Source organism: Bos indicus x Bos taurus, chromosome 23 (genome assembly GCF_003369695.1).
Source record: "Bos indicus x Bos taurus breed Angus x Brahman F1 hybrid chromosome 23, Bos_hybrid_MaternalHap_v2.0, whole genome shotgun sequence".
NCBI classification, from domain to species: domain Eukaryota; kingdom Metazoa; phylum Chordata; class Mammalia; order Artiodactyla; family Bovidae; genus Bos; species Bos indicus x Bos taurus.
The window spans coordinates 8324333-8395054 of NC_040098.1; the positions used below are offsets into that span (position 1 = coordinate 8324333).

A 70722-nucleotide genomic window follows, 5' to 3' on the forward strand; every position below is an offset into this window, starting at 1 on the left:
AGTGTTCTTGCCTGGAGAATCCCAGGGATGGGGAAGCCTGGTGGGCTGCTGCCTATGGGGTTGCACAGAGTCGGACACGACTGAAGCGACTTAGCAGCAGCAGCAGCAGGTGGCAGGAGGAGCATCCTAGGAGCTAAGAGAATAAAAGACGAAGAGCATTCAGAGAAATAGAGATGTTCCACGAGGAAGGGCAAGATCAGCATTATCAGATGCTGCTCAGAAGTTGAGGGAGGACTGGAAAGCGTCCTTGGATTTGGTAATTATGAGATGGGTGATAAATATGTTGGGAGCAGTTTCAGCATTGTAGTGGGAGTGGACTCCAGATTGTGGTGGGCTGAGAAGTGGGAGACGAGGAAGAAACTGTCAGTGTATATGCTGCAAGTATGATAGAGAAGAAAAAGAAAGACAGAAGGGGTTTGAGGGGGAGGCAGTGAGAAAAATCTAATGTGGCAATTAAGTAGTAATCTTAGAAATCAATCTATGTGAACACGGTCCTTTCAAAATCCATACTCCCTTCTGAGAAACAAACAACAGCAGTCATAACAGCCCCAAACACTCCATGACTTTCTGCATATCCCCAAACACTAAAGGGTACATACATGTGTGTGAGTGTGTGTGTGTGTGGTGGTGGGTAGAATGCCTGAGTTGGGGTAGGCTTCCTTTGTGGATTAATCCATCAGTAATTTCTGTGGAGGGGAAGATTCAGCCCCTTAGGAAAGTAGTGTTAGTCGTTCAGTCGTGTCCGACTCTGCAACCGGACTCTGCAACATGGACTAAGCCCGTCAAGCTCCTCTGTCCATGGGATTTTCCAGGCAAAAATATTGGAGTGGGTAACCACTCTTTTCTCCAGGGGATCTCCCCAACCCAGGGATAGAACCCACGTCTCCTGCATTGCAGGCAGATTCTTTACCATCTGAGCCACCAGGAAAGCCCTAGTAAATTAGAGAGGAGGTGACTCAGACAGTAAAGAATCCATCTGCAATGAGGGAGACCTGGGTTTCATCCCTAGGTTTGGAATATTCCTGGAGAAGGGAACAGCTACCCACTCCAGTATTCTGGCCTGGAGAATTCCATGGACAGAGGAGTCTGGCAGGCTACAGTCCATGGGGTCACAAAGCGTTGGATACGACAGCAGCTTTCACCATCACTGTCATATTAACATCACCAAAACTATCGCTGGAGACAGATGGCATATGGCCACCTACAGTTCTACACCAGGAGTGAGCAACATTTTTCTATAGAGGACCAGATAGTAAATCATTGAAAGTTAAATTTCATATCATTTTGATGAGTCACAAAATATAATCCTTTTTTTTATGGTCGGGGGAGAGAGCAAGGGTAGTCAGGCAGAGTCTTCAAATCATTTATTTATTGGTCGAAGGCATGTGGGATCTTAGTTCCCTGATCAGGGATCAAACTTGAGTCCCCTGCATTGAAGTGTGGAGTCTTAACCACTGGATGGCCAGGGATGTCCCCAATTCTTTCACTTTTTTTTCCAATCATTTATAAACAAAAAACCATTCTGAGTTCCCGGGCCATATAAAAGCAGATGGGCAGAATATTACTCAGACCATAGTTTGCTGCACACGGTTCTATGTGTGGTCAGAAATGGGGTGGGGGACCCAAAATAAACCCCCCCTCCAAAGAGCCCCAGTCCTCCTTGGGGATGGCAATTCGTTAATGTGTCCCGGATTAACACTGTTCAGGAGGTCTGGGGGAGGAACACGAGGACTAGTGGGAGCTCTAGGAACACGTGGGGGCAGACCCTGCAATACATTGGGTGGAGGGACAAGGCAAAGAGGATCCGAGCTCCCCACCAAGAGTACAGTGTAGGTAAGTCCAGCATGCAGAGAAATTCAACCGTCCATCATTAAGATGGAGGCAAGGCTGTGGTTAATTATTCTTTCCCTGTACAAATGGGAACAAGTTAAAACATTTATAACTACCCTTCCCTCTATGTAATTCTTCTTCCTCCCAGGACCGTGCAACAACCTCCATTAATAGATATCTCAAAAATAGTATGTCATCCGTTTGGGGAAGTGGGAATTGCAAGCAAGGGAAGGTGGCCAGTTCTGTATCCCAGTAACTCACTGTCTTTGATGAGATATGAACGCCTCTGAAAATAGAGCCCTTACACCTGTGAACCCAATAGGTCCCGGCTTTCTAACACCCAGCCCTTCATCTGTCTGTACTCCTGCCCCATTTTCTATTTCTTGACAGAGCCAAGTTTCCTGAAAAAGTTGTGGGCAACCATCTCTCTTTCATATTTGCTGTTTAATCCTTAACCCTAAACAATGAAACAGTTCAACATCTTTGTGTTGCTAAATTAAATGGACTCTTTGCAGTCTCAGCAACATTTGACACCGTTGGCCATGCCCTGCTTCCTAAAACGGTTTATTTTTTGGCATCCCTGACAGCACTCTCTCCCAGTTTTTCCTCCAACTTCTCTGGCATCCTGTCACCTTTATGGACTCCTTTCAGCTAACCCTTAAGTTCCTGGAGTTTTGTCCTCACCCTCTTCTCTTATACTCTACACCTGCTCTCGATGGCATTTACCCTCACTTACCTTCCATTACCACCTACTTGCTGACATTTTCCAAATTCCCCTCTTTGGCTCAGACCTTGTTGATTCCACCATCCTTACACCAAACCTAAAGGAGATGCCTTTAGGGATCTCCACTTGGATGTTGTACACAGCGGTTCTCAAATTGTACTCACCACAAAATAGGGTCCCACGAGAAATTTTTGTAAATGTGAATTTGATAGTAGGAATTTTTATTTATAAATATATTTCAACACAGATATAATAAGACACCAAAGATGTTTATACAGTAATTTCTTTTATGCAATACTTTAATAAGGTTATTTTGATTTTAAGCAACAGAAATCAATCCTAGCTAACTTTTAAGCGAAAAGTCAAAGCATTAGTCACTCTGTGCTATGCTTAGTCGTTCAGTCACATCTGACTCTTTGTGACCCCATGGACTGTAGTCCACCAGGCTCCTCTGTCCGTGGAATTCTTCAGGCAAGAATACTGGAGTGGGTTGCCATGCCCTCCTCCAGGGGATCTTCCCAACCCAGGGTTCGAACCCAAGTCTCCTGCATTGCAGGTGGATTCTTTACCGTCTGAGCCGCCAGGGAAGCCCAAGAATACTGGAATGGGTAGCCTGTCCCTGGCTCCAGGGGAACTTCCTGACCCGGGAATTGAACTGGGGTCTCCTGAAATGCAGGTGGATTCTTTATCAGCTAAGCTACCTGGGAAGCCCATTAGTCACTAAGTTGTGTCCAACTCTTTGTGGCCCCACAGACTATAGCCCACCAGGCCCGTGTCCATGGAATCCTCCAAGCAAGAACACCAGAGTGGACTGCCATTTCCTGCTCCAGGGGATCTTCCTGACCTAGGGATTGAACCCAGGTCTCTTGCATTGCAGGCAGATTCTTTACCATCTCAGCCACCATGCTGCTAAGTCACTTCAGTCGTGTCCGACTCTGTTCGACCCCAGAGACGGCAGCCCAACAGGCTCCCCCGTCCCTGGGATTCTCCAGGCAAGAACACTGGAGTGGGTTGCCATTTCCTTCTCCAATGCATGGAAGTGAAAAGTGAAAGTGAAGTCGCTCAGTCGTGTCCGACTCTTAGCGACCCCATGGACTGCAGCCCACCCGGGTCCTCCATCCATGGGATTTTCCAGGCAAGAGTACTGGAGTGGGGTGCCATTGCCTTCTCCGTCAGCCACAATGGAAGCCCCTTAAAGGGGGGATTTACTGGATGGATATAGAGCTAGCTCCCAAAATCAAAAGGGATAAATCAGCTCGTCTCAGGAAGGGGAGTCACAGGGGCCTTAGCAGCAGGGGTTGAGTTGCCATTAATATACCTCATCTTCAAAGGCCTCCAGCATCTTATCTTTCAAGTTTCATGTTGCTACAAGAGACAATCTGACTGTCTCAGCTTGTATTAGGTATGGACCTCTGGATCAATTAGTGGTGGCCAGGCACAATATCATCTCTGTGTCTTAGAGCTATTCCTGAAGAAAAGAGAATTACCACAAACCAAACAACCACCTCAACATAGCTATCTTGAACATACAGCATCCCAGACAATGGCATGAGATCACCTAAGGCATAAACATAATGTGAAATCTGTGTATAAATATTCAGACAGCATTTCCCAGTCAACTCCCAAATGATATCGATCATCTACTTGATGACTTATCTATCACAGGTCTTGCCACAAATTCAAAATATACTTTATGACTTGACTCAATGTTGATTAATTAATTATAATATTTATATTCCACTAAATGATTTCCTTTGGATCTATGACCAAGTTTGAATTTTTTTAAAATTTTATTTATTTGGCTGCTCTGGGTCTTAGTTGCAGCATGTGGGCTCTAGTTCCCTGAGCAGGGTTCGAACCCTGGCTCCCTGCATTGGGAGCTCAGAGTCTTAGCCACTGGACCACCAGGAAAGTCCCTGAAATTTTTTTTTTATCACGGAAAATTTCAAACAAACACAAAAGAATAGTAAACCCCCACACACCATTGTTTTTTTTACTCTGGCTGCATCAGGTCTCAGTTGCAGCATGTGAGGTCTTTGTTGCATCATGCAGGACCTTTCTCATTGCAGTGCATATACTCGACTCAGTGGGGCTTCCCCTGTGGTTCGGAGGGTAAAGCATCTCCTGCAAGGCAGGAGACATGGGTTCAATCCCCAGGTTTGGAAGATCCCCTGGAGAAGGAAATGGCGACCCACTCTAGTACTCTTGCCTGGAAAATGCCATGGACAGAGGCTGGCAGGCTACTGTCCATGGGACTGCAAAGAGTCGCACGAGACCGAGCAACTTCACAGGCTCAGCAGTTGCAGCACGTAGGCTTAGCTGCTCTGCAGCGTGCAGGATCTTAGTTCCCCATCCAGGGGTCTAAGCCTGCTCCCCTGCATTGCAGGACAGATTCTTAAGCACTGGCTTAAGGAAGTCTCCCCCTATATGCTTGAAGTTTCAATAATTTAAACATGCCAAAAGTCTTCCATTCTTGTTACATCTATTCTCCTATTCCACAGACTTTTTTTTCTAGAGTATTTAAACAAATGCTATCATTATATTTCACAAGGAAACATTTCTAAGAGTATCTATAATAAATTTTCCTTTAACTGCCATACTATCACTATAAGTAACAAAATTAAAAATGATTGCTTAACTTAACCCAGTCTTGTGTTCATTTTTCCCCCGACTATCTCAAAAATGTCTAAGAGAAAGTTTGAAATCGAAAGCACTCTTGTGGTTTTCAAATTGTGCTTTTATTTTTTTTAATTACTTTCCTATTTTACATGATGTCTCATAAACCTCTGTTAAATGTTCAGTAATGAATTTTTAGGCAAATTAAGTTCAGGAATTACTACACTGAATGTACTTCCATCTCAAAATTTACAAAACTATCCTCACCACCTTCCCTTCCCAGCATGCTCCAGCTCCCATATTCAAGAGCTCAGGTGTAGGCGGACTGTCTACCCAATCAGATGAGTCACAAATGTGGGAGTCAAGTCTGACAACTTCACCTTCCTCAAACCATCTCGTCCAGTTGTTCACTATCGATCCTACCTCTCCCGTATCTCCTGAGTCTGTCCTCCATTCCTACTGCTTCAGGCCCTCAGTGGTTAGATTTTTTTTCCTGGATTACTGCAGTTTTCTTAGAATTGATCTCTCTGCCTCCAATCTCTCATTTACCAGTGCTGCCATGGGCATCTTTTTACTAGTACATTTGATCACATCATATTTATATGAAAACCTTCAATAGTTCTCTACAGTCTGCCTTCCTTGACATACTTAAATGATCTGGACCCTCTTAATCTATCTCTGTATTAGTCCTTTGAAATTTCAGCTCCCTCAGAAAGCCTTGGAACCGAGTGGAGATGAGGGACCTCCTCAGTATGCGTCCATAGCACTGGCCTGCCCTTCCCATCATCTGTATTTTATCATTCTGTTAATGTCTGCTTTAGTCACCTCACTCCCACTGCAGGGTCTCAAGGGATCTTATCCTGTTCTTTTTTTACACTCTCAGCATGTACCAAGAAAGCCCACCACCAAGTGACTGCTCATTGTATGAATAAATGGGCTGTAGGTTACTGAAGGTGCAAAACTGGGCCTTGAAGAATCTGCAAGCCTTAGATGAATGATAGGTTGTTTCTTCTAATACTGGTATTTCAACAGTAAATCTCACCAGGCATGTCTATGGGCCACTCTACAAACATCTTCACTCCCACTGCCTTCCCCATGCACACCATCCCTCTTTCCATTTTCTCCTTCCCCTCTGCCACAGCCCAGAGTAAACCTGGCCACCCAGCTCCCATCCTTCCCTTCATTTCCTGCTCAGGGTATCTCTTCACATCCATATTCATTCTTCCTTTTTGGCTGCATTATTGGAATACAGAAATGCTGTCAACTCGGAGAAGGCAATGGCACCCCACTCCAGTACTCTTGCCTGGAAAATCCCATGGATGGAGGAGCCTGGTGGGCTGCAGTCCATGGAGTCAGACACGACTGAGCGACTTCACTTTCACTTTTCACTTTCATGCATTGGAGAAGGAAATGGCAACCCACTCCAATGTTCTTGCCTGGAGAATCCCAGGGACAGGGGAGTCTGGTAGGCTGCTGCCTATGGGGTCGCACAGAGTCGGACACGACTGAAGTGACTTAGCAGCAGTAGCAATTGTCAACTACTCTGCAAAGTTGGAATTTACTATTACCATTATATAAATAAGAAATCCTTGGCTCAAAGAGGTTCATTCACTTATTTAGCAAATATTTATGGACTGTCCTCTATGTACTTGATAGTATGCCGGGTACCAGGCACCTACATGATCAAACTTGTAATCTAATGAAAACTTGTCTCTAATATCTAGAGACATTAAATAAGTAAACATACAAACCTACAAAAACAAATTGTAAAAGGCAGCATAAAGGAAAAGAACTGAGACCCCATAGAAAGACTAACTGAAATGGAACCTAGTGACATTGTGATGGGATATGAAGTGTGAGGAGGGGTTGGCGAAGCGGTGGGAGTGAGAGAAGGCTCTGAGGCAGGCGAGGGGCTGGAGGTCAAGGAGAGCCTGTGTGGCTGGCGTACAGTAATTAGTGATAAGAGACGACAGACAGATATGAGGCAAGAGGCAGGAAGAAGCAAGACCACATAGGGCCTCCTGAACCACAGTGAGGTTTCTAAGTGCAATTAGTTCTAATGCTGTGATGACTTTATTCCTTTTCATTCCATGTATGAATGTATGCTGTGGTTCCTACCTGATCTACCTCCAGTCCCTCCAAAGCCAATCCATGGTGCATGCTGTTAAGTACATCTTCCTATAAAAGTAACTCTAGCTTCTCCTTTCAAAAAAATTAAGCAGCTCCTCCCTTTCTACAAGATTCAGTCTGAATTACCTGGCCTGGGTTTTCAGATTCCCTGTACTTTGACCTCTATCCCTAGATGACAGAAACGGCTCTCCACTGTCAATGACAATCCCCAATTACCAACCTAATGAGTTTTTCCCCTTTCTTCATGCTCTCACACCCTGTGCAGGATCTTGTCTCCTCGTTCAATCAGAATAGGGGTTCTTGGGAATTCCCTGGCAGACCAGTGGTTAGGCTTGGTGCTTCCCCTACCTGGTTCAATCCCTGGTTAGGGAACTAAGATTCACAAGCTGTACAGCAAAATCCAAAAATAAAGAAAGAAAAGAACAGGGCTTCTTAACCTGCAGTCCACATGCCATAACATTCAGGGGTCTGTGAACCTGGATGGAATAAAAAGAGCCACCTTTATGCCATAACATTCGGGGGTCCATGGACCTGGATGGAATAAAGAGCCACCTTTAATTTTAAGAACATCTAACTAACTGAAACTTAACTTTATCAATGAAAAGAACAAGTCTTTGTAGTATCAACAGTATGTGTAATGTTATCATCAATAGAGATCACCATCAATTAACATTTCATATCACAGTCTCAAAATGGATATCTCTACAATTATGAGTTGTTAGACTTGAAATAAATCATTTAACTTACTGTACTAGCATTCTATTAGTAAGGGAATACATATTACTAAATCATCACGCAGTTCCTTAAATACTTTGATAACTGCATATTTATGCCCTTACAAACATTATCATCAGACAAGGTCCAAAGGCGCCACCAAATCGCCCAAGTCCATAGCGCAGACAAGCTTAAAAAACTCCTGATTAGTCATACATTCAATAAATGTGAGGTCCTCACTGGAGCCCTCTCTTGTTCTGGGTTGCTCATATTACGTTGTTCTGCTTTTGTTTGATGTTCTTCCACTGGTTCCACTTCCTATTCTTGCTGCCTGTGTGAGGATGTAACCCAGATCTCGATGCTTAACCTACAACTAAATTGTCCCATACTTCCTCCCTTACAAATCTCACCTACCTGCATGACAGATTCAAACTATACCTCAAAGGTGACTCCCAAATCTACCTCTACCAATCTTTTTTTCTCAAACCTCAACCTTAGACTTTGAAATACCTGCTTCGCCTAACAACCAGAATAACATACCATTCAGTGGCAGACTTCCTGGGTTCAAATCCCAACTCCAGACACTTATTAAACATGTAACCATGTTTATTTAACATCTCTTGCTTTAGTTGCTTCATTTGAAAAATGGGAGTGATAACAATAGAATCTACTTTATAGGGTTACAAGGATTAGAAGAGTTCATACACATAAAGCACTTTTAGTAGGGTCCGAGACATTTCAACTCAATAAATGTTAGCTACCACCAGCCTCATCTCCTTCTAACACCTGACATTTTTATTTGGTGTTTATTAACAGGTACAGTGATAGCCACCGCAGATATAAAGACAGAATTCCTATTCAATGATATAATTCCGATCAAGCTGTTGCTCAATAACTTTCAGTGGTTCCCTATTAGGTCCAAATTTAACAGCACTGGAATTCATCATGTTGCCTCAAGTAAATGTACCTTCCAGTCTCCTCTGGCTCTACTTCTTGTAACTTATTCTATCTGGCCAGACTGAACTGCAATGCTCTGTGAAAATGACCTGCTCTGTTCTGTCTTTTCTCACACAATCCCAGTGTCTCAAATGTTTATCTGATAACAATAATTTTGTCTCACTACAAGTACTTCTCCCATACTATGCATGGAGCCCCCCAACCACAAACATTACAATCTTACCTAAGTCACATACTTAAACATCAACTTGCTTCAATATTTGCATATTCTGTGAGCACCTCTTATTGGCCAGATCCTGAGCCAGAAGCTGGAAGTTTGCTGCTGTCCTTGTTTTAAAGACTATAGCATGGACCTGTTCTCAGGATCAAAATCAAGTAAGGGAGGGAAACGTGGCTCACAGTGAATGGCTCACATGCCATTCACTGTGAAAGGTGCAATTATAAGAGAAAGAGACACCAAAGGATGAGCAGTCATCTCAATTTGGAAGGCAAGGGTAGGCTGTTTGGATGATGGTATTTGGGCTTACATGGACTGAGAAAAAGCCTATTTCATGTAGTGAGAGCAGTGTGTGTGAAATATAGTGCAAAACAAAATGGCATGTTGGGGAACAGTTCAATATGGCTGGAGTATAGGGCCCATGAACAAGTGGCTAGACATGATGCTGGAGAGGTAGGCAGACCTTTCTGGCCAGCACAGGAATTTGAACTTTATCCCACAGGCAATGTGTGAAGGAAATGGCAACCCACTCCAGTATTCTTGCCTGGAAAATCCCATGGACGGAGAAGCCTGGCAGGCTATAGTCCACGGGGTCACAAACAGTCAGACACGACTGAGTGACTTCACTTTCAGGGCTTCCCTGGTGGCTCAGAGGTTAAAGCGTCTGCCCGCAATGCGGGAGACCTGGGTTCGATCCCTGGGCTGGGGAGCTCCCCTGGAGAAGGAAATGGCAACCCACTCCAGTATTCTTGCTTGGAGAATCCCTTGGAAAGAGGAGCCTAGTAGGCTACAGTCCACGGGGTCACAAAGAGCTGGATACGACTGAGCAACTTCACTTTTCACTAACAGCAGCATATGGCTCCAGTTGTATTTTGGAAAGCTCATTCCTGGCAGTGTTGTGGCAGAGGGAGAGAGGAAAATCTAGAGTAGCAATGTCCCAAAGAACTTTCTTCAGTGATGGAAATGCTCTGTAATTTGTCCTGTCCAATACAACAGCTGCAAGCCACACCGGGCTAATGAGAACTTAAAATGTGGCTAGGGCACCTGAGGAACTAAATTTAAAACAGTATTTAGTGTCAAACAGCCACATATGGCTAGTGGCTACCATAATGAACAGTGCAGCTTTAGAGACAAGCAAATCAGTTAGGAAGCTGTTGATACAGCTCAGGTGATCCGACTAGGGCAGAGGGTGAGTCAATAGCTGTATCAGAGGGACAATGATAAGTCAAGGGGATACAAAACTGTGAGAAAAATAAATCAAGAACGGCCCCCAGATTCTAGGTTTTTTGGCTGAATTACTGCTATCAGCCAGGATAATACACTAATAGAAGGAGCAGGTCTAGGCTGCATATAGTTTACACTGTTTTGAACGTGTTTAAGTGTCAGGGCTATCTAAGTGGTAAAATTAAGTACTGAGTTTTGCTCAGTTGAGTTGACTGAAATAAAGATACAGATTTGAGAGGCTGTGAGCCACTGAGTGAGATTACTTAGGAAAGATAAACACAATTAGAAGCAAACTGAGGCAAAATCTGGGCAAACATCAACACAGGTTAAAGAAGAGTCCACAAAGGACACCAAAGGAACAGCAGGACAAGCAGGAAAAGAAACAAGTGAGAAGTAGTCACAGAAATTAAGGGTGCGGAGAATTTCAGGAAGGAAGCCTGATCAAATGTTAAATACTTCAGTGAGGTCAAATAAGGTGAAAGCTGAAAAGTGCTTCCTGATTTTGCCAATTAGAAGGTCCTTGGTGACATTTGCCAAGACAGTGTCAGTAGTGGAAGAAATGGGCTAAAGAATGGGAAATGAGGCAGAGAGAGGAAAATAACACAATTTCAGGTCTTGACTGGGAAGGGGAGCTGACAAGTACATAAGAGAGTCCACAAGGGGATATGGTATTGATTAAGGTTATTTTCTTTCTTTCCTTATTTTTAGGAGGGGAAAAACCTAGAAGGGAGCAGTTTAAAACGCCAATTGGTAGAAAATGGAAAGCTTCAGAGTAACAGATCGGGTTGACAGGTCGAAAGGAAAATACGTGTCTTTAATCCGAAAAGAGGACTTCTAGTACTGGTAAAATGGTAAAGAGACATACACGGCCCGTTGACAGGTGGGAAACGCAAAGCCAAAGAGTTCTCAGGCAAGTTGGCCTTGCTGCTCCGGTCTGTGGGAGGGGAGTGCGGGTAATGAACTACAGACTGAACCACACTCTGAGGGTCATGGGTGGGGTTACTGCCCAGGAACAAAGCTTTAGGTGCCAACCATCCCTATGTTACCAAATTCGGAAGCCCCTGTGCCTCCTGCACAGTGAGGCTCATCAATCTAAACATCAGAGTTTGGAACAGAGCAAGGTTCATTACAAATTCATACCTGGGTGGCTCATACCCTAAGAATCCCAAAGTTGCTCAAAGCAAAAGGAAGTGATCAGAAGGCTATTAAGTTTTGTAGCATGCAGAGTCCAGACACCCCCCCTCCCCCTCGCCCCGCAGCATTCAATAAAGTAAGGAAGTCTAGGTAGACTCAGGCGAATTGAGAGGTTACGGGCCTAAGACAAAGAGGCCGAACACAATGCCCACGTCAACCGCCCACACCTCCGCTCCCCGCCGCAGGCACGACGAGGGTGGTGCCAACACTCCCGCTGTGGAACCACACTACACCGCGGAGGGACCCCACCCTGCAAACCCTCACAACTCCAGGTCCAGGCCCCATCCTCCTCCACTGACAACAGCTCAGCAGCGCGCGCTCCCGCTGGACTCCGGGCCCGGGCGTCCCAAGCCACCCCTCACACCTGCGGAAAAGGAACCGAGTTGGGCCACCTCAGGACGCCCCGCGAGGCCGCCTGCAGTGGGGGAGGGGCTGCTGAGGCGGGAGGGCGCGCGCCGCGCCCGCTTCCGCCCCACCTACTGCGCGCGCTCCGAGCCCAGCCGCGGGGGCCACGGCTCACGCCTGCGCACTGCCGCCCTCCCCGCGGCCTCCCACTCTCCTTTCCCCTCCCCCAAGCCGGTCGCACCCTTGCGCCTGCGCAGTGCACGTTCCCGGGCTGCGGCAGCCATGCTGAACCCGTACGGCGCTAGTAGTGGGGGGGATAGGGTCGAGGACAGCGGGATAGGCAGCCGAGGATGTGGAGAAGCAGCGGCGTTAGGGTGCTTTGGGTGTGTAGAGAAAGGCCTGGGCCATGCGGCTCCCTTGGCCCCTTGCGCGACCCCCGAGAACCTTCGGAAAAATCGGCCCCCGTGGCGGTGGGGAGGGGGGGTGGCTGGCACGTGACCCGGATCAGCCAATCTGGGTGACGCTGACGTGGCCGCGCGGTCCCGATGCTCTCCCCACCCCCCAGCTCGGCCGGGAAGGGAGGGGCTGGGGGCTACGCCCCCTCCCCCCACTCAACCTCAGTTTCCGGGGGGGGGGTGACACCCCGGATTACATCCTCCCCCCGCACCAAGCCAAGGGGAACAGTGGAGCCCCCCTGGAAGGTTCCGGGATCCAGGTGAGAAGGGGCCCTTGCTGGGCGGGCATGTTGTCAGTCATTTAAATGTCTAACCAATGGTGGGGAGTCCGAGAAGGAGATTCTTGGGGTGCAGAGAAGAACCCTGAGGGTGGGAGCATTTGTCTTTCAAACAGTTTACAGCCAATGGGAGCGGGGAGGGGGCGAGCAGGCGAGGGCCCCTCGGGTGGGGGAGGGGAATGGCCAACCTCTGTCTTCTTACCAGTCGGAGGGCAAAGGGGCCTGGGGGCGGTATGACCCCCCCCCCGATTCCATTCGTCCCTTGGGGGTACAGGAGCCTGGAGCCAGGTGAGAAGGGATCCTTTTGGCGGCCTGAGGGTGGGGTGATCTAGTGGGCTGAGGAGTGGGAGTGGTGACTATAGTTCCTACTCCTAGAGGGGAATGCTGAGAGTTGGCAGCCCAGGCTGTGAACTGAGATTGTTCCCAGGCGCCCACTCCCTTTCTCCCCAGAGGCTGTAGAAGGAGCATTTCTGTGCTGCTGTTGTGTCAGCGGTAGGAACCTGGCAGTCATCACATGGCATGGTGGAGGTTACGCTTCGAGTGGGTTATCGAATTTGTGTGCATTCACGTGGACCTGGCCTGCGGAGCCTTCTAAATAAACCTTGGTTGCCCCGGCGGGGTCTTAGCTGAGCATGTGTCTATCACCGGCTGGGGAGAGTTTGCAGGCTAGAAGCTTGGGGTCTTCTTTGGATCAGGAACCAGGCCCAACGGGGGTCTCGGGAGAGGTTGAAAATCGTGGCTTGAGACACAGGAGAGTGAGTCTCCGGACCTGGAATGATTTCACAGCTCCCAAAGTTTCAGTTTTCTCCTGGGTGGTGTCTTTTGCCTTCTTCATCCCCTCCCCCACTCCTGAACAGTCTCTCCTTGTGTATTGCGGAGGAGGGAGCGGAAAGGAGGGAAGAGTTACTTTTCCAAATTACTGAGTACAAGTAGCCTCCCGTGTGACTCATTTGGGGGAAGGGACGCTTGGGAGGCAGAGGAGAACAGTGATTTTCCGGAATGCAGGGAAATAAGCCAGAATGTCTGGATGCCCTTCCACTTTCTAATAAGGCCCTGTGGTCTCTCGACCTCTTAACTTTTTCCTCCCAGACCGGCCCTCAGATAGGCCTCTGTGCAAGGCCCCTCGTGGAAGAATGGCAGATTGGGGAGGCTGGGCCACTAGGGGGAGGGGGAGGGGAGAAGGCCTCTGCGAAAGTTGCTGTGTCATTGCTCTCCTTGCTGCAGCCACCCGGGCGGGCCCGCTTGTACTTTTGAGGCCGAGGCCTGATCGGAGGGGGGGAGGAGAGGAGAGACTGCCGTCCCTGTGCGTGCTTCCCCCCCACCCCCGCAGGGTTTGCCCGAGTCTGGTGGTCGAGAAGACGAAAGGTTGACGGCCATTTTAGACGCAGTAACCGAGGTTAAGGCTCCAGGGCTGCTACGAAGGAAAGAGGGTAACAGTTCGAGGACTTATGCCCTCACGAAGCCCTGCGGTTGGGGGGGGGGGGGGGGGCGGATCTTATATTCTTTGACTTTTATGATTAATTTCCTTATTCAGATACGCATAGACTGTCTTCTTGGTAGCCAGAAAAGGGGACAAGGAGGAGGGGGGGAGGGCCCCCAACTAAAGGCTGGGCGGGGGAAATTCTTTCCCTCTCTTTGAAGGGGACCGGGGAAGTCCAAGCGATGGCTTTAGCGATCCTAACCTTGCGCTGCGACTCTATTCACACGTAGTCTGTAACCTTATTCGGGTTACTAGGTGGTGGGAAAGATTGAGTGGGCTGGGGGGGAGGGGGCGAAATTGAGCTCCCAAAATGGCTCCTGCCCCTCCTCGGAGGCGGACGGCCCGGGGGGAGGGGGGAGGGGAGAGGAGGAGGGGGAGGGCTAGTCGGAGCCGCAGCCGCCTCCTCCTCCGCTCGCCCTCCTCCCTGGCGCTGACCGATAGACCAGCCGCTCCGTGGGGAGGACTCCGGACCCTCGTGGGGGGGATGGGGGAGCCCTTCCGCCCCCCCGACGCCAGGACCCTAAGAGAGGGTGCGGGCCCGCCTTCGGAGAGGGGGGAAGGGCGGGCAGCGTGGGGAGAGGTCTGAGCTCGCCAGGAGGGGGAGGGTGCGCACCCTGATTCGCCCCTCGAAGGCCTTGTTTTTTCCGCTCTGAGCCAGACACCGGAGAGAAGTTTGGGGAGGAGGTGGGTTTCATTTTACAGGGTATACGGGTGCTTTTGTTGGAGATTTTGCTCCCACTAAAGGGTTGCCGAGGTTTTGTCGACCAGGTAGATATTTGTATTGGTAACTGAAGGTATCAGAGGGAGGGATTGAAAAGGTGCTTGGGGTGCAAGTATTTAGAACGTGGTCTCTGTTTAGTTGCCTTGGAGAGAAGCCTTTGAGTTCACAGAGGGTAGATTCTGGGGCGCGTTTTTTATTTCGACTGCTTGGCCTGGGGAAGGAAGAGGATTTGAAGGCTCTGGTTAATTCTGCACTTTTGATTGCGAAGCACAGGAACGTTAGGTGCCTTCCTCGCTGTGTTTGGGAGCCCTCGGCCGTTTGCCAGAGTGGCAGGCCGCGGCTTCTAAGATGGCGTCTTCTTCCTCATTTCAGGTTCTTCACTGCGGCGGCCGCCTCATTCCCGAGAACAACCACCGCCGGCGTCCTGTGGCCACACCCCGGCGGGCCGATCCTGGCTACGCCCACGCGGCCCCCTCCAATCCTGCCGGCCTGGCCAATGGAGGAACTACGAATGGCACGACCTGCCCAAGCTTGGCAGTCGCCAGTCGCACTGGGCTTGGACGGCTGGAAAGACTTTGTTGGAAGGGGAGGCAGGGAGAGGGTGCTGCACCCCTGCCAACCTCCCTTTTTCCCTGGAGTTGCCGAACCACAGCGCAGCCAATTGGCTCAGAGATGTGGCGGGTTGCCGCTTCCCTGGGGGTCTATGCGGCACTCTTCTGCCTGGTGACTGACGCTTTGGAAATGAGGTTTATGACGTCATCGCTTCCGCCGACCAATAGAAAACGCTCCCGCGGAGAGGTGTTCCTCCCCCTTCGACTCTGCTTCTTCACGCGCGTGAGCGAGCGAGCGCGCGCGAAGGGGGTGGGGGAAATCGCGAGCACGGTGGCGCGCATGAGCGGCGAGGCTCCTCCCCCTTGCCTATATATAAAGGGCTGGCGCGGGGCTCGGAGGCGCCATTTCGCGCTGGAGTGGAGCAGCCTCTAGAACGAGCTGGAGGATTCTGCGTATCTACACAGAGCCTTCGAGTCGTCTGGGGCCGCCATTACAATCCACGTCCATCCGCTTGGAAATGGCCTTCGTCTCGGCCTATGACCGGCCCCGGCGGACAGTACAGACCCCATAGAAGCCCCCGAAGCTCCCCTTTTTCGGGCCCCGCCCAGTTCTCGGAGTCTGTCCACCCCCTCTACTCCGCCCTCAAGAGGATTTCAAAGATGGAGGCGGCGGCTCCCTAAACCATTTTTCGTGTTCATCCGCCTCCATCCGAGATCGAAACGGGACGTCGTCCGCCCCGGACGGTCCTGGCAGGAAGAGGGGATCCTTGCAGACCAACGGCGGGCAGTATTGGCGACGGTGTCTGGGATCGGGGGCCGTCCTGGGGTTTGAAGAGCCCGTCCCCTTTCGCTCGCCCGCCTCAGCTGAGGCCGCCGCCATTTTCTCGCTGTCCGCCTCCTGCGGAGCGCGCCAAGCTGCTGGGAGTTCTCCGAGGGACAGCGGAGGAGATTGCTTTCGTGCCAGCCCGGCGGGGTGGGTTGTCGCCTGGAGGGCCGAGGGCAGCGGCCCCCGCCCTCCCCCCACTTCCCGGGTTATGCTGGACCGGGAGGTAAGGGGAACCGAGGCCACCCGGACTTTCCGCGGCTGAGGGCAGCGCCGGTTCCCCGTGGTCAAGATGCTGCAAAACGTGACTCCCCACAACAAGTACGTCCCTGCGAGCCGCGTGTGGGAAGGGGGCGTTGGGGGGCCGCGGCGCGCGCGGGTGAGGTGCCGAGTTCGGAGGGAGTGCGGAACCGACTCGGGCGCGTTGCTGTTTCGTGGCGCAACTGTTGGCTGTCGAGGCTCGCGGAGGGGGGTGAGCGGCGGTTTGGGGACTGTGGTAGCGGCCGCAGATCCTACGTATGGAGGGAGCGCAGGTAATTTACACGTTACTTTTCCGCTGTGGTCAGATTTTGGCTGAGTCGGGCAGAGCGAGGTGGCGGCGGAATATGCAACGGGGGAGGACTTGGATGGGGCAGCAGGTCCTGAGGGTAGTGGGTCTGGTGTCTAAGCGACCGTTTGTCCGGCCTTCAGTGGCTGGGGTTCGTGGCCACATCTTGTGCTTTACAGGGTTGCCATGGTGATAGAGCTTTGGGGACTGAAAACGGGGATTCCCTGAGTAGGGTACAAGGCCCACTCTTACTCTGGGTTCCTAATGTCGGGGATAGGTCCCTTTTCCGTGAGTGGTTTGGTTTTGTGTTGAGTGTGTTGTGTTGCAGAAGATTGGATTTCTTGTCGTTTGTGTGTGTGTATATGAGAGGTACCATCGAGAGTTTCCTTCAGGGTAGAAAGGTGGAGCTAAGCTCTGGGATGTAAACAATGAGATCTTGGGCCTTGGGTAAACCTGGTCCTGAGGAGCCCCAGAGAGAACGTAAACTTGATGCATTGTTGGCCTTTGATCTCTAGAGGTGATGCTACAGTGGAGCCTGTTAATGGCATCGCAGCTTTTGGCAGAGGTTGGGTAGGGGGAGGTCTGTATCACTTTTATGGGGGAATTTGCTGACCTTGACTGTTCAGACAGCTCTGTTTTTTTGAGTCCTTTCGACGGAGGAGACTGAATTTGCGAATAGTTAATTCCTGGAGGCTGGTAGCTTGAGGTATTCCAGGCTGTGAAGTCTGACAAATACTCGCTTGTCTGGTTCCTTTTTTTTCTTGGTATGGATCCGTTAGATTGCTGGCCCGTTGTTTGGAGTTAACTATTCCGAGCTTTGTGGAGAGTGCTGATCCCTTCTGTACAGGTGGATTCTTAGGTGTCTGTCTCATCAGCGATTTATGAAATTTTCTGTTTTGTTTCTTTAGATCCGTTCCCCTCAGGCTCAACCACCATGGCAACCACCAAGCCCCTAGTGAGGAGGAAGCTTGGGGCTTGAGTTTCTTGGCTCCACCCATTTTGCTTAAGTTCTGTCCTCCTAAGGCTGTGATTCTTAAATGGCTGGGCCCTATGAGAAGCTACTTGGGCTTTTTCACTTTAAAACAGGTGAAGAAGCCTATCAGATTTTAAGAACTCAGAAGATAGGGCTTCTGTGGGTGTAGAAAAGGCGATAAGAGGTACAAGAACAAAAGCTCCACGGATTGTTTGGATACTGGATTCGTTTTCATAATCTTTACCACCGTTTTCACTTGATTCCAAGCCTAGATGTGCTGAGTGCAAATCTGTGAATTGTGGAATTCTACTAAATTCCACCAGATTACCACATCTGATTTTGTTTCCTATCTTCACAGGCTCCCTGGGGAGGGGAATGCAGGGTTACTGGGCCTGGGCCCAGAAGCAGCAGCGCCTGGGAAAAGGATTCGAAAGCCGTCTCTATTGTATGAGGGATTCGAGAGTCCCACAATGGCTTCAGTGCCGGCTTTGCAACTAACCCCTGCCAACCCACCACCTCCTGAGGTGTCCAATCCCAAAAAGCCAGGACGGGTTACCAACCAGTTGCAATATCTGCACAAGGTGGTGATGAAGGCTCTATGGAAACATCAGTTTGCATGGCCTTTCCGGCAACCTGTGGATGCCGTCAAACTGGGTTTGCCGGTGAGTGGAGAGGTTGGAGTGGGGAGGTATGGAAATGAAGAAGAATGCGTGTGCATGGAGGTGGGCTGCCTAGTGTAGGTAGGTGCTGCGGCCCCTAGGGAGTTCCCATTTCTACCCTGTAGGGCAGATAGCCACCAGATTTCTAGATTTTTGGTCCTTTGTGATTGATCCAACCGCTTGCTATCTAGGGTCTCTCATTGTGCCCTCCATGTGTCCTTCCTTAACTTTTGTGCCCTGGCTCCATTTTACAGATTCCCACCCCAGGTTGGGAGAGGACCACGGTGGCCAAAATTCTTAGCTTCTTCCTTTCCCTCATGCAGCCCATGGATAGCCAGCCCCAGAGGTAATGTCACAGGATGGGAAACTTTTCCAGAGTGGGTGGGAGATGGGTGGTTAGAGCAAGGCAATAGGGGTCTCCTTATGGGTGATCAGAGTTCTGTTCCCATTTTTTATCCCTATCCCATAGTTTTAATTGGGGCCGCAGTTGAGACTATGTACTCCCCTGACAGACTTGGGCGGGTGTGTGTATGTGTGTGTGTTGGGGTTGGTAGTTTGCCTGAGAACAGGCATTTTTCTTTCTTTGGTCTGACCTACCACTTTTTTCTTTAGGATTATCACAAAATTATAAAGCAGCCTATGGATATGGGTACTATCAAGAGGAGACTTGAAAACAACTACTATTGGGCTGCCTCAGAGTGTATGCAGGATTTCAACACCATGTTCACCAACTGCTACATCTACAACAAGGTGAGTTTTTGTCTGTTATTAGTTAGGGAGAGCGGAAAAGGCAATGACACCCCACTCCAGTACTCTTGCCTGGAAAATCCCATGAATGGAGGAGCCTGGTGGGCTGCAGTCCATGGGGTCGCCGAGGGTCGGACACGACTGAGTGACTTCACTTTCACTTTTCACTTTCATGCATTGGAGGAGGAAATGGCAACCCACTCCAGTGTTCTTGCCTGGAGAATCCCAAGGACGGGGGAGCCTAGTGGGCTGCCGTCTATGGGGTCGCACAGAGTCGGACATGACTGAAGTGACTTAGCAGCAGCAGTTGGGGAGAGAGTGCATTTCTTAACACTACTTTATCATTGTAAAGTTTAAATCTTTTACTGAAGGTGTTCTCAGTAGTTTGGTATCTAGAAAGTCTGTTTGCAAAGGTACCACTGCAAACAGTGATGTGGCTTCAGAGATCCAGGATTAAGAGATGTTGAAATACAGCACTGCTGACGGTCTTGTGAATAGTGGCCTTATTTCTCAGAAATCTCAGGAGACTTGCGTAGAAGAGAAACTGATCAACTCTGAATCTCTCACTTTTTATCTTTGTTGCATATTGAGGGGCAAAGTTGGAAGAGATAAAGGGAAATGAGTGGCCCACTGTAGGTAATTTTTAGCACTTTGATGGAGTTGTGTAAGGGAGTAGTGATGATGCCTGGGGCTAGGTATTTCCCAGAGAAAATGGTTTTACCTCTCTCCTTAGCATTTGAACTTTTTGTTTGTGTTTCCTGTAGCCCACTGATGATATTGTCCTGATGGCACAAACGCTGGAAAAGATCTTTCTGCAGAAAGTGGCATCAATGCCACAAGAAGAACAAGAACTTGTGGTTACTATCCCTAAGAACAGCCACAAGAAAGGGGCCAAATTGGCAGGTAGGAAGAGAAGGAGTTTTGCTAATAGAGACCAAAAGATGGGAATGAAAATCAGACTAAACTCTCTTTCTGCCCTCCAGCGCTCCAGGGTAGTATCACCAGTGCCCACCAGGTGCCTGCCGTCTCTTCTGTGTCTCACACTGCCCTGTATACGCCACCACCTGAGATACCTACCACTGTCCTCAACATTCCCCACCCGTCGGTCATCTCTTCTCCCCTTCTCAAGTCCTTGCACTCCGCTGGACCCCCACTCCTTGCTGTCTCTGCAGCTCCCCCAGCACAGCCCCTTGCCAAGGTATACATCTATGGATATCTTTGGGGTAATGAGGAGGAAAAGGTCTTAAATGGGGTGGATCCAGAGTAAAAGGCACCTGTCTTTTCTCCACAGAAAAAGGGGGTAAAGCGGAAAGCAGATACTACCACCCCTACACCTACAGCTATCCTGGCTCCTGGGTCCCCAGCTAGCCCTCCAGGGGGTCTGGAGCCTAAGGCAGCACGGCTCCCCCCTGTGCGTAGAGAAAGTGGCCGCCCTATCAAGCCCCCACGCAAAGACTTGCCTGACTCTCAGCAACAACACCAGAGCTCCAAGAAAGGAAAGCTGTCGGAACAGTTAAAACATTGCAATGGCATTTTGAAGGAATTACTGTCTAAGAAGCATGCTGCCTATGCCTGGCCTTTCTATAAACCAGTGGACGCTTCTGCTCTTGGCCTGCATGACTACCATGACATCATTAAGCACCCCATGGACCTCAGCACTGTCAAGGTACCCACTGCATGGGGCAGATGGGATACTCAGGCAGTGATTGGAACCTAAGGATCAATAAAACAGTCACTTTTTATGGGCGTGCAGCTATCTTGGTGTTTTACTTTTACAAAATAGTGAGGCAGAAGGTCACATACTCTAATGAGTCCATATTTTCTGGAATTGGAAACAATGTGGTGGGTTTTACGTTCAGAGCATCACTCCTTGTCCTCAGGTCCTATCTACTGGAAGTGTTGGGTTAGGGTAGGTGAGTAAAGGGGTAGCCCAATAGTTGGAGGCCACACACACCTCCACTTTTCGCTTAGAAATAATGGGTTTTTCCCCTTAGACATAGATATTTATTCAGCCCACCCAAATTCCTTTGACTTCAAACTTGAGCCCCAGGGTATAGGTCCTTCCTGTCATGTACATCCCACCCCCCACTGTGCTGTCTAGAGGGCTGTTCTTGGCAGTGTCTGGGCCTGGCAGGGAAAGGTGAGTCTCCCTGCCTGTGCAGCTTCTGATGCTGCCTCCTTCTGCAGCGGAAGATGGAGAATCGCGATTACCGGGACGCACAGGAGTTTGCTGCTGACGTGCGGCTTATGTTCTCCAACTGCTATAAGTATAATCCTCCAGACCATGATGTTGTGGCCATGGCGCGAAAGTTACAGGTGAGTGTCAAGGTCGGAGTTTGAAGAATAAATGAAGCTGGGGGAAGGGATTTTGCCATCTGTGCTGCATAGCCTGAACATGAGGTTCCCCAATCTATGCAGTTGTATGTTGGAGCTGCCAAATGGCTGGGTATGATCAGGGCATATCTACTAGCCTGGTTTTGAGTCTGCTGTCTCTTTCTAGGATGTATTTGAGTTCCGTTATGCCAAAATGCCAGATGAACCACTGGAACCAGGGCCTTTACCAGTCTCTACTGCCTTGCCCCCTGGCTTGGCCAAGTCATCTTCAGAGTCCTCCAGCGAGGAAAGTAGCAGTGAGAGTTCTTCTGAGGAAGAGGAGGAGGAAGATGAGGACGAGGAGGAGGAGGAAGAAGAAAGTGAGAGCTCTGACTCCGAGGAAGAAAGGGCTCATCGCTTGGCTGAACTACAGGAACAGGTACTTTGTTACTGTTGAGTTTACTGGGTGAGGTTCATGCTGTCTTTGGCTTGATTTTTTTTTTTTCCCCATTGCTTTATCTATGTATTTTTTTCAATTTGTTTCTGTTTTCTCTCAAGCTTAGAGCAGTACATGAACAACTGGCTGCCTTGTCCCAAGGCCCAATATCCAAGCCCAAGCGAAAGAGAGAGAAAAAAGAGAAAAAGAAGAAACGGAAGGCAGAGAAGCATCGAGGCCGAGCTGGGGCTGATGAAGATGACAAAGGCCCTCGAGCACCCCGCCCGTCTCAGCCCAAGAAGTCCAAGAAGGCGGGTGGCGGTGGGAGCAGTGGCGCTGCTACTCTGGGTCCCCCTGGCTTTGGGCCTTCTGGAGGAGGGGCCACCAAGTGAGTTCTCACAGGGACGGAGGCAGAGATTTCTCCCAGCGCTTGCAGTTTTCTCTAGTGATTTTTTTTTTTTTTTTTCTGGCAAGTGTCCAGATGATTAAATAGACCTTGAAGAATATAGGGTCTTTTGAAGCTGCTACCTACCCCTCTCTAAGCCAGAGTCTGTACTTTTTTGTATATTCTTTTTTTCTGTATTCGGGGATGGGTTAGTGCTTTAGGTACAAAAAAAAACAATAGACCTGTGCTGACGTACTTGTATTTATTTTTCAAAGCCCAACTGAGATTAATATAAAATATCTGTTGTGTAAAGAAGCTCTGCTCCCCTGAGGAGCACACATGTGTCCTGTAGCCCATCTCTGACTCACTCATTTGCCTTAATGGAAACAGTTGTTCAGGCAAGAAATCCAGATCACTGGATTAAGTAGAATGTGTTGAGGTAATGCGTTCCCCCAAGTGATAATTTTCTTTTGCTCAGACTCCCCAAAAAGGCCACAAAGACAGCCCCACCTGCCCTGCCTGCTGGCTACGACTCAGAGGAGGAGGAAGAAAGCAGGCCCATGAGTTACGATGAGAAGCGGCAGTTGAGCCTGGACATCAACAAGTTGCCCGGGGAGAAACTGGGTCGCGTTGTGCACATAATCCAAGCCAGGGAGCCCTCTTTACGTGACTCAAACCCAGAAGAAATTGAGATAGATTTTGAAACACTCAAGCCGTCCACACTTAGAGAGCTTGAACGTTACGTTCTTTCCTGCCTGCGAAAGAAACCTCGGAAGCCGTATAGTGAGTATGAAATGAGATTCCCAAGTTGCCTTAGCGAATTCTTGTGCGGTTCTGAGGACAATTTAGAGAAGGAGGTGGGGGGGTATGCTTGATGCACTTGGAATCATCAGTTCCTGGGATGATGGGTTGCATTAGTTGCTTCCTTAAGTTCAAGAAAGGCATTTGGCAACAACAGGGGACAGGGAAACCGGAGTGCTCCTGGCTATGTTAGTCCTGGTTTCTTTTCTTCTCTAGCTATTAAAAAGCCTGTGGGAAAGACAAAGGAGGAACTGGCTTTGGAGAAGAAGCGGGAACTAGAAAAGCGGTTACAAGATGTTAGTGGGCAGCTCAATTCTACCAAAAAGCCCCCCAAGAAAGGTGAGTGTCCCATAAGCCACTGTGAGTTCATTACATCTTGCCCTCTTGGTTCTTCAAAAGTGGAATGTAGGTTTACACATTTTTAAACTTCACCTCTGTTCTTCAGCGAGTGAGAAAACAGAGACATCCTCAGCACAGCAGGTAGCGGTGTCCCGCCTCAGCGCTTCCAGCTCCAGCTCGGATTCCAGCTCCTCTTCTTCATCTTCCTCCTCTTCAGACACCAGTGATTCAGACTCAGGCTAAAGGGCCAGGCCAGATGGGGCAGGAGGCTCCGCAGGACCGGACCCCTAGACCGCCCTGCCCCGCCCGCTCCCTCCCTGTGCTGTGACACTTCTCATCTCACCCCCTCCCCCCTCTGTGAGAGAGCTGGCTCTGCAGGGGGGAGGGATGCAGGGACAAGACTAAAGGAGGGACAGAAAAATGGACAAAAGAGGACTGAGCTCCCAGCCCCGTGGAGAGTGCCCCCGTAGGCATAGAGCCCCCATTCAAAATGGCTGGGGCAGGCAGGGGTATCGGGTGGGAATGGGCAGAGGCCCTGATACAGGCTTACTGAGGTCACAGCTGCCCTGTTCACTTAGAAGGGCCCTGTTTTGAGATTGTTTGTTCTAATTTATTTTAAGCTAGGTAAGGCTGAAGAGGGGTGGGGCCATGGTCCCTCAGCTTCCATGGGGAGGGAGGAAGGGGGAGCTCTTTTTTTACGTTGACTTTTTTTTTCTACTCAGTTTTCCCTTTTCCTTCTGCTCCATTTGGGGACCCTGGGGGTTTCAGTCATCTCCCCAATTGGTCCCCTGGATTGTCTTTTCTTTTGTCTGTTGATTCTAACTTGTAAATAAAGAAATATTATTCATGTTCTGAGTTCATTACCTTAATGATGGTGGTTTTTTGTAGTTGCTTCAGAACAAATGGAATACACTTAATTTTGAGGAATATTGGGGGTGGGTGGGAAGAAGGATCATCCTGTTTTAAATAAATCAGTAGGCTGTTGCTGTGATAAAAGTGCATCTGCCCTTTGTAAAGTGAATCCTCCAGGATAACTTAAGTTTCACAATCTGCTCTGATTCAGATGAAGCCAACACCTGGCTCATTTGGCCAAGAGTTTCAAACTCAGGACTTTAAACAGGCTCAGATTTTTCGCTGGTCCTGGATGTGTAGAGTGTCCCCTGAACACTGCAGTTACCAACTAGATGTGAAAGGGATGAGAGCAGCCAGCAATGGGTACTACCTTGCACTGGGCATCTGCCTTAAGGGGAGGTGTGCCTATTTTTATAATTTGCTGGTTTGGCTTCAAATTGCATGTTTGCAGAGCTTTGCAAAGTTGCCTAATACAAATGCCACATTTACAGGATTCCAGCAGTCTACCAAATGGAAATCACAAAAACTCCTTTGCACAAATCTAGCCCTTTCTCTTGCTAAAGACAGAAGGGCTCTATAGTTAAGAACGATGAAACATTTGGGTTCTATCCAGAATTTGGGGCCTTAAACCATACAAAAGCAAGAGCTTTCAGTATAACAGGTATGGTAGAAAATCTTCATCATTTTTTAAGTGAAGACTGGCTTATTCTGTATGTTATCAGAAACACGTATGGTAGAAATGGTAGTGGTGATTTTGGAAATAGCAGAAGGTTGGGTTCTAGCAGATTCTCAACTCTTGAATCTTTGCTCTCCAGAGCTGCTAAAAGCTAGTAACATGGAATTATATCTGAAAATTGTTTTGGCCACACCCTGTGGTTTGTGTGATCTTAATTCCCTGGCCAGGGATTGAAACCATGCTGGCAGTGAAAGTACTGAGTCCTAACTGCTGGACCCCCATGGAATTACCTAAAGTCTTAAACTGAGGCCTGGGCAACAGCTCAAAGAGTAACACACAGGTAGGGTTGAGATGGCTTGTTTGTTACAATTTTGCAAGGACCTTAGTTTTTTAAATGAGACCTATGAAAGGGCTTTGAGCCAACTTGTGAGGCTCAGTGAGTGAACTCCAACTGCATTTAAACTCTTGTCCTGAAAGTTCAGAAGTACTTAATTGGAGTGGGATAGAATTTAAATCTAGAAGGATAAGTGATTTCAATTAGATGTGTGTCTGTTTGCTTAGCACTATGTCACATTTAAAAGGGAATTGAAGGTTTGAGTTTGGCAAGGAGACCAGTTAGAATCGTAACGTCTGTGGCTGTATCCCCTTCAGGTATTTTTAAATTGTGGTTTGGGAATATAAAGATTTCAACTGTCAAGAGGTAAGTGACTTTACGTGTTCAGTTGCTAAGTTGTGTCTGACTCTGTGACCCAATGGACTGCAGCACGCCAGGCTTCCTTGCCCTTCACCATCTCCTGCAGTTTGCTCCAACTCCTGTCCATTGAGGACATCCAACGATCCCATCCTCTGTCACCCACTTCTGCCCTCAGTCTTTCCCAGCATCAGGGTCTTTTCCAATGAGTCAGCTCTTTGCATCAGGTGGCCAAAGTATTAGAGCTTCAGCATCAGTCCTTCCAGTGAATATTCAGGATTGATTTCCTTGCAGTCCAAGGGACTCAGTCTTCTCCAACAGCAGTTCAAAAGCATCAGTTCTCTGGCACTCAGGCTTCTTTATGGTCCAACTCTCACAGCCGTACACGACTGTTGGAAAAACCGTAGCTTTGACTACAGATTTGGTAGCAAAGTGCTGTCTCTGCTTTTTAATACGCTAAGTTGGTCATAGCTTTTCTTCCAAGGGGCAAGCATCTTGTTTATTTCATGGCTGCAGTCAACTGCGGTGATTTTGGAGCCCAAGAAAATCTGCCACTGTTTCTTTTTTTTCCTATTTGCCATGGCTTCCCTGGTGGCACAGATAGTAAAGAATCTGCCTGCAATGCAGAAGACCCAGGTTCGATCCCTAGAGAGGATTCCTAGGAAGATCCCCTAGAGAAGGAAATGGGAACCCACTCCAGAATTTGCCTGGAAAATCTGATGGGCATAGGAGCCTGGTGGGCTACAGTCCATGGGATCACAAAGAGTCGAACACAGCTGAGTGACTAACATTTGCCTTGAAGTGATGGGACTGGGATGCCATGCTCTTAAGTTTTTTGAATGTTGAGTTTTAAGCCAGCTTTTTCACTTCCCTCTTTCACCTTCATCAAGAAGCTCTGTAGTTCCTCTTCACTTCCTGCCATTAGAATGGTAGCATCTGCATATCTGATTTTTCTCCCGGCAATCACGATTCCAGCTTGTGCCTCAGCCAGCCAGGCATTTCGCGTGATGTACTCTGCATAGAAGTTAAGTGAGCAGGGTGACAATATACAGCCTTGACGTACTCCTTCCCCGATTTTGAACCAGTCAGTTGTTTGATGTCTTGCTCTAGCTTGCCTCTTGACCTACATAAAGGTTTCTCTGGCGGCAGGTAAGGTCATCTGGTATTCCCATCCCTTTAAGAATTTTCTGCAGTTTCCACGGTTGTGATCCACACAGTCAAAGGCTTTAGCGTAGTCAGTGAAGCAGAGGTAGGTTTTTTCCTGGTCTTCTCTTGCTTTTTCTATGATCCAACAGATGTTGGCAATTTGATACCTGGTAAGAGAAAGCAGCCTGGCTTATCCCCTTGACTGCAAAACAGGCTGAGACTGGGCGAGAGTGCCTCTGGACCTGGTTTACACCTCCTCCCTTGCCACCTTAAGTAGGTAGTTTACCAGTGTTTGTGGATTTCCTGAGCATAAGTCTGTTGGTAGAGTCCTTGTCTTGGTCCCTGACCTTTGAGGTTGCCATATGGCCCTTCGACTTACTTTTTCCCTTAATCAAATTACTGGTCCAAACCTTAGCTCTACCCCACATCCTGTCTGCTTGAGGCATTGTAATGGTTTCAGGAGTCTGATCCCCATCTGGATTGAAATTACTGCCTTCCAAAGTAACAAGCCACTTCCCTGGTGGCTCAGACAGTAAAGCGTCTGCCTACAATGTGGGAGACCTGGGTTCAATCCCTGGGTTGGGAAGATCTCCTGGAAAAGGAAATGGCAACCCACTGCAGTATTCTTGTCTGGAGAATCCCATGGACAGAAGTGCCTAAGAGTTGGACACGACTGAGCGACTTCACTTTCGCTTTAAAGTAACAAGCACAGTCTCCAGCTCACCCGGGGGAAAAACAACTGTGGGGTCCTAGTGTGGGCAGTGTTCCCGCCCGTGCTCTTAATTTCCAGCTCCTGCTATAAGCATCAGTTCCACTGCTGCTTTTATTTTTCCCTGTTTCATGCCATTTACTCTTTAATGCTTCCATTTATTCAATCAACACATTTTACTGAGTTCCTTTGATTGTCTTTATTTTTCAACAAACAGCATTACAGCATTACGCATAGATGTTGCCTAACTGTTAAGTCAGGAGGCGTGCGAGTGAGGATACAAGGCCCTTACCTTGTCTTTGAAGCTTTATCATACAGTTAACTTTCATGGTGCAGTTATTGGACTGATCTGCTTCAAGATGAAGGCGTGACTTATTCTTGCAGATGATTCCTTCTAATTGAATCCCAGTATGTACACCAGTCCAAGCCCTGCCTGCTTTACTCTTACATTCTCTCAGGACTATCCTGACTAAAAAGCCTCACTTCCCTGAGGGGCTCCTAGGATAAGCACCAAAGCTGGTTGGAGTTACTCACTGACACTTGCCAAGAATAAGGCAGGGGAGGACTCCCTGAGCAATGAGAAAGGAACTCAGAGAGCTGGGAAGGCTGAGCACTAAAGAATTGATGCTCTCGAATTGTTCTGGAGAAGACTCTTGAGGCTTCCCTGGTGGCTTAGATGGTAGAGAATCTGCCTGCAGTGCAGGAGACCCGAGTCCAATCCCTGGGTCAGGAAGATCCCCTGGAGAAGGGAATGGCAACCCACTCCAGTGTTCTTGCCTGGAGAATTCCGTGGGCAGAGGAGCCTGGTGGGCTACGGTCCATGGGGTCGCAAAGAGTCGAACACAGCTGAGTGACTAATATTTGCCTTGAAGTGATGGGACTAGATGCCATGCTCTTAAGTTTTTTGAATGTTGAGTTTTAAGCCAGCTTTTTCACTTCCCTCTTTCACCTTCATCAAGAAGCTCTGTAGTTCCTCTTCACTTTCTGCCATTAGAATGGTAGACACGACTGAAGTGCCAGCACAAAAGACTGTTTTGAGGAGTCCCTTGGACAGCAAAGAGATCAAACCAGTCAATCCTAAAGGAAATCCACCCTGAATATTCATTGGAAAAACTGAAGTTTGAAGCTCCAATACTTTGACCACCTGATGCTGGGCAAGATTGAGGGCAGAAGGAGAAGGGGGCAACGGAGAATGAGATGGTGGGATGGTGTCACCAACTCAATGGACACGAGTCTGAGAAAGCATTAGGAGATGGTGAAGGATGGGGCGGCCTGGCATGCTGCAGTCCATGGGGTGGCACAGAGAGAGACGCAGCTAATGGACTGAACAACTGCAACAGAGAGTTGGGAAGGGGGCCGGAAAGGGTGGGCGAAGCTGACCTGATGATGCGGTGACCGCCGGCCTCGCCTCTTCCCCTTCCGTGGATCATCACCCTAGTGCCATATCGGCAGAATCCCACTAGCAAGACAGCTGGTCCTTCTGTCCCCATATTTCACATGCTGTGAATAGGGACAGGGGTGATATTAGACAACCAGTCCCAGTTTTTAATAAAAATTGTAAGTTGTAGTAGCACCATAGGCAAAGATCTGCAAAGAATGTAGAAGAGAGGGTTCTGATCTGAGAGACTTCCGAGAACTGTTCAGACAGATCTGGAAACTGTCAGGGAGGATGGGAGTGAGTGGTGCCAGCGAAGGAAACAGTGATGGGAGTTTCCTGGGTTCCAGAGGTTAGGACTCCACGCTTTCACTGCAGTGGCCTGGGTTCAGTCCCTAGCGGGGGAACTGAAGTCCTGCAAGCCAAAAGAAAAGCAAGAAAAGAAACCACGATGAGAAGTGCCTGAGAACAGGCCGTGCTGAGGCAGCAGGAGAGGGTGTGGGCTTCCAGATAAGGTCAGAAAGTCGGGCAGAGCTGGATCAAAGGCTGCCGTCAAAGTTTGAATGTTTACCCTGAAGGTTTTCGTAACAACTCTCATTTATCAAGCAATTACGGTGTACCAAGCACCGTGCTAGAAGCAAACTGTAAGCTCACTTGGCCTTCATTCTAGTCCTGTGAGGTAAGCATTACTTACCTGTACACAGCCAGTGAGTTGGAGGGGGGGATTTGAAGCCAGCCCGACTGAGTGACGAACATCTTTCACTTTCACAACCTGGCTAGGAACCGCTACACTGGAATCCCAATGTAGGGGAGCTGGGAGACGCACCTCCTCGGAAGAAATTGCGGTGAGGAGTCACATGGGGTTGGCAGGGCAGTGAGAATGGAGGCAGGTCGACATTTAGAAAGCCGTGGCAGAGGTGGGCCCCCGCCTGAGGACAGCGGTTTGGAAGAGAAATGAGCACGAAGAGGCGCAGGTGGGTTAGAAAACTACGCAGGAGTTTTATAGCCGGGACTATTTTCCGAAGGTTCTTATTTGATCTCCACATGCCAAAGGAAGAGTGTGTGTACCCGAACCCCTCAGAGCTCTCCAGCAGTGGAAGCCTGATGGTTCCTTACTGAAAGAAGGCCTCCGGCTGAATGTCAGGTTTGAATGCAAGTCCGGGAGGCTCGCCTAAGGAGCAGCAATGCTATTCTGCAGTCGTGTCTGACTCTTTGCAACCCCGTGGACGCCAGACTTACCTGTCCTTCACCGTCTCCCGGAGTTTGCTCAAACCCATGTCCATTGAGTCGGTGATGCCATCCAACCATCTCATCCTCTGTCATCCCCTTCTCCTCCTGCCTTCAATCTTTCCCATCAGGGTCTTTTCCAGTGAGTCGGCTCGTCCCATCAGGTGGCCAAAGTATTGGAGCTTCAGCTTCAGCATCAGTCCTTCCAATGACTATTTAGGCTTCCCTGGTGGCTCAGATGGAAGAGAATCCACCCGCAGTGCAGGAGACCAGAGTTCAATCCGTGGGTTGGGAAGAGTCATGGCTACCCACTCTAAGTGAATGGCTATCCACTCCAGTATTCTTGCCTAGAGAATTCCACGGACAGAAGAGCCCGGCGGGCTGCAGTCCATGGGGTCACAAAGAGTTGGACATGCCTGAGCAACTAACACATCTGGAAAGGATGCTTCAGTTCAGTTCAGTTCAGTCACTCAGTCGTGTCCAACTCTTTGCGACCCCATGAATCACAGCACGCCAGGCCTCCCTGTCAATCACCAACTCCCGGAGTTCACTCAAACTCATGTCCATTGAGTCGGGGATACCATCCAGCCATCTCATCCTCTGTCGTCCCCTTCTCCTCCTGCCCCCAATCCCTCCCAGCATCAGGGTCTTTTCCAATGAGTCAACTCTACCCATGAGGTGGCCAAAGTGCTGGAGTTTCAGCTTTAGCATCATTCCTTCCAAAGAACACCCAGGGCTGATCTCCTTCAGAATGGACTGGTTGGATCTCCTTGCAGTCCATGGGACTCTCAAGAGTCTTCTCCAACACCACAGTTCAAAAGCATCAATTCTTCGGCACTCAGCCTTCTTCACAGTCCAACTCTCACATCCATACATGACCACTGGAAAAACCACAGCCTTGACTAGACGGACCTGTGTTGGCAAAGTAGTGTCTCTGCTTTTGAATATGCCATCTAGGTTGGTCATAACTTTTCTTCCAGGGAGCAAGCGTCTTTTAATTTCATGGCTGCAGTCACCATCTGCAGTGATTTTGGAGCCCCCCCAAATAAAGTCTGACACTGTTTCTTAACACGTGTTAATCTCCACGGAGGGTCATTGGCGCCACCTGGTGGGCGTGCTGCCCATGACGTCCTCCTGAACCTCCATGCTCTGTACTTGTGTGTCCACCCTTCCAGCTTCAGGTCTTTCTTTCCTGCTAACCTCCTCTATTTCAGCTCTTGAAACATGAGCCTTCACTTTTCTGACCCAGAGACCCTTGTCTCCCTTTACAAGCTCTCAGCCTCCCTGGTTCTTTGACACCCCAGGTTCTTAGTGCTCATCCTCTGTAGTCAGCCCTTCTTGGTGGTTTTCTCCAGAGTCCCTGCTTCAGCTTCCACATGTTGTTGTCCATCCTGTTACCTCCCTTTCCCTCTTCTCCTTATTGACGCAGTATTTCTAAGCAATTTCCTCCATTCCTCTGGAGGCAACTCCCACTCATAAAGTCTATGTCTGTCTAGACCTTGTTCCAGAGTTCCAAGTCTGTTTTTCAACAGCCTCATAGCAATGTCCCATAGGCTCCTGACACTCAACACACATCCAGAAAAGATCCTGTCTTTTCCCCAAATGTGTCTCTGTGAGTTACCCATTTATGTAACAAGCACTTGGTACAGAAGCCCCTCGTTAATGTGCCAGACACTTAAAATCCCTTTAAAATGAAGTCCTGGGGGGTGGGGGGAAGGGATAGATTGAGAGTTTGGGATTGACAGGTACACATATATTTAAAATAGATAACCGGCCTTCCCTGGTGGTCCAGTGGTTAAGAATCTGTTTTGCAACGCGGGGGACACGGGTTCGATCCCTGGTCCGGAAAGATCCCACATGCTGAGGGGCAACCAGGCCCGTTCCCCACACCGCCGAGCCTGTGCTCCTTAACAAGACAAACCTCCACAATGAGAAGCCTGCTCACTGTCACTAGGGTAGCCCCCAGTGGCGGCAATGAGAGAAAGCCCACGTGCAGCAACGAAGACCCAGCACAGCCAAAAATAAATAAATATTTAAAACCAGATAAAATAGAGAGCCAGAGATAACCAACAAGGACCTACCATATACCACGGGGAACTGCTCAATATTCTGTAATAACCGAAGTGGGAAAATAATCTGAAAAAGAGTAGATACATGTATAAGCAAATCCCTTTGCTGTACACCTCCTGAAAGTAACACCACACTGTAAATCAACTATATACTTCAATAAAAAAAATAAATTTAAAAATAAAAATGAAGTCCTCAACTTTACTCAATGTAAAGACCTATATGGGCGAACAGTCTAGAAAAGAGTGGATGCATGTATATGTGTAACTGATTCACTCTGCTGTACAGCAGAAACTAACACAACAGCTAACATCAACTATAAAAACATTCAGTCTTCAAAAAATACATAAATAAAGTGAAGTCCTCACAATAATCCCACAAATAGATACACATCACCCTTTTACAAATGAGGAAACTGAGGCTCAGAGCCACTGAGTAGCAATCCCGCAGCAGGTCAATAGCCGAGTCAGTGTCAGTAACGCACCGCACCGCCCGGGTCGCTCCAGCCAGACCGAGCCTGGTGAGCGGCCTGCCGCCCCCTGCTCTGCTCAGCCAGCGAGCAGAGCTTCCCTCCGCCCGAGCTTCCCTCTGTCACTTCTCCCCTTTTGGTGCCCGCTCCAGCTGGACTATCACAACTCTCTCTTTCCTAGTTCTTTTTCTTTTTTTTGGCCCTGTGGTTTGCAGGATCTCAGCTCCCGGACCAGGGATGGAATCCTGGCCCTGGGCAGTGAGAGCGCGAGTTCTGGCCACTGGACCACCAGGGAGTCCCTTCTTTCTAGTCTTCAGTCTCAGCCCTGTTGCCACTGAGTGCACCCCGCGTGGGCCCCCACCCGCCCGCACTGTTGCTGCCAGGGAGATGGCTGAGGAAAGAAATCCGGTCTGTTGCTTATTACCTCTAAGGTTTAAACTCCTTCGCAAGGCCTCGCTCCAGCCCTTGCTACACCCAGAAACTTATGTCCCTCATCCACCCTCCTCTGAATCCTGTGCTCAACTCAGCCAAAGAAAGACCTTCCCAGATTCTCCCCAGCTTTTTCCTGCCACTGGACCTTGGCACATGCTGTTCTCTCTGCCCAGAAGATGCTCTTTCCACCATCAGCAAGTCCTACACAATCTCCAAAAACTGCTCGTCACCTCCACTGTGCAGGTAACGCTGCCTGCCCGTCCCCCATGACACGTCCGCACACACCTTCCAAGGGGCCCCGCTCAGCTTGCAGCCACGCCCAGGCCCCTCCTTCACGCACTTCGCAGACCCCCGCAGCAGCGTCGGGCTCTACGACTGCTCACACAGTGTCTACGTGGTTGCTCTCATCAGCCTTCGAGGGCTCTCCCGGTGAGCAGACGGCCACTTCCTCTTTCACTTCACACCTAGCTTCCTTCCTCCTTAATTCTGCCCCCTTGGACAGGTTTCCCACAGCTCCTTTGTGAAATAGGAACTATGTCTTATTCTTTAGATCTTTAACCTGCCCAGTGCCTGGGGAAAGACTTTAAGCATAAACAAACCGTAGGGAACTTCCTCTGTGGCCCAGTAGCTAAGACTCGGAGCTGCCCATGCAGGGAGCCCGGGTTCGACCCCAGGTCAGGGAGCTGGATCCCACATTCAGCAATGAAGAGTTTGCACTTGGCAGCTAAAGATCCTGCATGCTGCAATTAAGACCCGGCGCAGTCAAACATATAAATGTTAAACAAATAATAACAGTGATGAGACCACCTTGGTATCCCCATCCATCCCCGTGCCCCCACATAGATCCCCAGACAGTCTCACCGGCCCTGCCTAGGGCTGGCAGGCGGGGAGCTGACGTGGGACGGGCTCATCATTAAGGTGGGGTAAAGGTAGGGTAGACAACCCTCCCGGGTTTGCCCAGGGTTGAGGAGTTTTGCTGGACATGGGATTTTTAGCAGTAAAACTGAGAAAGTCCTCCGGGAAAATTGGGATGGGTGATCACGTCATGAGTGGGAGACGTGATCATCACTCGGAAGTGAAGGAGACAGAACTGGTAGACACCAAGCTGTACCACTGTCCAGGTTCTGCGCTCATCCCTTACAGACTCCATCTCATGATGCGCCTCGCATTTGACTCCTGATCGTTAGAGTCTATTATACCCACTTCATAGAAGAGAAAACAGGTTCAGAGAGGCCTATTGACGTGGCCTAAACCACTGGATCCATAGACCATGCCTTTCTGCTGAACATGCTGTCTCCGGGGTCCTTCAACCACCTCCTTCCCTGGTGCCTGCCCCCTCCCCTCCACAACAGTAGCCTCCCCTGGCGGGGTACCGGGCCGGTCACCCCCGAGGGGGCCTCACCTCAACCTCAGATGGCCCAGATAAGACTAGCTTCTTGTCAAAGCAAGAGGAACCCACCGTCCTTGCCAAACTTCCATTATTTGTGTGTCTTTGTATAGCAAGTCAATGTTGATACGCAATAAAATATTTCTCATATGTGTCTGCCAGATGAGGACACTGCTATTCTTGTCCAGTAAGCTAACGTTTGATTAGAAGTTAGAGGAGAAAAGGGATTTATATCTCCAGTAATAAGATTTTTCTGCCAGGTGTTCGTTCGAAAAACCAGTATTACTAAAATGCTATCAGCCGTACTCACAGAATCATTGCTTTTATAATTTCTGAGACTCGGAGAACATAACACTGGCTAGCCACTAATACTTTCTTCTCTTCTGCCTCTGCAATGGGCTTCCCCAGAAAGGCAGGATGTAGAGACACTGAGTTTCTCCCAAAATGATGATTTCCTGTCTTCCTGACTAGACTTTGCTTTTCATCTGTAGTTGCTACAGAAAAAAAGGAGACAGTTTCGTATTTTCTCTCATCCTTTTCTTCTCTCTCTTAAAACCAACCAACCAAACAAAACAATGGTTTTTCAAGCCTGCTTGTATGTTTCTAAGTAACCCCAGGGAAATGAAAGCTGAAAAGTTACTAACAGGATGATAGTTCTAAGTGGTTAGAAAGCCCTGTATCTCCATCCGAGTGAAACTTCCTGCTCTGTGATGGGAAGTGGGGGTGGCTGTTCTGGGTTCGTGGCCACCATGACCTGTCGTTCTACATTCTTGATTTGAGAGAAAACAAGTGCCGTCAAACACGCCCCACCCCAACACACTCACACACTCACACACACACTCACACACACTCACGCACACTCACATACACTCACACTCACACACACTCACGCACACTCACATACACACACACACACACTCACACACACTCACACTCACGCACACTCACATACACTCACTCACACACACACGCACACTCACATACACTCACACACACTCACACTCACGCACACTCACATACACTCACACACACACGCACACTCACATACACTCACACACACACTCACGCACACTCACACACACTCACTCACACACACACGCACACACGCACACACGTCTCTCAGTTCCTATACTGGATTCCTTGCTGCACCTTCTGTCTTCCATAAGGAATCCCCCTAACTTGGCCCCTAGTTCCCTGAGGTCTGGTCAGTGACTTGGTGCTGATACTGGCTGTGAACCTTTGCTTATATCTCCACTTAAAATTCTACATCCCATTCTGGATCTGACCCCAACCACAGTGACCCGACCCCCAGACCCCTCAGGCTGGTCCCAGGATTAGGCTCTTCCATCACTGCCTTTGGTCTCACAAATAGACCCTGCCAAGCCCCACCGTGATTTAAGCCACGATTCGGCCAGGAAGAAAAATCGAATGAAATAAAGAATGCTGAGCAACCGAGGCAGCAGCGTGGTGTCGAGAAGCAGGTTCAGAGAGCAGCACTGTGAGTGGGAATAGCGGTTCGGCCTTATTTCAGAGCAAGGTGGAAAACCAAGCAGAAAGGGCCTTATTTCTGCCGAATCGGGCAAGCTGAAAGAGAAGGAGAAAACCAGGAAAAAGGAATTGACGCTTATCTGAGACATTGCTGTCAACCTTATTGTAGTGATCTCTTTAGTCCACAGAACATCCCTATTACATATGTTTTAGAGGAAATACTGACTTGATGTGTGTAAGATCATGGAATTGGTGAGACAGGGAAATGCTGATTTCAAAGTTTATATCTTTTTTTCTATGCCCATTGTTTCTGGTTATATTATAGATATAAGCAAAAAAGGAATTCAGAAGTGAAACTTTGAAAAAAAAATTCAGATATTGTTAACTCCACCAACCAGAATGGAAGAACAAAGCTGGACATACACACACACATCTGTCTGTCTGGCTATCTGTCTATCTGTCTATCTGATACATCTACTGATGTATCAACATTTTTTTAAACGTAGCTCCTGCCCAAGATTCCACCATGCAGTAGAAAATTAATTTTTTTTCACCAAGCCCAACTATACTGAGCTTAGCAGAAGAAGTACTAGGAAGTGTGAAGACATGAGAGAAGTCAAACAACTTGGTTCCAACCGCACAGCTGAGGGAATCCCCAGTGCTGACTTTTGCTGTGTGAAGAGGAGCAGGGCTGAGTGAGAATCACTCACTCTGAGTGCTATTCATCCAGTGATGTCACTGACTAATGTCTGAGTAATGACTGTTCATACCCACCATCCCTCCTAACCATTCCTTCAGGCTTGACTGAGAGACTGGGAGCTTCGTGAAGGAAAAGGGCTCCCAGGGAACAGGCGATAGATGTTAGGGGGTGACGCTGTGTCCAAATGGACAGGGTCCATGAGAGGAAGGTGGGGAGGGGTATAGCTCACCTCCTTTTGACCGTGTAAGAAGTAAAGGGATCACAAAAATATAGACCAGAAAAAGCAAAAACAAACCCCCCCAAACCCCTCCAAAATTTAAAAAACAAAAATAAGTATAGGCCGAGAATAAAGATTACATGAACTTTGTACGATTTTGAAAATTTTGCATAATTTTTCTTCCTGTCTTTATTAATCTTCTCTCTTTTCTGGTTGGGGTTGAAAATAAAAATCTCAAACGTGGATATAACTACAAAATTTCAAACCATCTTGATATTTTCACAGTTGAACGTATTCTTGGTGTTCCTGAGATGCAGTGTGATAGTAACTTTTGACCACAGAGCATTCTTCCAAAGGAGAAAACAAGGAAGCAATTGTAGAGCTCCCATGACAAAACGGAGAGTGTGCTTGGAACCTGAAGGTGAAAAAGTTGCTGGAAGAGACACTGATGTATAGATCAGTGTTATGGACTCTGTGGGAGAGGGAGAGGGTGGGGAGATTCGGGAGAATAGCATTGAAACATGTATAATATCATGTATGAAATGGGTCGCCAGTCCAGGTTCGATACACGATACTGGATGCTTGGGGCTGGTGCACTGGGACGACCCAGAGGGAGGGTATGGGGAGGGAGGAGGGAGGAGGGTTCAGGATGGGGAACAGGTATACCTGTGGTGGATTCATTTAGATATTTGGAAAAACTAATACAATATTGTAAAGTTTAAAAATAAAATAAAAATTAAAAAAAAAAAGAAAGAAATGGTCAAACTTGATGTATGTATTTAATAGCCAGGTAATGGAACCCCAACAAGGCATTACATCTTCTTTCTTTATTTCAATTTTAAAGAAAAAACAATAGATTAAAATTATTTATATGTATATTACAAAATATCAATTATTATTGTTCAGTCACTAAGTCATGTCCAACTCTTTGCGAGAGGAGTAATTATTCAATAAGTGGCAATATAGTAACTCATGCATTGAGGAATCCAACGATCTCTCCTTTAATTTCCTGATATTTTCAAGAACAGCATGCAAACATATACACACTCACAAACACACACACTTTATGATGCAAATCCCAAATCAGAAAATCCAGAAAAAGTGCAAAGAATACTTGACTACCTGTGCATTGGTTTAACAACTATTAAGATTTTCCCATGTTTATTGCAACTGTGTGTGTGTGTATCTACATCCACTTCAAAATAAAGACATCATGGCATTTTATCTTTAAATGCTTAAAGCTGTCTTGCTACATAACCACAGTAAAGTAATCATGCTGAACAAAGTTGAAAATAATTTCCTAATATCATTGATTATCCAGTCTATTTTTTCATTTATCTCGAAAGTATCTTTATATCTGTTTTCCCCCAAAAGTGTTGCCAAAAATCACCCTCTAAATTTGATTGTAATGCTATGCAGTGTCTCTCAATCCCCCCTCCTCCTTTTTTATATGATTTTTCAAGAGGTCAGGCCAATTGCCTTATAGAATATCTCATATTCTGTGTTCGTATGGTGGTTTTCTTCCTGGCTTCATTTGACTTATTCCTGTATCCAGTGTATTTTCTATAAACTAGAACTTTGAGCAAAAGGCTTTATTAGATTCCGATTAAAGATATTTCACAGTAATTCTCCATAGGCGATGCTGTGTACTTTTCCTCTCATCAAGACGCCTGTGATGACTGTGCTGTTGTCTCGTTATTGGTGAAGTCGTGCTAGACTGGCGAGCCGAGGCAGTGGCTGCCAGATCTCTCCACTATGAAGATACATTTCCATCCTCAGCAAACAAGCCGCAGGCTCGACACTTTGGCGAGATGGGACTCTCCCTTTTCAGGCCTCTGTTTCCTAACATTTAGACACCTTCCCTGAGTCAATTCTCTCATTAGGGTTACAAAATGCTTATTTAATCATTCTATTATTTCCTAGCTGGCCGTCATCTGAAAGGAAGACATTTTCTCATCCAGTGAACTTTATAGTTCTTTCTGAAAAAATCAGGAAATCAGCTAGTTTCCTTTAAGTATCACTTATCTTTGTTAGGAGTAGAATATCACCCCCAGTGGTCATAGAAAAGTTCTGTTGTTGTTGCTTACTTTATCTTTATTTTGATTATTATTAAGGACTTGTGCATTTTTATCCATTCAGTGTGCTTACGTTGGTTACAGAAAAAAAATTTTAAATTGTTGAATTGCCCCAAATTTGGCCAGTTGGAGCTCCTTCAAGCTGGCTGCTCTTTTCTTTCATTTTTTATAAATATACTTTTATTTTTTTAACATATTTATTTTTATTTTGGTTGCACTGGGATTTCATGTGGCGTGCAGCTGAGTTGCCCTGTGGCATGTGGGATCTTAGTTCCCCAACCAGGGACAGAACCTACATCCCCTCTGTTGGAAGGCAGGTTCTTTACCACTGGAACACCAGACAAGTCCCTACTCTTTTCTTTGGATGTGATTCCAGTAGTCTTTGAGTACTTTCTTGCTTTCTGAAACAAGCTTGCTTTGCATATTCCCTAATCCAGGCCTGAAATAAGTCACTTCTCTAAGACGCTCCAGTTCCTTTTATTGGGTGACGATATTAAGAAATCACAATCTGCATTCTAGAAACAACCACCACTCCTGAAGGACCATTGCCTCTAGGTTCTATCAGTTGCTAGAGCTAGAAAATATATATACTTGTAAATCATTAGTTTAAATTGGCCATTTCCAGTTCAAATTTAATATTAGTGTTTTAATTTAGCTACTTTTTTCTTTCCTTTTATACATTAAAAATCATCCTTCCCAAATACATCAGTCATTCCTGCATTGCTTTATCCTATAATATATATAAACAAAGTTTCAAAATAATAATACAATATTATTACTAATGATAAAACTACTGAATGACCTTCAATGTTTTTAGTAGTTCTTTTTGTCCTTGGAATATAGTCCACAGGGAATATACAGTATTGTTTTCTAATAGGAGTTAATTCTTGTCTCTCTGGTTCAGTCGTTTATGTTTGTCTTAAATTTTAGGGGTTTTTGTTTCATGTTTATAAAAATTATAAAGTACTTATATATTTCCAAAGTCAGTATCCAGTTTTATCCCTGTTGCCTCAAATGCATTCCCTCTTTTCTTCCTTCCCCTCCCCATTTTTAACAATTTCTGGTTTATCCTGTCAGTGTGGTTTTTTGCAAACATCTCCCCTCTTTCTTACCCCAAGGGTAGCACATACTGTATGCCTTCTTTTGTATTGATATCTTGCAATTATTCCACTACATACTAGGGATCCCTCCATATCGGCTCAAAGAGACCTTCCCCATTCTTTTTAACAGCTTTGTGTTTCTCCACTGCACGGATGTACCATAACTCTTTCATCCAGGACATTCTCACTGGACGTGTTTCCAGTGTTTTGTTATTAGCAAACATGACATGTCCTTTTTGAAAGGCAGAGTACTATAAACTAACAGCTATGTATCTATGTTTGGCATTTCCTTACCCATATTAAAATATGCTTTAGAAGAAAAAGATTACTTACATTGATTTACGTTATTAACATCCTTCAGAACATTTGAGTTTCATGGAACAATTTGGGACAATACCATGGTAGGTGTGCAGACTCATAGCTCTGACAGATATAAGTGTTTAGACTACTGCTTGGCAAACTGCAAGTGCTCAATACGTGAAAATCTCCCCTGGTGGCTCAGACGGTCGAGAGTCTGCCTGCAATGTGGGAGACATGGGTTTGATCCCTGGGTTGGGAAGATCCTCTGGAAAAGAAAACGAGTACCCACTCCAGTACTCTCATCTGGAGAATCCCCACGGACAGAGGAGTCTGGCAGGCTTCAGTCCATGGGGTTGCAAAGTTGGACATGACAGCGACTAACAATACATAAAACTAATAGTATTCAGAAAAGCAATAGTATTGGTAACAGCAGAAAGTTTTTAAATGTTTTCTTTGGGCATGTCATCAAGGAATCTGAGAGCTGAGTGGGCTACATCTTACTCTTTGGTCAGTTATTTGATGAACATGTGGTGAGTAACTGCTGCGTTCTGGGCAATAGGGTAAGAACTCGTACCTGGAGCCAGAGCATACACTGCCAGCCTGAGGGAAGGAATGAAGGACAACAGGGAGTCAAACCAGGTCTCGGGAGTGGCACTGAGGATCCAGGGGCGAGGCAGCAGAAAGTTGCCAGGGGGCAGAAATGCCAGGGGGTCTTCTCTTGTGAAGAGGAAGTTGACTCAAATTCGGAGCCTCCATTGGAGTTGGAATCAAACCACAAGACACAGTCAAATCACAGAATTAGTGGCAATGGCCAGAGACGAGGGGAGGGGAGGAGAGGGGGGAGGAAGTGGCAGCTCCTGAGTGGCCTGGCCACTCAGAAGAGGAAAGGAAGCCTGAGAGGAGAGGCTGCATGCTAGGAGAAATGTCTGTCCACGGAGAGAAACAAGTCACGTGATCGAGAAGGGGTAAACGGGTGGTTTATTCAGCAAAGCTCATCAGGGAAGACTCTGAATTTTTACCACAGGACTTATGAATGGATGGCAAGTTGGAAGCATTGATGTTAAGGTCACAGGCAGGAGGATTCTAAGGCAAGAGAGTGTGGCTGTAGCGTCATGAAAAAAAAGAGGTGAGGTTGGAGAACCTTAGCCAGGAAGGAATTGAGAGTCTAAGTGAGAAAGAAAGTCTGAACGAGGGGATCTGCATGAATGGTTGGCAGAAGTGACATCTCTGCAGTCATTTCTAAACACGGTCAATCTGCTAGCTGGATGTAAGAAACAGAAAATGCAAGTGTTCGTCGCTCAGTCGTGTCAGACTCTGCGACCTCATAGACTATAGACTGCCAGGCTCCTCTGTCCATGGATTTCTCCAGGCAAGAATACTGGAGTGTAGCCATTTCTTTCTCCAGGGATCTTCAAACCTGGGTCTCCTGCATTGCAGGCAGATTCTTTACAGTCTGAGCCACCAGGGAAGTCAAGGTCCAACCCAAAAGACAAGGATGGTAAATCCCGACAAGGATGGTAAAGGGTGTTCCCCGGATGACAGCTGTCTCACTGAAGACATTAGTTAAGACTGAAGCCAACAGAAGATTCTTGGAGGTGTTTTTTGGGGGGTGGATTTTTGTTTTTCTTTGCCACGCCTTGCAGGATCTTAGTTCTGTGGACAAGGATTGAACCCGGGGCCCTCATCGGCGAAAGCGTGGATCAGGGGCGGTTCTGGAAGTTTTATCTGACAATAAAATGGACGGACAACCTGAAACAGCTGGTTGTATTAGTGAAACTTGTGGTTCACTAATGCTAGGTACCAAGAGAACCAAGCAAAGAGAAAGTAAGGCAATTATTTATCCTAGGGAAAACAAAAAGCTGTATAAGAAAGGACGTTTGGCTGTGAACAGCCTTTACAAATTAATAACATAAACACTGAACACCAACCTGGTGAAAAGTTACAATGTAACTATATTAAAGGAAGAGGTGCATGTGTGTGGTGTGAAGATGAAAAAAAAAAAAAATTAAGTCTTCTTCTTCCATAGCGAGGAGTAAAGAGAAAAGGCCTAAAGCTGAAAAATCAAGATGGAGCTAAACAAACGTGCTATTTACAGACAGAAGGTCAGCACCAACAGAATTAGTTAAAAACATTGGAAAGGACTTCCCAGGTGGTCCAGTGGTTGAGAATCTCCTTTCAGTGTGGGGAACGCAAGTTGGATCCCTGGTTGGGGAACTAATATCCCACATTCCACAAGGCAGTCACTGAGCCCACAGGCCACCACTACTGAGCCTGCACACCACATCTGAGATCCAATGCAGCCAAATAAATAAAGAAGTAAAGAAAAAAAAATTTTAAGTTGAAAGTTTTCAACTCTGGGCTTCCCTCATAGCTCAGTTGGTAAAGAATCCGCCTGCAATGCAGGAGACCCCGGTTTGATTCCTGGGTTGGGAAGATCCGCTGGAGAAGGGATAGGCTACCCACTCCAGTATTCTTGGGCTTCCCTTGTGGCTCAGCTGGTAAAGAATCCACCTGCAATGCGGGAGACCTGGGTTTGATCCCTGGGTTGGGAAGATCCCCTGGAGAAGGGAACGGCTACCCACTCCAGTATTCTGGCCTGGAGAATTCCACGGACTGTGTAGTCCATGGGGTCGAAAAGAGTTGGACACGACTGAGTGACTCTCACTTTCACTAATCAACTCTGGGGGGAAGGACAGGATCGGAAGGGAGTGACTAAAACTTTTTTAAGCAAATCTGGCAGAACTATTGGACTCTCTAAACTATGTGGATAAACTTACTTTGTTAAAAATTAAAATTTTAAGAAAGAAAATCCATCAGAAAAGGAGATGTGGAGGCAGCTGATGTAGAAGTCTCCTTCAGAGAGAGTGGCTGGGAGGAGCTTGCAGGGTGGGCTGGGGGTTACAGGACAGAGAGGAGGCTTCCTGTTCTCAATATATGAAAGCGATGGTATTTTTATTATCTATGGAGGGGAACCCTGGAAAGGGGGTAGAATTTGAAAATACAGAAAAGAAGTTGACTATCTACTCTAAAAGAGACTGAAAGAAGTCAGATCAAAAATGCATAACAATATTTTTTTTTAAGGGACCCGAAGAGAAAGACTGAGACTAGAAGAAAATAATGTGAGTGTGAGGCCAAATACATAAACCTAAAAGATTTGGAATTGCTCCATATTCCTTCCAAATTGCTTCTGGTGACTTCTGGGTAATATAGGCATAGTGAAGAAAAGCACACTTCTGATCAAAAAATGAGGCACAAAAAATTTAAGTACAGTTGATTTACTTTGTATCTTTAACTACTGCTGCACAGCTAAGTGCTTCAGTTACACACACACACACACACATTTTTACATATTCTTTTCCACTATAGTTTGTCACAGGATAGGGACTCTTGAGAATCCCTAGAACAGCAAGGAGATCAAACCAGTCCATCCTAAAGGCAATCAACTCTGAACATTCATTGGAAGGACTGATGCTGAAGCTGAAGCTCCAATACTTTGGCCACATGATGCGAAGAGCTGACTCATTTGAAAAGACCCTGATGCTGGGGAAGATTGAGAGCAGGAGGAAAAGGGGACGACAGAGGATGAGCTGGTTGGATGGCATCACCGACTCAATGGACAAGAGTTTGAGCAAACTCTGGGAGATGGTGATGGATGGGAAAGCCTGGTGTGCTGCAGTCCATGGGGTCGCAAAGAGTCGGACACGACTAAGCGACTGAGCAACAACGAAAATTGAGTATTGCTCCTTGTGCCATATATAAAAGCTTACATCTGCTGACCCGAGTCTCCCATTCCATCCTCCCCCAACCACCTGCCCCCTGTCTGTTCAAAAGAGGACAATTTTAACAACTTTATTAAACATTAGGACAGAGATCAGGGAAACACTTTTCCAAGGATGCATCAAGTTAACTTTTAAGTAAAAGATCAACAGAGATGAGGGCGCGATGGAGCCAGACATCTCTCATGGTGTCTTCCAAGACCCTCTTCTTTCTCTGAGGACAACCCGACTCCTTACCTCAGAGGTGGGCGCCGGCCATCACGTTTGTACCGTGGGATCTGATCCCCGTGGGCCGGGGTGGACACTTTCCCTAAGTTTGGGCAATCGTTTGTTTTTTCAATAACTTTAAATTGTGGCTGAGAGACACGGTCTCCGTGGGTGGCTAGAGCTGAGGTGACACACACACACAAGACCCACGAGATCGGCAGGTCGGCTGAACAGGACAGTCAGTCCACACAGACAGAACACGGCTGACGCGCTCAGGGACCTAGAGAGCAGGGCGTCTGCGGCCCAGAGAGGGCTGGGCGCTGGGCTCTGCTGGCGCTTCAGCTCTGAGTTCTGCTCCCTGTGCGCCTGACTCAAACCCACACTTGGGTTCTGGGTACCACTCCAGCATCTTTATTGTAAACACCGTCTCTTGTGTCTGTGATTATTCTAATAGCGTTTCCGTGACTGACTGGCAAACAAAAATCACGCCTAGGACAGCCCTCCCTCACTCCCACCCAAGTCCTCTTCTGGTCTGTGACTCCCCACCTCACTCTCTCCCGGGAAGCCCACGGAGTGCCCATAATCTCTTGGTTTCTTTCTTTTCCAGGACAAAACGCTCACAATTCCAAACCCTTTCTTGCCCCTACATACCTGTATTATGCTCAGCTTCTTCTTTATTGGGGGCGGGGGCTGTGTCACCTGGCATGTGAGAGCTTAGTTCCCCAACCAGGGATCAAACCCACATTCCCTGTGTTGGAAGGGCAGAGTCTTAACCACGAGACCACCAGGGAAGTCCCTTGCTCAACTTCTACGCCCTAAACGGCCCAGGTTTTCCAGAAAGTCTTCCCAAATCACTCAGACCTCAGGGATCCACTCTTCTGACGACCTCCGATGGCACCAGCCAGTCTCCATCCCCAGACCCCAGCCTGGGGCCAGAACGACTTCATCAGCACCATCTGGAGCGTGTTAAAAATTACAGAGTCCCTGTCACCACTCTCTCCACCCCAGAGATACTCATTCAGTAGATCTGGGAGTAGCCTGTACTCATCAAAAGGCTCCCAAGTGATTCTTCTGTGTATTCAGTTTGAAAACCACCAGTCTGTACCACTCATTTGGTACCTGATATAATAGCTCAGTTGGTAAAGAATCTGCCTGCAATGCAGGAGACCCTGGTTCGATCCCTGGGTTGGGAAGACCCCCTGAAGAAGGGAAAGGCTACCCACTCCAGTATTCTGGCCTGGAGAATTCCATGGATTGTATAGTCCCTGGGGTGGCAAAGAGATGGACACAATGGAGCAACTTTCACTTCACTTCATAAACTACTTTGTAGAGCTGGTTATTGCTTTGGGTGTACTTTAGATTTTGTTCACAGTAAACTAAAACCTTCTGCATGCGTGGTGTCACTTCAGTCATGTCCAACTCTTTGTGACCCTATGGACCGTAGCCTGCCAAGCCCCTCTGTCCATGGGATTCTCCAGGCAAGAACGCTGAAGTGGGTCGCCATGACCTCCTCCAGGGGATCTTCCGGAGCCAGGAACTGAAACTGCGTCTCTTGTGTCTCCTGCGTTAGGCAGGCACATTCTTTATCACTAGCACCACCTGGGAAGCCCTAGGCCACAGATTTAAAGAGGATTCAGAGAGATATCTCCTAGACCTCCCTTCTCACAGATACCTTGAGAAGTAGTAGATCACTACTCTCTACCCTCCTACCTGACGTGATGGACCTCAGACGGAGGATGTGCCCATCCTACCCAAGCCTTGGCCTCTCTTTGTCATGCATGGAATGCTAGCAAATGCAGGAAAAGGAGATGGCATCTAGGTCACAGCTGGATACCATTGGCCTCTTCATGATGGTAAATCTGAGTAAGAGTGAAGTTTCCATGAATGTTCCCTTGCCTGGTGTCCTTCAGAACTGTCATCGGTTGGGGGAGTTGCAATGAACAGAATACTCTGCATCCCTTTGGGGGCAAATCTGAATTCAGATTATAAATTTCATGACGTCTATGTGAAATGGTCCGTTCACAAGTGACACACAAGGGGGCCCACGCTGATGAGTCAAATGAAGCAAGACATAGCTACATTGGCCCATGAATGAATGCCAGTCCCCAGTAGCACGTCACGCTCAATGGCCATCACCAGAAATCCCCTCTTTCAGACCCTAGAGTCCTTTGCATGCATGCTTAGTCCCTTCAGTCATATCCAACTGTTTGGGACCCCACCGACTGTAGCCCACCAGGCTCCTCTGTCCATGGGGTTCTCCAGGCAAGAATACTGAAGTGGGTTGCCATGCCCTTCTCCAGGGGATCTTCCCGATCCAGGGACCAAACCCATATCTCCTGCAGAGCAGGCAGAGTCTTTACCCACTGAGCCACCTGGGAGTTCCCCTAGTGTCCCTTACACCCTTAGAGAACTGGCTAAGGCCTGGGAAGATGGACACTGTGCAAACATTGTTTAAAATTTTACTGCTGCTGGCCAGGGCTTTGGGTAGACCAATAAACTGTGTGTGTGTGTGTGTGTGTGCGCATGTGTGTGTGTTGGGGCTGGGAAAGGGAACGCACTGGTTCCCCACAAGTCCCTGCCATGAGTATGGGGGCCAAAAAGGAGGAGACCTATAGGACAAGGGTTGATCCCATTCAAAGTCAGCATGATGAACTTGGTGGAGTCGCACTGAGCAGGCAAGGGCCGTCAGAAACTTGCCAGGAAGCTGAATGGTGTCTCACACTTGCTTCTCTCAGAAGGGCCATCACCTAAAGTAGCAAAAACCACATGGTCAAGGTTCAAGCTCACAATTCTGGGTCCTTTCTCTGCCCACCTCCCTCCAACCTGACCCCCTCGCCTCCCCTCTGCTTGTCCCTGCTCCCCTCCCGGAATCTCTCGTCCTCCACCCCCATCCTTTGCAGGTCCCCACCTTCCTCCCCCAGACCCCCAGAGCACCTGGGGGTGCTGGACAGGCACGTGCCCGTGATGATGAGGGTGATGCCCCCGAGGAAGCCCCCTAAGCCAAGGACCAGGCCGAGGGCACAGACCAGAGTCCCTGTGGTGTCAGGCAGCGCGGTGGGCACCTGGGGCTCTGGGAGAGAAAGGGAGGGTCAGGGGGTCCTGCAAAGGGGTTCAGGGTGAAGGATGCACAGGTCTGAGGTGGGTAGCGGGGAGGGGGCTCCGTACCCCAGTGCTGAAAGAGCGGCTGGTCCAGGCCCCAGTGCTCCACCTTGCAGTCGTAGAAGTCGTCCGCCAAGGGCACAAAGGTCAGGTAGTGGAACTTCCGGAACAAGTGGTCAGGCTGCGCATAGAAGCTGCTCTGGGTCACGCCCTGGGTGACGGGATGGCCGTTGCGCAGCCAGGTGATGTTGATGACCGGGGGGAAGATTTTGTCCACGATGCAGATGAGGACATTGGGCTCGCCCAGCTGCACGCGAGACTTGGGCAGCACGGCCACTCTGGGGGACACTAGGAAGAAGCAGGCCTTGAATCCCACAGGAGCAGCCTCCAGCTGGGGCCTCGTCAGGGTGGACTGAGGGGTGCTTCCTGGTATCAGCCTTCTGAGAGCAGTGGATGCTCTGGGCTGGTGACACCAGGGCAGAAGCGGGGAACAGAGGGACAAGAGACTGAAGGGACAGGGGGTGCCCAGGAGTTGCCGTATCTGCCAGGCAGGAGGGGTCATTCCTACAGGAAGAGGCTGTTGAAGGAATCTGAGGAGATCTAGAACCTCCTGGGAAAGAAAAGGGTTGAGTACAAGTCTCAGATTTTGAGAGTGGGGCCAGGGAGCCAACAGAGGCCTGAGGGGTGGGGCAGAGGCTTCTCTGGACCTCCTCTGCTTGCTGGGGGCCTGGGGGTGGACAGGGGAAGGGCCTGGTACCGTTGGGGGCTCTGGTGCCGTTGGAGCGCTTCACCAAGTCCTCCAGATGCGCTTTGATCATTGCGATACTGACCAGCCCGCTCTGCGGGTCAAAGTAGGCGAAGTTGCCAAATTCAGGCAGACGCCACACAGCCTCCCTCTTCTTCAGATCCACAGAAAACAGCTGTTCTCCATCAAAATCATACGTGAACTGACCTGCACCATCATAGGACTGGTAGAAGGCTGGTCCATAGGAGCCCATGTGGTCAGCTGTGTTGGGTGAGTTCAGGGTCGGGGGAGAAAAGAAAAGGTATCAGCTCTCATCCATCAGGTGTGATGGGTTGAGTCTCTGAGCTATGCCTCATCCTGGGTTCTGCATGGGGGAAGAGCCCTGTTCTGACACTGAGTTGGTCCCTGGAGAGCAGAGGAGTTGCTGAGGGTTGGAAGGGAGAGGATGGAGGGGCTGGCCAGCACAGAGGCAAGGGTTTGGCCCAGCACACTGCGCTGGAAGAAGAGAGACCACCTAAACTCAGGCTTGTGACCCTAGAGTTAAATCTTGACTCTGATCACCGGTCCAGTGGGGTCCTGTGCGTGAGACGAGAAGAGTAGGGGTGGGACGAGGAGAAACTAACTGAGGTTAAGAGCACCCATGGCATGCAAAGATTCTTCAATATACGCAAATCAATCAGCGTGATGCACCATATTAACAAACTGAAAGATAAAAACCATATGATCATCTCAATAGATGCAGAAAAAGCCTTTGACAAAATTCAGGACCCATTTATGATTAAAAAAAGCTTCAAAAAATGGGCAAGGAAGGAACCTACCTCAACATAGTAAAGGCCGTATATGATAAGCCCACAGCAAACATTACTCTCAATGGTGAAAAACTAAAAGCATTCCCTCTAAGATCAGGAACAATGTGAGGGTGTCCACTCTCACCACTATTATTCAACATAGTTTTGGAAGCCCTAGCTACAGCAATCGGAGAAGAAAAATACATAAAAGGAATCCAGATAGGAAAAGAAGTAAAACTCTCACTGTTTGCAGATGACATGATACTATACATAGAAAACCCAAAAGAAACTATTAGAGCTAATCAGTGAATTCAGCAAAGTCATGGGATACAAGGTCAATACACAGAAATCACTTGCATTTCTATATACTAACAGTGAAAAAATCAGAAAGAGAAATTAAGGAATCAATCCCATTCGCCACTGCAACAAAAAGAACAAAATATCTAGGAATAAACCTACCTAAGGAGACAAAAGAACTGTATATGGAAAATTATAAGACACTGATGAAAGAAATCAAAGATGCCATAAACAGATGGAGAGATACTCCATGTTCCTGGGTAGGAAGAATCAATACTGTGAAAATGACTATACTACCAATTGCAATCTACGGATTAAATCCAATGCCTATCAAATTACCAATGGCATTTTTCACAGAACCAGAACAAAAAGAAATATAAAAATTTGTCTACAGACACAAAAGACCCCAAATAGCCAAAGTACTCTTGAGAAAGAAGAACAGAGTTGGTGGAATCAATCTTTCTGACTTCAGACTATACTACAAAGCTACAGTCATCAAGACAGTGTGGTACTGGCACAAAAACAGAAATATCGACCAATGGAACAAGACAGAAAGCCCAGAAATAAACCCACGGACCTATGGGTACCTTATTTTTGACAAAGCAGGCAAGAATATACAATGGGGCAAAGATAGCCTCTTCAATAAGTGGTGCTGGGAAAACTGGACAGCTATATGCAAAAGAATGAAATTAGAACACTTCCTAATGCCATACACAAAGAGAAACTCAAAATAGATTAAAAGCCTAAATGTAAGACCAGAAGCTATAAAACTCTTAGAGGAAAACATAGGCACAACACTTGATGACATAAATCAAAGCAAGATCTTCTATGACCTACCTCCTAGAGTAATGGAAATAAAAATAAACAAGTGGGACCTAATTAAACATAAAAGCTTTCACACAGCAAAGGAAACTACAAACAAGGCGAAAAGACAACACTCAGATGGGAGAAAATAATAGCAAGGGAAACAACTGACAAAGAATTAATTTCCAAAATACACAAGCAGCTCATACAACTCAATACCAGAAAAACAAACAACCCAATCAAAAAGTGGGAAAAAAGACCTAAACAGACATTTCCCCAAAGACATACAGATGGCTAACAAACACATGAAAAGATGCTCAACATCACTCATTATTGGAGAAATGCAAATCAAAACTACAATGAGATACCACCTCACACCAGTCAGAATGCCCATCCATCAAAAAGTCTACAAACAATAAATGCTGGAGAGGGTGTGGAGAAAAGGGAACGCTCTTGCACTGTTGGTGGGAATGTAAACTGATACAGCCAGTATGGAAGACAGTATGGAGACTCCTTAAAAAGCTAGGAATAAAACCACCATATGACCCAGCAATCCCACTCCTAGGCATATACCCTGAGGAAACCGAAACTGAAAAAGACACATGTATCCCATTGTTCATTGCAGCACTATTTACAATAGCTAGAACGTGGATACGACCTAGATGCCCATTGACAGATGAATGGATAAAGAAGTTGTGGTACATATACACAATGGAATATTACTCAGCCATAAAAAGGGACAGATTTGAGTCAGTTCTAAAGAGGTGGACGAACCTAGAGCCTCTTATACGGAGTGAAGTAAGTCAGAAAGAGAAATATAAATATTGTATATGACACATATATATGGAATCTAAAAAGACGGTACTTGTAACTTTATTTTCAGGGCAGCAATGGAGAAACAGACATAGAGAGCAGACCTATGGACAAAGGGGGAGGGGAGGAGGGAGAGGGTGAGATGCATGGAGAGAGTAACATGGAAACTTACAATTGCATATGTGAAATACACGGCCAGTGGGAATTTGCTGTATGACTCAGGGAACTCAAACAGGGACCCTGTGACAATCTAGAAGGGTGGGGTGGGGAGGGAGATGGGGGGTAGTTTTGGAAGGGAGGGGACATGGGTGTGTACCCATGGCTGATTCTTGTTGATGTATGACAGAAAACCACAAAATTCTGTAAAGCAATTATCCTTCAACTGAGCAACTGAACTGAACTGAATTATCCTTCAATTTTTAAAACAAAGGCAAAAAAAAAAAAGCATCCGTGGGCACAGAAATGCAGTTTAAGTGGGTGTGAAGGAAAACAGGAGATGGCTGTAGGAGTAAGAATTAAGAAGGGTAGAAAAAGGCAGCCCAAGGTATTGCAGAGAGCAATAGAAAAGGAATTCAAAGTTCAAAGTTCATGTCCCATCTCTTCTGCTCAGAGCATTATGATTAAATGTGTCTCTTGACATGAATGAGGCTCAGCTTTCTAGAAATTAGGGTTTAGGTGACGGTGGATAAGATGGCTTGATAATCCTATGAAATTAATTGCAGAGCAGTCATGAGAAATCACCGTGTGGGCAGCACGATACAGGCCCCAGGAATATAGACAAAACAGCTGTGGGCCCTGCAGACAAGGAGCTCCTGAACAGAGCAGGATAAAGACATAAACAACTCTCTATTGACCTGGTAAAAAATATGGTACTAGAGCTGGAGGTGAATGGGCACATTTCAAACCAGGAAGTTCTGCAGAAATCAGGATGCTGGGACTTCCTTGGCAGTCCAGTGGTTAAGACTCCATGCTTCCAATGCAGGGGAGGCGGGTTTGATCCTTGGGCAGGGAACTAAGATCACACATGCTGTGCATCTTGGCCACAAAATTTTAAAATATAAATTAAAAAAAAAGATGGAGTTCCTTGGTTGTACAGTGGATAAAAATCCACCTGCCAATGCAGGGGACACGGGTTTGATCCCTGGTCTGGGGAAATTCCACATGCCATGGAGCAGCTAAGCTGGTGCACTGCAGCTACCGAGCCCTGGCCCCCTCGAGCCTGTGCTCCACAGTAAGGGAAGCCGAGACACTGCAACTAGAGAGCAGCCTGGCTTGCTGCAGCTAGAGAAAGCCTATGCACAGCAGTGAAGACCCAGAGCAGCCACAAGTAGATAAATACATAAAAGTTGTTTTAAAAAATCAGGATGCTGGGCAGCAAGATGGAGGTCTGGGTCTCAGAGAGGGGGGAAGGGGACTTTCTCGGTGGTCCAGTGGTTAAGGCTTCACCTTTCAGTGCAGGGGTTACAAGTTCGATCCCTGGCCAGAGGGTAGCTAAGATCCTACAATGCCGCACGTCCAAAAAACCAAAACATAAAACAGAAGCAATGTTGTAACAAATTCGATGAAGACTCTAAAAATGGTCCACAGTTAAAAAAAAAAATCTAAAAAACGAAAGGAAGAAAGGAGGAACAGGAGGCACCAGAACATGGCTAGTGTGGCCAGGCTGAGCCTGTATTTTAGGTCCAGGACAGACCTGATCGAAGTGAGAGGGATGGGGAGTCTCTTGGCAACGGAAGTTGCCGTAAACCAGCGGAGAGGAACCGCTCACACTCTGTATCATCGCAAGGGTAACCCCACGCCCGTAATCTCCTCTCCTCGCCCAGCGCCCTCAGCACTCACCCTTGATGGCCCCAACTTCCTGGAGGCTCAGGAGGGTCATCAAGGTGTGCAGTCCCAGGACCAGCCTCCCCCTGAGGACCATTGCCCTCTGGTGCTTTAACCAAATAAGTCCCGCTTGGTGTTGGGGGTAAAGGAAGAAGGTGGAGGTAAAGAGGAAGCAAACAGATTCTGGGGTGGGGGTGGGGAGCCCCCTGCTGTGTTCAGCCAATCAGAGAAATTCTCTCAGTTGGGGTAGCTGTTGCTGGGGGAAGATGCGAAGGAAAGCGCCTGGATGAGAAGATGGAAGAGGTCAGTGGGCCCAGGTGCCCCAGGGAGGCTTGTCCACAGGAAAGTCAGGAGGGGTGGGAGGGCCTTAGACCCAGGGTTCCTACATCCTCCAAGGGGGACCCTTTGAAGGCAGAGAAAAGGCCATCGAAGCGCAAATCCTCTTTGATCCGTGGGGTAGGGGCTCCTACTTATCTTGGAAGTCTTTGTGGACCAATTTGGAGTTGAAAAATAGAATAAATATGGGGGTTCTTTGGCGATCCAGTGGTTAGACTCCAAACTCCCACTGTAGGGGACGTGGGTCCGATCCCTGTCAGGGGAACTAAGATCCCACAAAATCTTTTTTTCCAGCACAGCCAAGAAAAAAAATTACATAGAAATTTTAAAAGGGAAACGTTGAATCAGTTCAGGTCAGTTCAGTCGCTGAGTCGTGTCTGACTCTTTTCGACCCCATGAATTGCAGCACACCAGGCCTCCCTGTCCATCACCAACTCCCGGAGTTCACCCAATCCCACGTCCATCGAGTTGGTGATGCCATCCAGCCATCTCATCCTCTGTCGTCCCCTTTTTCTCCTGCCCCCAATCCCTCCCAGCATCAGGGTCTTTTCCAATGAGTCAATTCTTCGCATCAGGTGGCCAGAGTACTGGAGTTTCAGCTTTAGCATCATTCCTTCCACAGAAATCCCAGGGCTGATCTCCTTTAGAATGGACTGGTTGGATCTCCTTGCAGTCCATGGGACTCTCAAGAGTCTTCTCCAACACCACAGTTCAAAAGCATCAATTCTTCGGCACTCAGCTTTCTTCATAGTCCAACTCTCAACATCCATACATGACCACTGGAAAAACCATAGCCTTGACTAGATGGACCTTTGTTGGCAAAGTAATGCCTCTGCTTTTGAATATGCTATCTAGGTTGGTCATAACTTTCCTTCCAAGGAGTAAACATCTTTTAATTTCATGGCTGCAATCACCATCTGCAGTGATTTTGGAGCCCCCAAAAATGAAGTCTGGCACTTGTTGGATACACAGTAGCAAAAAATATTTAGAGGCTTTAAATCATGTTTAAAATTATTACTTTATTTCATTATATGAGGGAAAATGTATCATTGTTAGAGATGTTTAGAGTACAAAAGAACTCCAGCGGGCTGTTCTGAGCAGGGCAGAGAGCACTGGGTGGCCTCCATGAGTTCGTCCAGGTCCCCTGTGCCCCATCTCAGACTGAAGGTTGACCTGTATGGACCAAATCACCCTTATTTTTGGCTTCCAATTGGGCTCAGCCAATGGGAGGCATGGAGTGCCCAGGTGGCACATTGGCAAAGAATCCGCCTGCCAGTGCAGAAGATGCAAGAGACCCGGGTTGGATCCCTGGGTGGGGAAGATCCCCTGGGGAAGGAAATGGCAACACACTCCAGTATCCTTGTCTGGAAAATTCCATGGACAGAGGAGCCTGGCAGGCTACAATCCACGGGGTTGCAAAGAGTCAGACACGACTGATCATACACACACACACACACAATGGGAGGCACTGGCAGAATTTAGTCTAATGTAAAACATATGTAAAGTTAATTCTCTGTCCTGGTAAACAGAAGTCTAACCAAATATCTGAAGGCAATGTGTCAAAAATGATGAAAGAAATAATTTTCAACCTGGAAGGGATCTGAGAAATCATCAGTTTCCAAACCTGACCACACAGAAGAATCAGCCATGGAGTGTGTTAAAAATACGAATTCTTGGGTTCCATCCTGACCTGAGTTAAAGTAGCCTTTCCACAGGTGGGGCCAGGGGACCTGTGTGTCTAGCGTGCTCCCTAGGTGATTCTTGGGCAACAGGTTATGGACTGCTTTCTGGCACAAATGCCCGCTCTGGTGTTCTTTTCTGCACCAAGTGGAGTAGATAGAGACTTCTGACTTCAAACTAACCAGATTATGAGTACTGATGGATTTTGGTGGCACAGTTTATGGGGACCCCTAGCCTTGGTTCTTTTTGTTTCCATTCCCCAGGATCTAGACGAATGCCTAGCGCAGAGTGATGGCCAACAGATATTTTTGTGGGAACAGTGGTCCTGTCCTACCTTTCTCCTTTGAAGAGTTAGAACCTTCAAACGGTGAGAGGATAGACTGCCAAACCCAGGAATGCTTGTGATAAAGAATGCCGCTTCTTTATTTTACAGCAATTGAGTGTTGTGATAAAGAATGCTGCTTCTTTATTTTACAGCAATTGAGTGTTGAATGCTTTTTATTTCTAAATATATGAAAATTGATGAGCATAAGAGTTTTGTTGTTGTTATTTTCTAACTTAATGACTTTATAATCCAAGAATCTTGTCACTCTGATACATCTTAGAAATGCACTGAAACTTGCGTTATGGCTTGCAGTGTAGTTGCTTTTGATCAGCGCTCCACACGCGCTCTACTTGTTGGGTGAAGAATTTTGTAAATGTTATTGGACCAAGAGTATTGATTTTGTTGTTCTAATCTCTCGTATCTTTCCTTATCTGGGGGCTGATCTGTTAATAACTAAGAGTGGTGTATTTAAATCTCTAACTGTGGCTGTAGATTTTTCTATGTGTTTCTATTTGGGGAATCATTTCTGCCCTGTTTATGTTTCGACTATTAAATGCATACTTTTGAGAATTATCGTGTTCTCAGTGAATTGAGCTGTTTCCCAATATGTACTGGCAACCTTTCTGTCTTAAAGTCTTCCCTGTCTGATACTGATACACTACACAGCTTTCTTTTTGTCAGCATTTGTTTGATATATCTCTTTCTATCCTTGAGTTTTTACCCTTTCCGATGTAGCTGTCCTAAATATCGTATAGGTTTTGGGTTTTCCAGTCTGACAGTCTCTGTCTTCTAATTGGTGATTCAATTCATATATTATTAGTCAAAGTGAGCAAACTTACTTTTGCCACAGAAAAGCACAGAAACTTCAGTGGTTTGACAAAATATGGGTTTATTTTTAACCCATGTGCTTGCTGTTCAAGGCAGGCGAGACATTCTGCACCTATGAAATTGAAAATGTAGCCGCTCAGTCGTGTCCAGCTCTTTCCAACCCCATGGACTGTAGCCTGCCAGGCTCCTCTGCCCATGGAATTCTCTGGGCAAGAATACTGGAGTGGATTGCTATTCCCTTCTCCAGGGGATCTTCCAGACCCAGGAATCAAACCTGGGTCTCCCACATTGCAGGCAGATTCTTTACTATCTGAGCCCCAAGGGAAGCCCTCTATACCTATAGCATTTCTTTAAAAGTGCCTCATGTACCCAGACTGGCTTCCTCTTGCATCTCACTGTTGAAAAGCCTTTTGCTTCCAGCTTTGCAGACAGGAGAGGGCCTCAGGAAGGCGCATCTGCTCGTGTGGCTCTGGTCCAGAAACCCCATGCCGTGTCTGCTCACATTCCATTGGCGTGAATTAGACCATGACCCTGCCAGGGTGCGAGGGGCTGGGAAATGCAGTTCAGCCGCGTGTTCAGGAAAATATAATGGTTTGGTGAACACAGGCCACCATTGCCCCATTTCAGCCATACTTATTGTGATTATTGCTGTATTTGGACTTGTTTCTAATACTGTATTTAATTCAATATTCTAGTTTTTCCTTTTTTAGTCTTCATCATCTCTATTTTTAAATTAATTTTATTGAAGTAGAGTTGATTTACAATGTTGCGTTCATTTCTGCTGTAAAGCAAAGTGAATCAGTTACACATGTGCATATATTCGCTCCTTTTAGATTCTTTTCCCATATAGGTGGTTACAGAGTATTGACTAGAGCTCCCTGCGCTATAGACTAGGGCCTTATTAGTTATATATTTTGTGTATAGCCGTGGGTGTATATCAGTCTCAATTTCCCGATTTATCCTCTCTCTCTCTCCCTTGGTATCTGTAAGTTTGTTTTCTACATCTGTGACTTGACTTCTGCTTTATTAATAAGTTCTTTTGTACCATTTTTTTAAGATTCCACATATAAGCAATATCACATGATATTTGTGTTTTTCTAACTTACTTTACTCAGTATGATAATCTCTAGGTCCGTCCATGTTGCAGCAAATGGCATAATTTCATTTTTTATGGCTGAGTATTATTCCATTATGTATACACACACACACACACACACACACACACACACACACACACACACACATCACATCTTTATCCATTTACCCGTTGGTGGACATTTAAGTTGCTTCCAGGCCCTTGCTGTTGTAAACAGTGTGACGAGGAGCATTGGGGCACATACATTCCATCTCTTTTTTTAAGTGTTCTCTATACCTCCGCCTTCTTCCCTCTAACCAGGTAAGCACCTTAGCATACTTTCAAATACATTCAAATACTTCTCCTTCACCAAGGTTTCTGATCAGCCTTACTTCCCATACCTTTTTGGCACCTCCTAACATTTTATCTCCAAGAAGGCAATGGCAACCCACTCCAGTACTCTTGCCTGGAAAATCCCATGGACAGAATAGCCTGGTAGGCTGCCGTCTATGGGGTCGCACAGAGTCGGACACGGCTGAAGTGACTTCACTTTCATGCATTGGAGAAGGAAATGGCAACCCATTCCAGTGTTCTTGCCTGCAGAATCCCAGGGATGGGGGAGCCTGGTGGGCTTCCGTCTATGGGGTCGCACAGAGTCGGACACGACTGAAGCAACTTAGCAGCAGCAGCAACAACGTTTTATCTTGTTGGAATACTTCCTCCCAAAGTATTTTAAACATGAATACTTGTGTGGCAAACCTTCTGAAGCTTTGTATGCCTGAGAACATTTTTTATTACACTATCATTTTGAATAACATTTAGCTGATGTATTAAATTCTGTTTGACTTTTTTCTCTTTAATATTTTAAGTAATATTATCCCAATGTCTCTTTTCATCCAGTGTTGATGTTAGGAAATCTGATGTCCGTCTATCTAGAATCTTTTAGAATTTTCTCATTTTTCTGCGACTTTTAAAATACTTTTATTTCTTTATTTTTATTGCTGGCTGTGCTGAGTTTTCATGGGTGCACAGGCTCTTCTCTAGTTGCTGGAAGCGGAGGCTACTCTCTGGTTGCAGTACCTGGTCTCCTCATTGCAGCGGCTTCTCTTGTTGCAGAGCACAGACTCTGGGGCACACAGGCTTCGGTAGCTGAGGCACATGGGCTCCGTAGTTGCAGCTCTCAGGCTCTAGAGCACAGGCTCAATAACTGTGGCGCCTGGGCTGATTCTTGCCTGGAGAATCCCATGGACAGAGGAACCTTGAGGGCTACAGTCCATGGGGTCGCAAGAGTTGGACACGACTGAGTGACTTTCACTATGGGCTGAGTTGCTCCAAGGCATGTGGGATCCTCCCTGACCAGGGATCGAACCTGTATCTCCTGCACTGGCAAGTGGATTCCTTATCACTGAGCAACTGGCGAAGCCCTCACTGTCCGCTATTTTAAAATATCGTTTTATGTATCTAAAATGGGCTTGTCTTTATCTTCCTGTAGGACATTATGGAGCCCCTTTCTCTTTTAATCCTGAGAAGTCGTCTTTTTTCTTTCTGTAACTCTTTTCTCCTCTCTATTTTTATCAATTTTAAAAATATTTATTTATATGGAATTTGTTCATTTACTTAGTTGGTTGTGCCAAGCCTCGGTTGCGGCCCACAGGATCTATCATCTTTGTTGGGACCTGTGAGATCCAGTTCCCCGACCAAGGATCCCACTTGGGCCCGCTACCCTGGGAGCTCAGAGTCTCAGCCCCTGGACTACCAGGGAAGTCCCTCAGTCTTTATTTTTATGAAATTCTGTTATCCATACTGGGCACTTGTCGCATTTCGCCTTTAGGAGAGTTCTTTAGTCCTCCAGCTTACTAATTGGTTTTCAGTTGCATCTCCCACTAGTTATTCTTGCTAACGTGGTTTTCCATTGGACCATTGTATTTTTTACACCTAGAACTTCATATAGTTTCCTCACATCCCCTAGGTTTTTGTTTTCATGTAGTAACTTCTCTTGCTTTTGTAAACGCATTGCTTATGCTCATTTTAAGTGGTTAGTCTATATTTACTAATACTTCTTTTAAGGACACCACGGGCCTGTTTGCTCCCTTGGAGGGAGGGGGTTGCTATTCTGGCCCGTGGACCAGGGCAGGCCAGAGAAGACGTGGGAAACAGGACATGGCCTCCCGCTCCGGGCGCCCGGACCCATAACGTGATGTTCTGACTTTCAGGTTCCTGTATCAAATCCTCATAATACCTCCTAGTTTCTGGTTCCAACTCACCACCAAGACCATGAGTAAGAGAACAGTGAACTAGTTTATGTGAAAATTCCCCCAACTGAGACAGATACTCATTCATATCCCCACATCTTGCTCTGGACCCTGTGGGAGAGATACGCCCTTGACCCACAACTGTGATTCAGACATGCGTAAACCAGTTAACATACTGGGGTCTCCAGATGCCCCTGAAAGAAGTGGGGAGAATAAAGTCAAGCCTGGGGGAGTGGGCGGGGCGGCCAGAGGAGTAGCGACTCCCGTACAAGGTGGCATCAAAATGACACTGAATCTGAGGGCTTAACAACATTTCTATGGGAAACGCCTGTGAAATAGTAGGTCTACTGCAGAGAAAGATAAATATCCCATGATATCGCTTATGTGTGGGATCTAAAGAAAAGACACAAATGAATTTAGAGACTCATGCTGCCGCTGCTAAGTCACTTCAGTCATGTCCGACTCTGTGCGACCCCATAGACGGCAGCCCACCAGGCTCCCCTGTCCCTGGGATTCTCCAGGCAAGAACACTGGAGTGGGTTGCCATTTCCTTCTCCAATGCATGAAAGGGAAAAGTGAAAGTGAAGTCGCTCAGTCGTGTCTGACCCTCAGCTACCCCATGGACTGCAGCCTTCCAGGCTCCTCTGTCCATGGGATTTTCCAGGCAAGAGTACTGGAGTGGGATAACATTGCCTTCTCCTAGAGACTCGTAGACATAGAAAATTGGAGAAGGCAATGGCACCTCACTCCAGTACTCCTGCCTGGAAAAATCCCATGGACAGAGGAGCCTGGAAGGCTGCAGTCCATGGGGTCACTGAGGGTCGGACACGACTGAGCGACTTCACTTTCACTTTTCCCTTTCATGCATTGGAGAAGGAAATGGCAACCCACTCCAGTGTTCTTGCCTGGAGAATCCCAGGGACGGGGCATCCTGGTGGGCTGCCGTCTATGGGGTCGCACAGAGCCGGACACGACTGAAGCGACTTAGCATAGCATAGCATATATGTATAACTGAAAAAAAAAAAAAAACATAATGGAAAAGAATTTGAAAAAGGATGTATATGTATAATTAAGTCACTTTTCTATGCAGCAGAAATTATCACATTATGGCAACCCACTCCAGTGTTCTTGCCTGGAGAATCCCAGGGACGGGGGAGCCTGGTGGGCTGCCGTCTATGGGGTCACACAGAGTCGTCGGTCACGACTGAAGCGACTTAGCAGCAGTAGCAGCATACTTACATAAAATCTTTAAAAATATTTTTTTAAAAAAGAAAAACTGCCCAAAAGTGGAATATCCAGAGTGAGTTCCTGGGACTGAGACAGGGCAGCGTGCACCCCATGCACAGACCCTTGGACAAGGGCCCCACCCTGCAGTGCAGAGCTGAGAGGAAGGGCGGGGGAGGGGAGCCCCTGGGAGGCGTGGGCTCTGGCGTCACAGAAGGGGCGGGCTCTCGGCCCCATCGCCACGCCCCAGTAGGGCCCAGGCTGAGCAGCCTGAACCCAGAAGGCGTCCCAGGGCGGTGGGGGAGACCAGCAGGAGAAAGAGCCAGACTTCCTGCTCATTAAACACAGAAGGAACACCGCGTTCCTGACTCTTGCTACAGTCTTTTGTTGTTGTTTTGGAGTTGCGGGAGGAAACTAGGAAACACACTGAAAGAATGAATCAAGCTACTTCTCTTCTTCTCTTTTTCTAATGAGGATATCAGACTGAGAGATCAAAAGAAGGCTGTTGGCTGATAATATTCTAATGCCAAGATCGTATTTGGCAGGATGATACATCCTTTTGAGCAAAATGGGGAAATGTCAATTTAGGTAGCTTCATAACAGGTTCAAGATTTCTGTTCAAAGAATATTACTTACCAGCTTAGACGTTTCTGGCAAAAGTGTTATAGAGTGTTAGAGGGTGCCAGCTTTGACCCTCTCCTGTTCCTCTCTGCTCTCTATTATGTCTGACAAGGTCTTTCTTGGGAAATTTGAATGTTTTGTTCTGTTTTTCCAACTCTTTCCCCCATCTTCTGCCTTCAAGTAGCTCATTGGCTGATATATTTATCTTTCGCATCTAAATGTCAATTTGGCTTAAAAATAGTGAGTCACTGTAATGTACACCTGTAACTTATATAATCATGTGCATCAACTATACTTCAACTTAATTTTTTTTTTTAGGTAAAAGTCAGTTTGGCAAGAAAATCACTTAACATGTGCTTTATCTGTCTCCTCTGTCATGACAAGATTCTTTCCCACACTCCTAGTCCAAGCTAAAGTGAATGTCGCCCCTCCAAGCTGGAGACCCTGCGGGAACACAGTCTGCTCGTCTAACACGTGACCGATTTCTATCCGGGCCACGTTCAAGCCCACTGGTCCCTGAATGGTCAGCAGGAAACAGCTGGGATTGTGTCCACCCGCCTGATCCATCACGGGGCCTGGGCCGCCCAGCTCCTAGTGATGCTGAAAATGGCCCATCAGCGGGGAGGTGTCTATACTTGCCAGTGGAGCACCCCAACCTGGACAGACTGTCACCTTGGGGTGCAGTGAGTTACTCCCTGACGACCCTGTGGACTCCAAGCTCTGGGGTCCACTCACCATGTGTTGAGGTCACACCATGCAGTGTGTCCTCTCCTCAACCCCCTGACTGTGGTCTGGGCTGGCAGATTCATGCTGGATCTGGAGATTCTAGCATGCATTTATCCCTGCCCTGAGAGAGACTAGAGACTCTGTCCTTGTTAGAAAACCTCAGAAAAGTATGCCCTTCATGCCAGGCCCTCGGCCATGGGGATCGGCCTCTGCCCTCAGTCTCCCTTCAGCCCCTGAAGCTGGGACCTAACCGCCTGGCATTGCTTCCTGTGAAGTCTCCACTCAGAGATTCAGAACTTTGGGGTGATTGCCACATTTTAAAGTTAATTTTATTGGACTGTAGTTGATTTACAATGTTCTGTTCATCTCTGCTGTACAGCAAAGTGAATCATTCGAACACATACATATATCCACTCTTTTTTAGATTATTTTCCCATATAGGTAGGTCATGACAGAATATTGAGAAGAATTCCTTGTGCTATACGGTAGCTCCTTAACCTAGTTTAGTTCAGTTCAGTTCAGTTGCTCAGTCGTGTCCGACTCTTTGCGACCCCATGAACCACAGCATGCCAGGCCTCCCTGTCCATCACCAGCTCCCAGAGTCCACCCAAACCCATGTCCATTGAGTCGATGATGCCCTCCAACCATCTCATCCTCTGTCGTCCCCTTCTCCTCCTGCCCTCAATCTTTCCCAGCATCAGGGTCTTTTCAAATGAGTCAGCTCTTCACATCAGGTGGCAAAAGTATTGCAGTTTCAGGTTCAACATCAGTCCCTCCAATGAACACCCAGGACTGATCTCCTTTAGGATGGACTGGTTGGAACTCCTTGCAGTCCAAGGGACTCTCAAGAGTCTTCTCCAACACCACAGTCCAAAAACATCAATTCTTCGGCACTCAGCTTTCTTTATAGTCCAACTCTCACATCCATACATGACTACTGGAAAAACCATAGCCTTGACTAGACGGACCTTTGTTGGCAAAGTAATGTCTCTGCTTTTTAATATACTGTCTAGGTTGGTCATAACTTTCCTTCCAAGGAGCAAGCATCTTTTAATTTCATGGCTGCAGTCACCATCTGCAGTGATTTTGGACCCCAAGAAAATAAAGTCTGCCACTATTTCCACTGTTCCCCCATCTATTTCCCATGAAGTGATGAGACCAAATGCCATGATCTTAGTTTTCTGAATGTTGAGCTTTAAGCCAACTTTTTCACTCTCCTCTTTCACTTTCATCAAGAGGCTCTTTAGTTCTTCTTTGCTTTCTGCCATAAGGTGGTGTCATCTGCATATCTGAGGTTATTGATATTTCTCCAGGCAATCTTGATTCCAGCTTGTGCTTCCTCCAGCCCAGCGTTTCTCATGATGTACTCCGCATATGAGTTAAGTAAGCAGGGTGACAATATACAGCCTTGACATACTCCTTTTCCTATTTGGAACCAGGCTGTTATTCCATGTCCTCCTGACCTGTATACAGGTTTCTCAAGAGGCAGGTCATGTGGTCTGGTATTCCTATCTCTTGAAGAATGTTCCACAGTTTATTGTGATCCACACAGTCAAAGGCTTTGGCATGGTCAATAAAGCAGAAATAGATGTTTTTCTGGAACTCTCTTGCTTTCTCAATGATCCAGGGGATGTTCTCAGAGATCCAGCGCATCTCTGCTTCCTCTGCCTTTTCTAAAACCAGCTTGAACATCTGGAAGTTCACAGTTCACATATTGCTGAAGCCTGGCTTGGAGAATTTTGGGCATTACTTTACTGGCTTGTGAGATGAGTGCAATTGTGTGGTAGTTTGAGCATTCTTTGGCATTACTTCTCTTTGGGATTGGAATGAAAACTGACCTTTTCCAGTCCTGTGGCCATTGCTGAGTTTTCCAAATTTGCTGACGTATTTAGTGCAGCACTTTCACAGCATCATCTTTTAGGATTTGAAATAGCTCAACTGGAATTCCATCACCTCCACTAGCTTTGTTTATGGTGATGCTTCTTCTAAGGCTCACTTGACTTCACATTCCGGGATGTCTGGCTCTAGGTCAGTGATCACACCATTGTGATTATCTGGGTTGTGAAGATCTTTTTTGTACAGTTCTGTGTATTCTTGCCACCTCTTCTTAATATCTTCTGCTTCTGTTAGGTCCATATCATTTCTGTCCTTTATTGAGCCCATCTTTGCATGAAATGTTCCCTTGGTATATCTAATTTTCTTGAAGAAATTTCTAGTCTTTCCCATTTTATTGTTTTCCTCTATTTCTTTGCATTCATCGCTGAGGAAGGCTTTCTTATCTCTCCTTGCTATTCTTTGGAACTCTGCATTCAAATGGGTGTATCTTTCCTTTTCTCCTTTGCTTTTCACTTTTCTTTTCACAGCTATTTGTAAGGCCTCCTCAGACAACCATTTTGCTTTTTTGCATTTCTTTTTCTTGGGGATGGTCTTGCTCCCTGTCTCCTGTACAATGTCATGAACCTCCATCCATAGTTCATCAGGCACTCTGTCTATCAGATCTAGTCCCTTAAATCTATTTCTCACTTCCACTGTATAGTCATAAAGGATTTGATTTAGGTCATAGCTGAATGGTCTAATGGTTTTCCCCACTTTCTTCAATTTAAGTCTGAATTTGGCAATAAGGAGTTCATGATCTGAGCCACAGTCTGCTCGTGGTCTTGTTTTTGCTGACTGTATAGAGCTTCTCCATCTTTGGCTGCAAAGGATATAGTCAATCTGATTTCGGTGTTGACCATCTGGTGATGTCCATATGTAGAGTCTTCTCTTAACCTAGACAGCATATTAAAAAGCAGACATTACTTTGCAGACAAAGGTCTGTCTAGTCAAAGCTATGGTTTTTCCATGTCATGTATGGATGTAAGAAATAGACCATAAAGAAGGCTGAGCACTGAAGAATTGATGCTTTTGAACTTTGATGTTGAAGAAGACTCTTGAGAGTCCCTCGGACTGCAAGGAGATCAAACCAGTCAATCCTAGAGGAAATCAACACTGAATATTCATTGGGAGGACTGATGCTGAAGCTTCAATATTTTGGCCACGTGATGCGAAGTGCCAACTCAAAAAAGACCCTGATGCTGGGAAAGATTGAAGGCAGGAGGAGAAGGGGACGACAGAGGATGAGACGGTTAGGTGGCATCACTGACTCAGTGGACATGGGTTTGAGTAAACTCCGGGAGATAGTGAAGGACAGGGAAGCCTGGTGAGCTGCAGTCCTTGGGATCACAGAGAGTCGGACACGACTGAGCGACTGAACAACAACAGTGTGTTTATGTCAATTCCAGTCTTCCAACTTAGCCCTCCTCCTGTCCTTTCCCTCTTGGTAACCACAAGTTTGTTCTCTATATCTGTGACTTTATAACTACTTCGTAATCGTATTTTTTAATCTTAGTTTGAAAATCATTCTGGGTGTTGCCTTAGAGTCCTGAACATTCCACCCTCTGCTTATGTTGCTGTTGTTCAGTCGCTCAGTCGTGTCTTTGCGACCCCATGGACTGCAGCACACCAGGCCTCCCTCCCTGTTCATCACCAACTCCTGAAGCGTGCTCAAACTCATGTCCATTGAGTCAGTGATGCCATCCAACCATCTCATCCTCTGTCATCCCCTTCTCCTCCTGCCTTCAATCTTTCCCAGCATTATGGTCTTTTCCAATGAGTCAGGTCTTCTCATCAGGTGGCCAAAGGATTGGAGCTCAGCTTCAGCATCAGTCCTTCTAATGAATATTCAGGGTTGATTTCCTTTAGGATTGACTGGTTTGATCTCCTTGCTCTCCAAGGGACTCTCAAGAGTCTTCTCTAGCACCACAGTTCAAAAGCATCAATTCTTCAGCATTCTGACTTTCTGTTTGACCAAGAATTCCTTCTAATGTGCTATCATCAGAGCACAGTCATAAAGTTGTGAGTCAACTCAGGATTTTAAGCATCGAATCAGGTTTGAAATTTGCCCTCTTGGGGGTAGAAAATTATCACAAGGAAACATAGAAGATAAATTATTAAATGCTTCTTTTCCTTTCCCTTTTTTATTGGGCAACTATAGGAAATTAAACCTGTGGATGAGGGAAGGAAAGATTGGGAATTTGGGATTTGCAGATGTAAAGTATTACATACAGGATGGATAAAAAGCAAAGTCCTACCTTACAGCACAAAGGAACTACATTCAACATCCTATGATACAGCATGATGGAAAAGATAGTTTAAAAAAGAATGTCTCAAAAAAAAAAAAAAAAGAATGTCTCTATGTGTATAATTAAGTCACTCTGCTGTATAGCAGAAATTGACACAATATTGTAAATCAAGTATACTGCAATTAAAATAAAATTTTAAACATAAATGAACATAAAACTTAAAAAAAGACAACACTGTGGGATACTTGTAATTTTTATGAGAAATAGTCTAAGATTTTTGAGAGAAAAGGCAAAATTATCCATTGCCAAAAATCTGATTTTACATGGTCTTTAGAGAATATTCAGTAGGCTACCATCGCCCCCTAGTGGCCAATGGTGGGATTTAAACTTGGAACAAGAAACCAAGGGATTTGTGCACAATTTGTTGGAGTAATCCTCCATTCACAATGGAAAGGCTAGACGTATAAAAGTTAGAATAAATGTAACCAAATGTAGAGGCTTTGGCAGCACCAGCACTTCTGTGGTTTGGCTGTGCCTTTGACAGCCCCCATGGAAATATGCTAATCATTGCTCTTTCCAATATTTATACTTTTTTAATCAATTTTTTTTTTTTTTTTTTGGCAGCATGATATGTGGGAATCTTAGTTTCCTGACCAGGGATTGAACCTGCACTCCCTGCATTTGGAAGCATGGAGTCTTAACCACTAGATCGCCAGGGAAGTCTCTATTTATATTTTTAAATAATTGCATATAAAGAAACATACCAACAGAAGCCAACCCTTCAAAATCAACTTTGGAAAGAAGAAGGTCTATGTAAGCAGAGTCCTCGTATCCATAAAGCGAGTGGAATCGTCAGCAGCACTGCCCAGTAGAGCTTTCCTGATGGGAGTGTTTGCATCTGAGCTGCCCGGCAGGGTCCTGCCAGCCACTACTCCTGAGTACTGAAAATGCCAGTGGCTGGTGCGACAAGTGGGTTCAATTTTTCATTTAATTCTAAATTAGTCAAATTTAATTATTATAGCCACATGTGACTAGTGACTACCATATTGGACGGGCAGAGTTGAGTTTACAATCATTCTCTAAAAAAAACATAGGCCCTCTTGGAATTCCATGGTGGTCCAGTGGTTAGGACTTGGCACTTTCACTGCTGAGGCTGTGTCTTCAACCCCCAGTCAGGGAACTAAGATCCCACACAGCACAGCCAAAAAATATAAATAAAACAAACAAATAAATGAGGGCCTTCTCTTGTAGCCTTTAATGGAAGCAGGACCATCTGTAAGATAAGTTGCTAGAAAACTGAAAAATGAAAAAGCATTTGAGTAAGCCAGGGAAGGTAGAGATAAAGTCTTCTCTGGTCAATGGATCATTAGATATGGGGAGAGCAAAATCTCAGAAACCTAAGAGGCCCACTAGCAACTTCATATGTTTACAAAAGAGATGAAGGAACAGTCCAGTTCTGGCAGATACAGAAGCTACAGCCATAGAAGGAATCTTGGCAAACCCTCATGTAGTTGGAAAATGCTGGGAATGAAGCCAAAGGGAATTACCAAGACAAAAAGCTCACCAACTTTGAGAACACAGCACATACGGGAAGGGGGCATCTCCACACACCTCCTCGGAGTCACCTTCTGAGTCTAAAAAACTTCGCCCTGAAGATCAAGCCAGACCCTCTCCCAGAATGCACAAACGACTCCGATGTCATTCCCTCCGGATCTGTGTGTAACAGGGTTAGTTCTGTCTGGAAGCACTGCTGCTGCTGCTGCTGCTAAGTCACTTCAGTCGTGTCCGACTCTGTGTGACCCCATAGACGGAGCCCACCAGGCTCCCCTGTCCCTGGGATTCTCCAGGCAAGAACACTGGAGTGGGTTGCTATTTCCTTCTCCAAAGCATGAAAGTGAAAAGTGAAAGTGAAGTTGCTCAGTTGTCTCCAACTCCTAGCAACCCGATGGACTGCAGCCTACCAGGCTCCTCCGTCCATGGGATTTTCCAGGCAAGAGTACTGGAGTGGGTTGCCATTGCATTCTCCGCTGGAAACACTACACTCTATTAATAAACGTTGGGAAAAGGACAATATTGCAAAATTCTAGGAACTTTCAGATACACGATCAACAGCAACTTTTAATTAGGAAACCTAATCTAATAAGAGGGCTATTTTGATGGTTGGGGCGTCTGAAGGAGAAAGAATCTAAAGGGATAGGTTGTGATGACATCCAATGGGGTTACAGAGAGACCAAATGTTTCTATGGTGATTTCACCTGTCCCTGCATATGTTCTTTGAATATATTACTGCAATTTTGGGAAATAGAAAAGCTTCCACTTTGAACCCTTGGAATTCCATGTTCCCACAAAAACATGTCAGTAAGAAATAGGAAGAAAAAAAAAGAAAAAAAAAAAAAGAAATAGGGCCAGGTCTCTAGAAGAGTATGCAAAAAAACAATTATGACAAAATAGTTGGAGAAACTTGAAGTAATCCATCCCACCAACACACTCTCTTTTTTTTTTTTTTTTTTTTTGCCATATCTTAAGACCCCCCCTCCCCCCTCCCCACATGTGGGATCTTAATTCTTCATTCCCTGATAAGGGATCAAACCATGCCCCCTGCACTGGAATGTGGAGTCTTAACCACTGAACTCCCAGGAAAGTCCCAAACAGAACTCTTAAACATCTCATTTTGTTCAGTCAAAAGACAGGTGAATCTTGGAAGTTAATTGTGAATTATAGCAATATTAAGAATAACAGCTAATTCTTTTAAAATTTTTTATTGAATTTGATTTACAACAGTTGGTTTACAACGTTGCGTTAGTTTCATGGGGCTTCCCTGATAACTCAGTTGGTAAAGAATCTGCCCGAAATGCAGGAGACCGAAGTTCGATTCCTGGGTCCGGAAGATGCCCTGGAGAAGGGATAGGCTACCGACTCCAGTATTCTCAGGCTACCCACTCTAGTATTCTGGCCTGGAGAACTCCATGGACTGTATCGTCTATGGGGTTGCTAAGACTTAATTTCAGGTTTACAATGAAGTGAGTGAATATATCCATTCTTTTCTCTTTTTAGATTCTTTTCCCATGCAGCCTATTTCAGAGTCTTGAGTAAAAGTTCCCTGTACTATTCAATACGTTCTTATTAGTCGTCTATTTTATTACAGTAGTGTGTATATGTCAATCCCAATCACCCAATTTATCCTTCTCCAGCAATCAGTTCAGTTCAGTCCTGTCCGACTCTTTGCGACCCCATGGACTGCAGCACGCCAGGCCTCCCTGTCCATCACCAGCTCCCGGAGTCCACCCAAACCCATGTCCATTGAGTTGGTGATGCCATCTAACCATCTCATCCTCTGTCATCCCCTTCTCCTCCCACCTTCAATCTTTCCCATCGTCAGGGTCCTTTCAAATGAGTCAGTTCTTCGCATCAGGTGGCCAAAGTATTGGAGTTTCAGCTTCAACATCAGTCCCTCCAATGAATATTCAGGACTGATTTCCTTTAGAATGGACTGGTTGGATCTCCTTGCAGTCCAAGAGACTCTCAAGAGTCTTCTTCAACACCACAGTTCAAAAGCATCAATTCGGCACTCAGCTTTCTTTATAGTCCAACTCTCACATCCATACATGACTACTGGAAAAACCATAGCCTTGACTAGACAGACCTTTGTTGGCAAAGTAATGTCTCTGCTTTTTAATATGCTGTCTAGGTTGGTCATAACTTTTCTTCCAAGGAATAAACGTCTTTCAATTTCATGGCTGCAGTCACCATCTGCAGTGATTTTGGAGCTCAAGAAAATAAAGTCTGCCACTCTTTCCACTGTTTCCCCATCTATTGCCCATAAAGTGATGGGACCAAATGCCATGATCTTAGTTTTCTGAATGTTGAGCTTTAAGCCAACTTTTTCACTCTCCTCTTTCACTTGCATCAAGAGGCTCTTTAGTTCTTCTTTGCTTTCTGCCATAAGGTGATGTCATCTGCATATCTGAGGTTATTGATATTTCTCCAGGCAATCTTGATTTCAGCTTGTGCTTCCTCCAGCCCAGCGTTTCTCATGATGTACTCTGCATATGAGTTAAGTAAGCAGGGTGACAATATACAGCCTTGACATACTCCTTTTCCTATTTGGAACCAGGCTATTGTTCCATGTCCAGTTCTAACTGTTGCTTCCTGACCTGCAAACAGATTTCTCAAGAGGCAAGTCAGGTGGTCTGGTACCAGGACCCAGGGACCCCACAGAGACTGAGACAGAACTGTGTCTGAGCATCTCCTGAGGAGGTCCGGATCAGCAGTGGACTGCCGCAGGGGCAGGGGCTCTCGGAGCAGCAGACCTGGGTATGGCATAAGCCCTCTTGGAGGAGGTCACCATTAACTCCACCATAGAGCTGCCAGAATTTACACAGGACTGGGAAATAGACTCTTGGAGGGTACAAACAGCAACTTGTGTGCACCAGGACCCAGGAGAAAGGAGCAGTGACCCCACAGGATACTGACCTAGACTTTTCTGTGAGTGTCTCCAGCAATAGCTAATTCTTAATATTGTTGTTTAGTTGCTAAGTCGTGTCTGACTCTTTTGTGACCCCCATGGACTGTAGCCGGCCAGGCTCCTCTGTCCATGGGATTCTCCAGGCAAGAATACTGGAGTTGATTGCCATGTCCCCCTCCAGGGGATCTTCCCTTTCCCAGGGATCTTCTGCACTGGCAGGCAGATTCTTTACCATTGAGCCACCTGGGAACCCCAATTATTAATATTACTCAGTGATAAGAAAAAAAAGAATGAATTGTTGGACAACAAGGTCCTACTTTATAGCACATGGAACTACATTTAATAT

The 70722-nt window shown here is 46.8% G+C and overlaps 2 protein-coding genes across 11 annotated transcripts; one reads left to right on the forward strand and one right to left on the reverse strand.

Moving 5' to 3' along the window:
• The first annotated feature begins 12206 nt into the window (after nucleotides 1-12206).
• On the forward strand, nucleotides 12207-24324 carry BRD2 (bromodomain containing 2). 8 transcript variants are annotated; one of them, XM_027525140.1, is made up of 14 exons: nucleotides 12522-12666; nucleotides 15258-16580; nucleotides 18138-18441; nucleotides 18693-18784; nucleotides 19051-19188; nucleotides 19950-20088; nucleotides 20169-20383; nucleotides 20477-20851; nucleotides 21373-21501; nucleotides 21686-21937; nucleotides 22057-22322; nucleotides 22798-23102; nucleotides 23337-23459; nucleotides 23566-24324. In XM_027525140.1, exons 5-14 carry the CDS (start codon nucleotides 19078-19080, stop codon nucleotides 23700-23702), a joined length of 2052 nt encoding a protein of 683 aa, XP_027380941.1. In that variant the 5' UTR covers nucleotides 12522-12666; nucleotides 15258-16580; nucleotides 18138-18441; nucleotides 18693-18784; nucleotides 19051-19077; the 3' UTR covers nucleotides 23703-24324. The 8 variants fall into 8 exon arrangements, with proteins under 8 accessions (XP_027380935.1, XP_027380941.1, XP_027380940.1 ...); XM_027525141.1 differs by lacking the exon at nucleotides 12522-12666 and adding an exon at nucleotides 14565-14694; XM_027525134.1 differs by lacking the exon at nucleotides 18693-18784 and having other exon boundaries at nucleotides 12207-12666.
• Nucleotides 24325-46796: 22472 nt separating this feature from the next.
• On the reverse strand, nucleotides 46797-52879 carry LOC113882008 (HLA class II histocompatibility antigen, DO alpha chain-like). 3 transcript variants are annotated; one of them, XM_027525170.1, is made up of 5 exons: nucleotides 52739-52879; nucleotides 48210-48458; nucleotides 47519-47800; nucleotides 47288-47423; nucleotides 46797-47100 (listed from the first exon to the last, which is right to left on the reverse strand). In XM_027525170.1, exons 1-5 carry the CDS (start codon nucleotides 52818-52820, stop codon nucleotides 47097-47099), a joined length of 753 nt encoding a protein of 250 aa, XP_027380971.1. In that variant the 5' UTR covers nucleotides 52821-52879; the 3' UTR covers nucleotides 46797-47096. The 3 variants fall into 3 exon arrangements, with proteins under 3 accessions (XP_027380971.1, XP_027380970.1, XP_027380972.1); XM_027525169.1 differs by having other exon boundaries at nucleotides 47262-47423; XM_027525171.1 differs by lacking the exon at nucleotides 47288-47423.
• Between the last annotated feature and the right edge of the window lie 17843 nt (nucleotides 52880-70722).

Excerpts from the sequence above, each read along its gene's own strand:
- BRD2 (XM_027525134.1), top strand. The coding sequence starts at position 16,552 with ATGCTGCAAAACGTGACTCCCCACAACAA. Across the intron at positions 20,089-20,168 it reads GAAAGGGGCCAAATTGGCAG|CGCTCCAGGGTAGTATCACC; the intron begins GTAGGAAGAGAA and ends TCTGCCCTCCAG. Across the intron at positions 21,502-21,685 it reads CCATGGCGCGAAAGTTACAG|GATGTATTTGAGTTCCGTTA; the intron begins GTGAGTGTCAAG and ends GTCTCTTTCTAG.
- LOC113882008 (XM_027525169.1), bottom strand. The coding sequence starts at position 52,820 with ATGGTCCTCAGGGGGAGGCTGGTCCTGGGACTGCACACCTTGATGACC. Across the intron at positions 48,459-52,738 it reads GGAAGTTGGGGCCATCAAGG|CTGACCACATGGGCTCCTAT; the intron begins GTGAGTGCTGAG and ends CACCCAACACAG. Across the intron at positions 47,801-48,209 it reads CGGCACCAGAGCCCCCAACG|TGTCCCCCAGAGTGGCCGTG; the intron begins GTACCAGGCCCT and ends GCTTCTTCCTAG.